Source organism: Diadema setosum, chromosome 3 (assembly GCF_964275005.1).
Source record: "Diadema setosum chromosome 3, eeDiaSeto1, whole genome shotgun sequence".
In the NCBI taxonomy this organism is placed as follows: Eukaryota; Metazoa; Echinodermata; class Echinoidea; order Diadematoida; family Diadematidae; genus Diadema; species Diadema setosum.
Genome location: NC_092687.1, coordinates 19,554,857 through 19,626,945, shown reverse-complemented (window position 1 = coordinate 19,626,945; position 72,089 = coordinate 19,554,857). Strand labels below are relative to the sequence as shown.

General features: G+C 37.7%; 2 protein-coding genes across 2 annotated transcripts; both read left to right on the top strand.

Moving 5' to 3' along the window:
- The first annotated feature begins 36,797 nt into the window (after window positions 1-36,797).
- On the top strand, window positions 36,798-42,737 carry LOC140226515 (uncharacterized). Its single transcript, XM_072306971.1, has 3 exons — window positions 36,798-36,900; window positions 38,131-38,294; window positions 42,576-42,737. Exons 1-3 carry the CDS (start codon window positions 36,798-36,800, stop codon window positions 42,735-42,737), a joined length of 429 nt encoding a protein of 142 aa, XP_072163072.1.
- Window positions 42,738-45,140: 2,403 nt separating this feature from the next.
- LOC140246669 (uncharacterized) lies at window positions 45,141-70,417 on the top strand. Its single transcript, XM_072326009.1, has 15 exons — window positions 45,141-45,386; window positions 47,001-47,140; window positions 47,706-47,865; window positions 48,618-48,757; window positions 49,734-49,893; window positions 50,607-50,749; window positions 62,145-62,304; window positions 62,889-63,106; window positions 63,864-64,124; window positions 64,818-65,048; window positions 65,281-65,568; window positions 66,491-66,781; window positions 67,943-68,239; window positions 68,896-69,189; window positions 70,267-70,417. The coding sequence occupies exons 1-15, from the start codon at window positions 45,141-45,143 to the stop codon at window positions 70,415-70,417; spliced, it is 3,180 nt and encodes a 1,059-aa protein (XP_072182110.1).
- The last annotated feature ends 1,672 nt before the right edge of the window (window positions 70,418-72,089 follow it).

Genomic DNA, 72,089 nt, shown 5'->3' with positions numbered 1-72,089 from the left:
ACCTTTATGGCACTGCTTCCAGAAGGTTGCCACAGGTATGTACCACCGGAACACGGAAACTGATGTTACTGTAATTATTGTACCTTGCTCTTGTTCATAGAAGCAAATACAATGTAGACACCTACAATACTTTTCAGACTGTACTTTGTTTTTTTAGGCATGAATAATTTCATTTCATTGGACGTGTTGGTGGGTACATATCGTAATTGTGATAAAATTGTGGAAAAGTTAAAATATTTTAGTTCAAGGTTGTATTTTTTGATGAAGTGAATTACATGTACATGCAGGTACAATTATGCCAAGTGGGGATGGGCTGTGTATTTTGGGGGTTTGGGTGGGTGTTTGAAAATTGAACTGTTATGCCGTTTGTCTGCACATAGTTTAGTAAGCACATGTAATTGTACATCACATATTCATCTATGCACACGTACAAGTGAACACATGTGCAGAGTATGTTTTTGAGTTGTATTACCAAGAATTTGTTTACATAAACTTTCTTTACATACAAAGTCATTCATGAGAAGTACAGTATGTTCTTTGGCCCATATGGATAAAAATAAATAAAACTAGTTCTGTTTATGCACATGAACATTTGTACAGTTTGAACTGTGAAGCAATGAATTTATTTTCCTTTTTGAACTTCGAAGCAATTTTTTTTTTAATCAATAATTGTTGTAAAAGACAACAAATAAAAAAACAAAAACAAAATCTACATTGGGACCAGGAAGATTTCTTTGTCATAACTTTGTGTTAATTCTGTGTTTTTGATGTGTAATGAGAGTCTACTACACATGGTAATCAGACTGAAATGTGACATATCAAAATATTTCTCAGACATCAAAATTCAGAGTCAAACAATTCATTTTGTTTTAAATAATGCACTGTTGTTGAACAATGATCATGAACTATCATGAGTATAAATGCATATTACAGTACTTGTACATGTACAAATGAAAGTGTATAACGAAGGAGTTTCGAGAGCATGGAGAAACAACTTAAATATATGCGTAATATTTTATTAACTATAGAAAATTTAATTTCAGTTCCTTATGAGTAGTTGGTGGCATAGAATATCCAACTTTAAAGACACTAATACACCCGAGGAATTATTTTGAACGTCCTTCCCAGAGTGACAACTGTTTGAATTCATTATTGGCAGTTGGGAGTGGGACGCTAGCTTTGGAACTTCCTTGGTAGTTTTACCATCAGTTTTACCATCATGACCTAATTTTTTATAATAAAGGCGTAAAAAAAAACTGTGATTTAAGAATGTACAAATTATACATATGTTCAAGTTACACTCCTTGCAGTCCATTTGTTTTCACTTTGCTGTCTGCACTTACTGTACATGAAATGATGAAGACTACATAGTGTTTTAAAGAGGATGGCTAGTACTCAGTAACTGATCAGTGGGAATCAGTGGGAATGCTGGGGGATGATTGTTGCAATCCTTGTGGGATTCATTTAAGAGTACATTAGATACCGGTATCTATTGTGTGAAAATTATTTGCTTCAGAATGGTCTCATATTAAAGTAATGTGCAGTTTAATGTTTCCAGTTTAGCATGCCTGTACAGTGACGGGGCATTAAACTGCACATTACTTGAATATGAGACCGTTCTGAAGCAAATAATTTTCACACAATAGATATATAATGTACTCTTAAATTAATCCCACAAGAATTGGAACAATCATCACACAGCATTCCCACTGATTCCCACTGATCAGTTACTACACTGTAAAAACATGGGTGTTAGATTTAACACCACGGGTGTTAAATCTAACACCGATCAAACTTCAATAAAGGACCACACCCACAGGTGTTAAAAATGCACTGTGATGGTGTTGAAAAGTGTTCACCTGACACTTCGTGGTGTTAATTTGACACTGTACCTGGTGTTATTTTGACACTGTACTGGTGTTAATTAAAAAATGACACCACATGGTGTTGATTTGATACTTGTTGGTGTTAATATCAATGGTTTAACACCCGTCCAGCTTCAATAAGGGACCACACCAGCTGGTGTTACTTTGGTGTAAAATTATTTTCACATTTTTTCAAAAATCTAGTATTTTAATGTAAAATTCTTGATCGTCTTGTTTAAATTAAAAATCAACAAGAAGTGCAGTTACTAAGAAACTCTTCAAAAAACAGTTTAAAATTTGGAAATGACACCCGGGGGTGTTAATTTAACACCATAAATGAGCACCGAAAATTTAACACCAGCTCGGTGTTCACTATTTAACACCGGACTTTTTGCAGTGTAGCCATCCCCTTTAACGGTACATGTATTGCACATATACACTGTACATTTCAAAGTACAATAGTGATAAATTAATGATGTATTTCCTGACCATACCTCAACACTGCAACAACAACAAAAAATACAACTTATTTACCAATAATCAGCTGCCCTAAACATGGAAAAAAAAGTAAAGTCTACATGAACAATGTTTCAATTTGGATGTGATTTGGACTAATACTGGTTTAATAGGGGGTTTGATTAAATGGCTAATATGTGTGTGTGTGTGTGTGTGCGCGCGCGCGGCATGTGTGTAGGTGTGTGTGTATGTGTGTGTGTGTGTGTGTACATGTGTGCACATGCATGTATGCGTTTGTGTGTGTTGTGGTGGCCCACACATTTCCCAAGCATAATTTCATGCTGTTCGATATCCCCCTTAAATGTTTGTGAATTAGCAAGAAACAAGTTGCTCTGTCAGACTCTTTTGATATGAAAACCGGTACTAATAATAATTTATACATGTAGCTACCATTTTGGGCAAATACAGATATGGTTTTAAAAAAAGAAGAAGATATACAATCCATATATATATACTATGCATAAGGGCAATTCAACCAAAACTGTTCACTTCTGTAATGCCAGAGACAAATGGACCAATATCTCTGTAGCAAGAGTGGCACATCACAAACCATACATCGGCGAGCTGGCGATTTGTAGCTCGCCATTTTCAATCTCAAGAATAATATTCAAGTCATCACCGAATCAGGGCACAACGAAGTCCAAAACACCACGTGAAAGTAGGTCCTACAGAATGACGACTCCAGTCATAACTTTCAGCAGGGAGGGTTTTGTCTCGCCTCCCTGCTTTCAGCCAGTCAAAAACGTTGCACGAATCAGCTGTGCAACAATGTATACAGATTAACTGAAGTATCGCATTAGGGCATTGTGATAATGTGCAGAAATGAAGGCGCAGGCACTTCTGTACTATGTGCACATCAAAGAGCGTACAACCCTAAGAGGGTCTACTCGCGCGATTCTGCACGCAAACAGGTGTAGTACGCCATGGAGCCCAACGGCGGCCATTTTAGGAAGCAAACCGCTGGATTATCGCGAGCGTCTACATACGTCACCTATAGGAGTGAATTCTGCCTCCCCTTCATTTTCTCCCTTTCAAGGGGGCAAACAGCGGCATAGCTTTGTTTAAGACCTCAAATTCCTATTTAGAAGCATCATTGATACCTAAAGATTAAAAAAAAAAAATGAAGAAATGTCCATTATTTTCGAATCTGTAGTCCCTCAAAGTTCGAGCTACTGAAACGCCTTTCTCTCCATCTCTCCCTCTCTCTTTCGCCCCTGCCCTTTTGGTCTTTAATATAAAACATCTTCTTTTTTTTTTTTTCCTTTCTTTTTTTTTTGGGGGGGGGGGGAGACGTGTCCCCTGGATTTTTTGTTTTTTCTGAGGATCATCCCCCTGTATTTTCAAACTTAGTATTCTTATTTTTCTTTTCTTTTTTTTTTTTTTAGTACTCTTGATAGACCTTGTCACGATGATCTGCAATGCGAACATGCTGAAGATTACAACTTAAAGATTGAAAAGGTGTGCATCACATGGTTGAATTTTAATTTTGAAAATGCATAGGCTCCCTCCCCGGCCCCTTCAGTCCACCTCTTACACAATGAAGACGCACATAATCCATTATGTCGATCTTGGATGAAGAGGTTGTATAGCGAAAATTAACGAATTTAGCCACATTTTCCGTACATTTCCTCTCTTTTTTAAAATCAAAAATTGCAAATATTCCGCCAAAATGTGCAACAAATCATCTGGGAATACAAAAGCTCCTTCGTTTATCCGAAAATGAAATAGGGTTCGTTATTCCGAAGGTTCGTTGATCCGAAAATGAAATAGGGTCCGTAACGAACCTTCGGAATAGCGTGCTTTGTTTCATTTTCGGATTAACGAACCTTCGGAATAACGAACCTTATTTCATTTTCGGATTAATGAACATTCGGATTAACAACCTTATCACATTTTCGGATTAACGAACCTTCGGAATAACGAACCTTCGGAATAACGAACTGTAACCCCCCCCCCCCCCCCCATATGGAAAGATTTTTGGCTAAAAGTCAACTAAAATCATTCCACAGCTGAGAGTGCACGCTGCCCGCACACACAGAACGCGAAGGTGCACGCTTTGAATTATTCATGAGCCTACACGGTCTGCCGCACACGTTGTGCACACAGCAGTGATACGGACTGGTCCATTGTCGAATATGGGTAAAATGCTGCAGAAACAACATAGGGGCAGTCATAAACATAGCATTATATGGGTTAAACCTACATTGACAACATGAATTACATGCTTTTCATGAAATTGTTTACATTATCTGCTTTCTAACTGACCACACACTCGAACACACACACTCACACACACACACACTCACTGAGGTATCAATCATATATTGCTGACAGTCGCTTTCTCATACATGTGCAGCAACTTCAGTAAATTAATAGCAAAACCCAAGTACACTCTAAAAGATGCACAAATAGAAACTGAAAGCTAATGTAGTGTAGATTCACAATCATGTTGGAATGTTGACCACTGCAAGTTCCACCGGCACTGCACTGCACTGTGCTTCATGCTCCACTCGCGGTTACGTGGGCACGTTCACCCCCATTACACAATGGTGCACTCTGCGTATATGTGCTTGCCGAGAAAGATATGATTATCGAGCATCATCGAAGAAGAAAATTCCCGTTTTCTATATCTTCTCAGCAACATATAAAGTCATAACTGGTACAGTAGGTGGTCAGTTAATACAAGGGTTCACCGCTGACTTCAGGAAACTTAGAAATGAGAAATACATATCCAATTTACGTTATAATTCACGGTATATGAAATCATAACTCGTCCAAATGCAGCCACGAATAAACAGTGACGTCATGTTTCATATGATAATGAGCTTCTCTGTGTCGCTGATTGTGATTGGATTGAGGACGGGACCTTCTCAGTTTTTTGCCCATTCCGACAAGACCTACAATCCAATCACAATGAGTTTGACATATATGATAGAGAATTTTCTGGCGCGTAATGTGGTAGAAGCCCCAGCTTCATGTGCCATTCGGTTGCGGAGATACAGCCTTTCTAAATAGGGAGGTATCACTGCATCATACGGCGAATACTTCAGGAAGTGTGTACAATCCTATGGGGCAGTTATTCTGAAGTGAACTCAAAAAGCTGTTTTTGAGCAGCCAGTCCGACGTTATTAGAAGTCCATTTATCTTCAAATTTTAGTATTCTATAGAAAAATGTCCTAAGACTGGAAAACCGCTAGCCCCAAGTCCACGGACATTCCTTACTTTATGATATTTCTCCATTAATGACAGTATGTCGGGTTTTGCTTGTGCGTCTCCATAGGTTATAACACAGGGTGCGCGCGCGCGTGTTCTGTGTGTATTAAAAGAGACAACCTTTCCATATGCCCCCCCCCCCCACACACACACATCACTATAAACACATGGCCACTTTACCTAGGAATATTTTTTCTATTAGGGCATGAAAAATCGACATTTTTTGTTACAATAACAATAACGTTGTTTTTAGGGATCAGTAATGTGAAAATGTATAAGGTGATGGCGACAAAGATCACAATTCTGATAAATAAGATAATTTATACTAAAAAGAAGAGTGCCATGGTTGATAAGAATAAATTTTTATCAATTTTTCATAATTTCATTTACTCCAGGACAGCACATGATTCTTCTAAAAGGGCTTTTCCTCATATCCGTGCATGACAATAAGATAATGATAATAATAATACCATGCACCGAATTCCAATTCAAATTTAAATTCAGATTTTATTTTCACTTTTCAACAAAATGTACAAAGAAATAATTATGTGAAATTCGACATGCGTGTCGTTGAAAACACAGCGACCCGGTCATACGCAGGGATACATTATGTTCATGTCTATAAATCAGTACCAAAAAAAAAAAGGGAGACATACAATTCACAAATTTTCGGAGTTCAACACAGTGAAAAAGATCAAGATGTCTACACTACCCCATCCACGGTATCCCCCCCCCCCCATCAACAAAAAAGAAAGAAAGAAAGATAACACCAAAAAGATAGTGCTCTGCAGCTTTTCTGGAAACAACTGTATATAGAAAGGAAAATTATATTAACCGCCTACAATGATTTCTATTGGTTGTTCTAGGGAAAATCATGGTATATTAGCCTACACCGTTGACCAAGAGAAGAGTTGAGAGAGAGAGAGAGAGAAAGAGAGAGAGAGGGAGGGAGGGGGCGGGAAATAGGGGGAGAGAGAGTGGGCTCTGAAGTTGTGAGCACCCTTATGCATATCACACATCAAATGAGGCCTTTAAATTATGTAGATTACTAGAAACAAATCTCCTTTAAATTCACTTCCTTCTCATCTTCTTTTCTCTCTCTCTTTCTCTCTCCCTCCTAATATAGCCTAACCTGCTTCTTCCACTTTTCCTTCAACCTCATTCTATCCCCTTCGACACTATTCAAATTAAATTATTATTATCAACTTTTGTCATGATAAAATCAATACTTGCCACAATTTTTAAAGAAAGGATTAATGTCTAAATCCTGGTATGAATAATCGTATCAATAATTTGAATAGTGATAATCATGATAGTGGCAATGAAAACAAAGAACTATCACGATAGCTCACTTGAGCCTTCGACTCAGGTGAGCTAACAATAAGAAATAAAAAATACGAAAAAGAAAGTAGGGGCTACACGTATTACACGAGTCAAGTTCGATATTGTTAGTAAGCGGCTAAATAGAGACTATCAGAATCGATTATAATCGTTGACATCGTTCTCTGCGAATCGGCGGTGCACTACATTACGTCGGAGACTATGTTCGCGACCGACGTACTTTTCAACTCCGATTTCTCATTTTTCTTACCTTTTCGGCTTTCTAATTCCATGAAAATCTCTGATATGGTTCAATTTAGCATCTCCAATAGCTGCACAAAATTTAATTGACAAACGGCGAAGCGAACGGTAGGTGTGCATTTCTACATGATTACGGAGTAGATACAGCTCTATGGATTGCTCCCGAGTTGCGTTCGTCGCTGAGCAAAAACTCGATTCTGTAGTACGCTACGAACCTAGCAGCGCAGCTAATCAATACCGTATGGCAATAAACTAGGGTCGCAATTCATTTGAAAGTACAGAAATGGGCATGACTCAATCATTGGTGGCTAATGACACGGATGAGGATCTTGTGGTGTTTTATATGCGGGTTGAAGAAGAAAACACTCGACAAATGGCAACTATAGCGGTAAATGAAGGGAGAAGATTCAGTGTCCCATTAAGTGGACGATGCGTGATCAAGGTGTACAGAGAAGGTGCTCTCCAAGACCAAGCCTATTGCCTCGCTTCTGCAGAGAACGAAGTGCGATCCTTTTTCATTATACGTAAAGACAATACCGGAGATTTCATCATAAGTACAGGACCCGCGTAAGTACATTATAGCACCGAATACCAAGTCGTTTTCTAAAATACAGTAGCTTGACTAGTAACCGCTCACCCCTTAGCGCACGAGTGTACGTACTTGATGATGACCGAGAATATCTGCCCTACATTCTATAATACCCACTGCACGCACTCTGCAGTAAGCGTATATGCGCAGTGCTAAGAATTCGATGCTAAAGAAAAAAAAATGCAATATTCAAAATATTCACAACTATTTCATGATGTTTAAATGCAGTTATAAATAGCCACATCCGCAGATTCCTGATGGCCGGAAAGGTTTCGTCTACTGAAGTTAGTGAGTAGGCCTTGATTTTTTAGTTAAAATCCCTCAAAGTTGAGATAAGTTGTACGAATAGGACTGGCTGAACGATGGTATTGTGTACACGTACGTACGTGAAATTGCGTACGCGAACAAAAAAAGTTCGAAACTCGTACAGAGATGGCACTTGACTACTATAGTAGTTACCGCTCACTACTTACGTGCGCGCTTTCAGACCACATTGATTGACACTCCCCCCACCCCCCCCCCCCCCCCGGCCGCGCCCTTGGCTAACTACCCTCTTGGATCTCCGACGAAGGGGGAGGACCAGGAAAATTCAGATTTTGCATTAAAATCAAGGCAATTGGCATTTAATGCATTACTCTATTGCTTTATAGTCCTATATACAGTATATAGGGTGGCCCAAAAAGAACGGAACGCCTAAGATCGTTAATTTCAGCAATATCGTTGCAAATATGTCATCATGTTGCATACTATTAGAAAGGCCATTCTTTTTCCAATAGAATGACACCAAGCTCTTTAATTTCAGTTAATGCGTTACGATTTTAGGCCCATCTTTGTCAACCCTTGCAATTTTCAAAATGTGATCATTTTGCACTCTCAGAGATACAGAAACCAGTGAGAATTCGGCTTACCGTAGAACCAGTAGCGTTCCCAATGTGCGGAATGTGGGGCGGACAGTGTTATTGTTGTCAGGTCGTCTCATTCACAATGGTAACGGACAATGACAGCCACATTCTACACATTGTGAACGTTACTGCTTCTATGGCAAGCCGAATTCTCGCTGATTTCGATGTCTCTGAGAGTGCAAAATGATCACATTTTGATAATTGCAAGGGTTGACAAAAATGGTCCTAAAACCATGATGCATTAACCAAAATGACAGAACTTGGTGTCATTCTTTTGGAAAAGGAATGGCCTTTCCAATAGTATACAAAGTAAGGACATATTAGGAAAAATGTTGCTAAAATTAAAAATCTTAGACGTTCCGTTCTTTTTGGGCCACCCTGTATATATATATATATATATATGAAGAGTTTGTTTGCAAAAACCGATAAGTCCACATTTGTCAAATGGAGATATTTGAAATTAAAGGTCAAGAAAAATACAGAGGATAATAAGAAAATTTTTGCTTCTTTTGACCATAACTTCAAAAATGTACCTTTATATGTAGTGACTAATATATCATTTAAAAGGTATTATTTTGTACTTTATGACAGAGACCGTACTTCAAAATCTTCAAAAATGGACTTATCGGTTTTTGGAAACAAACTCTTCATATATATATATATATATATATATATATATATATATATAATATACGGTTACAACTCCTTATTCATAAGGTTCATTAATCCAAAAATGAAATAAGGTTTCAAATAAAAATCTCCCCGTCTCTATGTTGAACATTGCATCGAGTTTCCTGAAGGAAAGTTGAAGAAAAGAAGAAGGGACGAGAGAGAGAGAGAAAGAGAAACAAAGGAAAGAAAGAATAAGAAGGCACAAAGACATTGAGAAAGAAGAAAGAAGAGATGAAGTTGGGTACTGGAAATAGAAAGAAAGACACACAGATGGGATTACGAGAGGAAAAAAGGAATGCGGAACCACAAAGAAGGAATAAAACAGAAGGAAGAAATGAAGTTGGAAGAAAGAATGCAAAAGAAGAAAAAAGTGAGTTTGGAAAAAGAAATGCAAAAAAAGAGAAGAAAACAAAGAAGATGACAAAGAAGGATGATAATAGCGTAGAAGAAAAAGAACGGGAAGCGAATCAGATGATGTTGGATATAATGTACAGCATGCAGGAAAGAGAAACCGTAGAAGATCAATGGATTTCTTGTGATTTTTGTGATACATATGTTTGCAATTGGAATGCAGTGAACTAAATGGTGGGTAATGTTGAAGAACAGTAGCGGATCCAGGGAGGACCGCAACCGACGCACGCCCCTCCCACCTTTATTTTTTGTTGAAACAAAAGAAATAAAAAGAAAAAATGGGGAGGGGGGCGTGCGCCCCCCCCCCCCTTTAATTTTGTAAACGCGCCCCCTGTTTACGGAATTCCTGGATCCGCCCCTGAAGAAGACATATCAAAATACATGTATCGGTGTCCTTTCTGCTGAACTGAAAGGGGAACATGATCACATTCTTTCTCTTTTCCCTTCTTCCTTTTGGATAACCTTACATACCACTGAAAAAAAAAAAAATATCTTGTTAATATGTGTATTCACATGAAATTTTCAAAATAATATTTTGAATAACTGTATATTCAAAAGAGTGTTGAGTTGTGTGTAGACTATAGACTTTCTTTTCTCAGAAGTAATATTTCTGTTACATGTTTACTGCATCTTTTTCAGCTATTTTAAAATTTAAAGAAAACTGCACATACTATGTGCGTCGACATTATAAAACAATTAATACGTATGAGCAAGCGGCTGAGAAAGAAAGGTATTTACAGGACTCAAAATTGATATTGCTGCACGTTATGGCTATATCCAATATTTTTGCTGTTTATATACCCCCCAAAAATATAGTGATACCTCTGAAGTTCGTTTTTATGCACCTTCATTATTCAATGAAAATTACCAATATGACCGAAATTTTAAGCACAAGTATGCTTAACTTGGGAACCCTCCCTCCATGGTATATCTTGCATTCGTAAGATTTATTATCATATTACATGTTTGAAGGTATATATGTTTAAAAAGATCGCCAGCCTTGCTGTAGTATTGCCTGTTTATAAAATGGCAGTATGTAGATGTATTTTTTTTTTTAATAACATTTTTCGCAGTGCTCATAACTGGTATGTTTTTATTCTTTTTCAGAACTCCCTAAATTCACCAGAATGTCTAGGAGAAATTTCCCTTCATAGAATTAAAAGCTTGTGTGGTGAACTATATAATTATGTAGTCCTTTTTCATGTGCTTATAATCAATTTCATGGAAATTAGGATGAATGATCAACAAGAGATATATCAATGTGTGATCATTGAGTTACGAGGCAACCCCCCCCCCCTTCTCCTCCCGCTGAGCGAGATTGTCGGCGGTTACGAAACAATGATTGTTTGCATGCATGATTGTTTTCTTTTCTTAATTACGCACCCACCCCCCCCCCCCCCATCCTCTATGGTTTGCCTCCATGACATTCAGGCTATTACACTTTGGTAAGAGGTTAAATTTAAACATCACGTTTCAGCTTTGGTAGCCGATTTTGAGTGAATCCTGCCGTTATCAACGGTGTTAAAATATGTTTACACCAAGCTGGTGTAAGAATTTTAACACCCTGATTTTTGCAGTGTATAAGTTGTGTGGCCTTGAAACGGGTGGTATAAAAGTCAACACTTTGGTAAAAGGTTAAATTTATTGTTGTTCAATCTATGTTTCTGTATTTTGTACAAAGATGTACCGATAAGCTTTTTGTTTTATGGAAAGTCTTGAGCCTAAAAACATTTTATGCCAGTTCTGAAATTTACTCTAACCCTACAGAGCATGCCGTGTACGCTTTTAATGGATGGGTGATAATTTATCATTTAATATGATATTTATGACGAAAGCTTTGTTGGAAAAGTTGTGAGACATTAACATCATGTATGTAAGTTATTGGATTTCTTTGTAAAGTTCCTTGTTTGCCACATTTGTACAACTTGAAATGATCTAAGAAAAAAAAATGGAAGAAACAGGAAGGAAAAAAAAGAAAAAGAAAAAAGAAAAGGAATGTTAGAATAAAACAGCGAAGTGCATATGCACATGAATTTATTTACATTAGTTCTATTCTGTTAAGTGTTTTAAATATTTTCATTGATTACTACATCAAAGACCTCATGAATCATTCAGTTCAGTACATATGAATAATGGCTACAGTATTTCATAACTTGTACGGGGGAATCCTGTTATAAAGAGATCGAATACTACGAGAATCCGCTTATAACGAGATAAATCGTTCGGTCCCAAATAAATTTGCGTGTTAGCTTATGGAGATGGAGTTCTGATTATTGCGAGATAATTTTCAGGCCTAAAAACAAAGAAAAACAAAGATGAATTTGTGCGGATATAACGACAACTTTTTTTTTTTAAACCGAACCAAACAATGGACAAAATCACGCTTTCAAAACTTTCAAAACCAGAAAAGGATAATTTTCGGTGAATTGTGTGAAGTATCGTTGCGTGCAAGCAGAGACTCACATCTGCCAGTGCCAAACAGAATGCAATCAAGGGGACGCGCCGCAAGTTCATAAAGTCGAAGTCCTTTCCGAGGGCCGTGATTGAACAGCATCGGAATATTTAGAAGCTATAGCCATCGCTCTTTATGCCCAAAATGTTATCACAAACGCTACAATTCGAATTAACGTTCTTTAATGGCTTAAACAAGAAAAAAAAAAAGGTGTACATGTATTTACGTATCCGAAATGTTTCCAAAGATACGTAACGGAAGTATTGTGATCGGCGAACACAGCGAATTGTACGTTTTGGGAGAAATTTTGAACATGTTCAAAAATCCTTTGCGATAAGAAAAAACTGGTTGTAGTTTGATCGCAGCTGTTATATCGAGCCCTGACGAAAGTTAGAATCTGCCATTATTCGCTGTCTTCGCAAGCATTAGCCGCTCAGTTAGATACCTATTTACGTAACTTTGATTATAAGATAAATTGAATCAGATGTCAAAATTAAAATACGATTGGGTCGTATAAATGCTAAAATTTTAATTAAGTCACCTCTAGCTTATCGAAGTACAAGTACTATTTCACTCGATTGTGCAATCCACAGATACCCGGTACTGGCTTTCGTTTTCGTAAACGGCATTCACCCGTCAATCTCGTCAAGCACATGGCGCTCTTGCAGTAAAAGTAGCACGCGTTTCACTCATCGCACTGTACAGTAATAGTGAGAGAATAAATAGGATGTTGGGCACGGTTTCCTTGGAGGAAATAAAAAACGAGAGTATAAATTGTGGTGTAAACTTTCACCATAGTACTCGTGGTTTATATCAATAATTTGTTATAGAAGGAAAGATTAAGTACGCGGCGTTGATTACCTTACCTTTAGTTGCATAAATTTTGCATCATCTCTCTCTCTCTTCTCAGATGTGCAGATTGATCAGCATGGGGCTATCAAAAGGCAGGCCACATCTACGATATAAAATGATTATATGATTTATCAAATCTGAAATATTCGATAACATGCATCGAGAAAACAAAAATAATTGTAATTATCGCGAGAACGCTCTCGCATTTTCCTGTCGCATTTCTTGTTTTCTGTTCATCAATATCGACGTCGTCATATTATCTAATGCAGGTAACCCAATTAAAAAAAAAAAAAAAAAAAAAAAAAAACATTCATATATAAAATGTACATTCCACAAGCGTTCAGATACAACGAGAATCCGGATATAATGAGACAAATCACCCGGAACCGATGATCTATTAAAGCAGACCCGTCTTCCATATAATAAATAAATACAACACAAATGCAACATACTTACACAATAAAAACAAACAAACAAACATGAAAAACAACAAACCAAACATTAATGTGATATGAGATTGCTTATTCAGACATGGAAATTGAATACAATTAGAATATCCACCACACCTAATGCTGTCGAAAATTTATGTTCATCTCAGAAAGGGACTGTCTTGCATCCTTCAGAGCCTTACATTTTTAATGTGCGCGCGCCATCTATTATAGTGAGCGGCTACTAGTCAGGGGTGAGCGGCTACTAGTATACAAATAATGACTGCTACGAGGGGCACAGTTAGAATTATGGGCCCAAGGTGATGTCAAACCATAACTATGCCCGAAGCTGGGGGCATAGTTAAGGTTTTCACATCGCCGAGGGCCTACATAATTTTAACTGAGCCCCGAATATCAAGCTGTCATTATTTGTTTCATATACCGAAAATATAGATTCTTCTTATCTGATTGGTTAAAAGGTTACCTGAATTAAACAAGGACTAAAAGCTATTTAAAATTATAGCATCAGCTTTGATTTTGAGATGTAATAAAATTGTTAGAAGTTACCAAAATTATTATTAAAAGTTCCACACACACAAAAAAAAAAGTCATTAACAGTTAGAATCCAACACGGATAACATTTGAAATCCATCAATCCAACTGTTCCAACACAAATAATGTAACACAGTCAAGAACAATTAAACATATTTACAGGTGGCTGATTTCATACTTCTGAAGTTACTTCTGATGAAAATGCACAACGCAGTTGTGAAAATTGAAACTGGTGCACTGGGTTTGTTCTCCTGGCTGCTGGTGTTGGATAATTGACAGGGATGTTCATTGTGCCCCGTGGTGAATTAGCAATTTCACGCAAGATTGCCTCCAGATCAAGATCCTGATTTACATGGCCAGGAATGTTATCAACAACCGAGGAAGTTGAAGGGATGTCAATAGCTAATGGTCCCGCAGATCGTGCGATTTGGAGTTGCTGGTTTGGATTAATCGTTGAACTTATGGTACGGGTCATTTCTTCCTTCTTCTTCTCAGTGGTTCTTGCGTAGTGCTTCAAATTGGCTTCGGAATGGTGACCAGACTCTGACATTATGTCCCTGTCTTTAAAACCTGCATCCCTCAGAAACGTGATGCTAGTGGCACGCAGACAGTGATTTGTATATACGTACACGTGGGTTCCAGCTTTCAGGGAAATTTCCTTCATCTTATCACCAAGCTTATTTTTCCCAAGTGGAGAGTTGCAGTACCATGGACCTGACGTTGGCACTTTTGGCTTGGGTTTCTACCAGAACCATTCACACTCTGGGTTTAGCTTTTCCACATATGACAAGAAAGAAGCCACTGAACACCTCGCATCATTTGTTTCAATCATCACACCACCTTGGCTCTTTTCAAGATCATCCTCACGGTTGTTGTTGTTGTTTTTTTGTGAGTGTATCGTTAAAAGTTTTCCAGTACGCGACTCCACATTCACCTCAAAACTATCACGCGTCATTCCTCGCAGATTCTCTCGTCCTCTGTTACAAAAGTACAACATGAAATCCAAAAATACCTTGTTCTGAAGGCCCAATGGATCAGATACATCCAGAGAATCTTGAATGATGCTCATATCTTCCTCGGCTATTGCCATCTTATGTTTTACATATCCTTTTCCCTCCTGTTTCAATGTTGCTGAGAAGCTCTTGAAGATTCTTGATGATCGAGCAAAATCAGCATGCAGGATGATGTCAGACTTACTTTCACTGATGAAAAAACGTTGGAGCCCAAAACGGATTGCCTGCATCCAAGTGGTCTTTTTGCAGTACAATTCACCATTCTGTTGACGTGCGCTACAATAGAATTTCCCGATGATATCATCCAGGTCAGAATTCGGCAGTGCAACTACCGTTGCCAAATCCATACCATATAAGCTTTAAGTAATCTTCAAACGCCTTCACCGCGTACTTCATTTGTTGCTTAGTACTCTTGCTAGCAGCGGCATCCATTATTGCCTTGAGTTCCCCATCATCCACTAGGTGAAATCTCTGATTTTCAGCCATGTTCTCGCTATTATGACAGATGTAAACTAGAGGGGGCGTCAAAGGCGGCAGACCCACGCCTTGTACAGAATCGGGGTAAACATACTGTACATTCGGTCATCTACCAGAATTCGGTCACTCACCAGTGTCCTTTATCACCAGCCAGTGAGTTCTACCAAAGATCTCAGTGTACGATATTTGGTTCTACAGTCACATCACACGCAAATCACATCATTGCAAAGGTTACAGCTCGTTATTCCGAAGGTTCGTTATTACGAAGGCTCTTTAGTCCGAAAATTCGTTATTCCGAAGGTTCATTGTTCCGAATTTCATTTTCGGATTAACGAATCTTCGCGGAATAACGAACCTTCCGAATAACGCCACAAATGTTCGGATTAATGAACCCTTTTTCATTTTCGGATTAATGAACCTCTAGGTATAGGGAATTTGTGCGTTTCGGATTGACGCCCCTTCGGAATAACGAACCTTCGGAATAGCGAACCTTCGGAATAACGAAAAGCACCCCATTTCACATACGGGAACACTCATTCACAACAGGAAAGTCCGTAGTTCCTCCAAAAATCCATCGAAAACCCCAAAGTCCACCGTCAAAAGTGCAGAATCGGAACTTTTCCAAGCGCGCGCGAATTAAGTCCAGTTTTAAGAATATTGTCTACGCGACGGGTCGCCCAAAAAGCGCTAAAATCGAGAAATACGCCGTTTTCTTGTGGGATGTTTAGCGGCTTATAGCAAGCCGAGAGTGTGATGGTATCAAAGGTCGTATGAGTGTACGACCTTTGATGGTATCCACATAAGCGCAAAAGAAAAACAAAATTTACGTACCCCATAGGCAATTACCCCTATGATTAGTGTCTACGGCAATTATTCAGTGCAAGGGTTGAACGCAAAATGTCTACTGCACCAGTATTCGGTCACCAACGAGCGCCGCAACGTCCCCGATGCAATTTTGCACCAACAGGGTATAGAGCGCGATACATTTTCAGCGGCCTTGCACACGCTTTGACATTGAGCGCGCATATCGTGCAGTGTGACCGAGACCGAGCAAATGCTCCTCCAACGAAAAAACAAAAACAAAAAACAAACAATCAATGTTAATTTGAAAAATTATCAAATACAAATTTTGTGACGACGGAGAGCGAACTTTCATAAATCCAGAAGGACATAGTCCCTCAAATAGGCTTAACGTAAATTTCGGAATTCTTACGAACATTTGTGCAGCGACGTCGGATCGTTTGGGAGTTATGTTTTCGTATGGTAGCGGAAAATCGCAAAGTGTGAAACGGGAAATTTTCGGAGTGGTCACTCTACCATGGGGTCAAAACTTCAAGGTCACACAGAATTTGCAAGGGTCAACCGATTATCACCAAAATCTAATTGATTCTTTCCTTTTATTATCCAAACATCCCCTGAACATTTCGTGCAAATCCGTTTACCCGTTTTCTTGTTATTTTGTACACAAACAAACAAACAAACAAACAAAAAACAAACATACGGAACCCTTCACATAACCCCCTGCCGATTTTCATCGGCGTGGGTAACAAATGCGCTACTACCGTGAACTGGCGAAGGTCGATCGTCTGCGAACGTGAATGAAAGGTCAAATTCATAGCGACCTGTGACCACTAATCTCTTTTACAGCAATCGTAATCAACGCTGATAGACAGCGCGGCGGTCGTATCATTGGTGCGTACATATGAGCAATCTATGTGTACGGGGTTGCGACTGTCTCCAAATCTATTTACAGGGCACTGTTGATTCTATGCCCCGGACACAGTAAATCATGACGTCATTTTGATCAAAAATGGGGCACAGCTATTTTCATGACTCCACTTTTAACCAATCAGATGAGAGGAATCTATATATGAGGTACAGTACTGTATATAATACAGGATGTAACGACGAAGTGTCGCGCGTTTATTCCGTTCTTGGACTTCGTGAACAGATGTTGGTATGTGAACATACATAAAAAAGAGCCATATCGCCAACCACGTTTCACATGATTGAATCGGGAAGGAGATAATTTGGTAAAGCTATTCACAATAAAGTATCAAAGTGAGCGGTTACTAGTTAGGCTACTGTACCTACGGGTAGGATTACTGAGCTGATAGGCATTATGGACCCTATTGATAGGCCTCCATTACGTTTCGAAGTTTTGCAGTACCTGATATGATTGCTTGAATCGAATTTTCATTTGTGCCCCTTCCGCACAGAATCCACAAGATATTGCAAAAGCGGGGTTTTTTCAGTAGGCTTGAAGATTCCTTTTTTTTTTTAAATGCAAATAATATGAAGTGTAATCAGAATAAAGATGAAGTACAAGTCGAAGAGGGTAAGTATATCCTAGGTGATATCAAGGCAACTATCACCACACAAATGAATTTCAAGGCAAAACAAAAACAAAAACAAAAACAAATCCAGGAATGGGTAAGCGGTGTAAATAGCCGCTGCTTGTGCTTCGAGCTCATCTGTTAAAAACTGAAGAGGACTGAAGATGACAGTTCATTTCAGGAACGTCAGACACCCGTTCTGATAAAATAGCAAGACACGCTGGCGATACGTTTGGTTACTGTTTGTGTTTTGATATTTTTGGCATGTCCGTCGAGCATGGGCGCGAAAATGGTGAGGGTACGTAAATTATTATTGTTTGCATTTGTATCATTTCTACAAAAGCGCGAGGTGACTTTGTTTTACTATAGTCCTTGCAGCACCTCGTACAAAGCTAACTTCATCGGGATGATTTATGACGATATTGGCCGTCGGTACTTCACCATAATATGACACAAGCATGTGAGTAAAAATCAAAATGTCAGGCTTACAGTATTTTGGACCCTATATAGGAGGCTGTAATCATGAATGGTATAGGGTAGCCGTCTGGAAGGTATCACCAGTAGGCCTATAGATGCAGTGACAGCAACTGCGCATGGCAGATGATTCCAGATCCATACGGTGCGTGAGTAGGTGTATTAATTCTGTAGAGAGTCAGTTTTATTATGTATTATATGTATCCGCGAGTTTATGATCCTATTTGCCAATATAAGGGGCTTTATAAAGAGATGGAGGGCGGTTGTTACATGTTGACAGGAATTGTAGTGGACTTTGTAGAACATGGTGCATTGTGCAGCCAGAGGTTGTGTGTGTGGGGAACAGAAAGGTGGTTGTACCTGGAAGAGTGTACATGTAGTTCAAGACCGTAGATACATTCTATGCTTTTAGGTACTTCGGTTTGGGGGAATTTGAATTGAATGATCCTTTCATGAAATGACAACCACATTGCTTGGTGTGAGGTATAACTGCATTATTTTTCCTAGTATCTTCATGGGGGTAAATATTGTGACTGACCGCTTCAATCGGCCAGCAAGGCCGGCAGACACTTTGGGGCCTAGACTCTGGTCTATCGCTTTTAATAATAGTAAAGTACATTTATAATGCACCGTATATCTATCATTACTGATACTCTCGGCGCATGAGAGCCTGCACAATTCTACACATGCTGTGTTTGCCGGACAAGAAATTGTCCAAGGGCCGTCCCTGCCTGGCTTCCAAGGCCAAGGGGTGGAGGCTGAGAGTCGCTCTCGGATCGTACTGTCCCGGAGGTGGCGACTAGGCATGTGTCATTGCTAAAACCAACCCAGCGGCCAATGTTGATGTCGTGGAGGTCGTTAGGGTCTCCCTCAAAAAGGCTTAGGAGGTCATCATCCCGCTATGGCGACGAGACATGTTGCGCATGTCCATGCTCGACGGGAGACTCGCCAGTGAATTGACACAATCTTTACTTTAGTCGCTCCAGTTGTATCGCCTTTTTCGCTTCTAGTTTCTCGTAGAGGGTAGGCCTAATTTCCTCCTCATTACCCGAGATGGGCAGCGGCGCGAATCCCGTAGTCGTTTATCCTCCCGGGCTTATTCTCTGGATGCACGATGCTTGCAGAGTGAGCTGCTGTTGCACACTAGGAAAAGATGAGCTCACCAATAGCGGATATTTATACCTTCTGCCCACTTTTGAAATTCTTTGGGCTATGAAATTCCTTTGTGAGGTGATGGCTGCCTTCTTGATAGCACCTGGGATATGCTAGCCCTCTGAAGACTTACACGAATGTTCCGTAAAAGAATACTTGCGTATATGGCCTACTCAAAGCTGAATCGACTGATTTCTAATCATCTCCTGATCTTTACCAATAAAGTCTTCCACTAGTAAGCGCGCAATCAAAGAAACCAATTCGTATCACTTTTTTAAACGTATACATTTTCTGTAGCAATTTGATTTTGTCCATTTTCCTCCCATCAAACTATGTGAACGTTAGCGTGAAGTAATCTTTAAAAACAATGGTACCTTTGATACACTTTATACGTTATTATGAATTGAGTGTTGTTTATGATTTACCCATGAAGGTGAGATCGAACCCAGCCTTAGAAGGTTAATGTGATAATCCCATGACAGTCAGACAGTTAAGCAATCGAATTTTGTGTCCCACTTTATGGCCCTACACACCAATGTGTAACCCAATGCACTTGAATAAACATGGCTACAAAGCCCCCTCCCCTCCCCAAGTGTTTAGCATTCCTTCCAAATTTTGAATATTCCATCATTAAATTATTCTGGGTTAGAGTAAAGAATAAAGAAATTTGGACTTGATGATTACTGTACAATTTTCAAGTTGAAATCTGTCTGAATTTAATCTTTACTCAAAAAGCCTGTTTGTCGATTTTCTGTGAGTCATGTTGTACAGCTTTTACAGGGTTATATATAGTTATATTTGTGCGCATTTGAATTTAATTGATGTATAAAGCGTGTGAAAAAAAAACAGTGAGTAATAGACATCCGAACACATTCCGGTATGTAATCATAATAATGGCATGCATAGGAACTGGTGGGGGGTTACTCGATTGAAAAAAAAAAAGCACTATTTGAAACTTCAGCTCTATGCATAATGATAGATGAAACAGGAGTAGGACTACTGGTACTGAGAATTCAAGTTAAATGTGAATACAGGATTTCTTTGTTCTTATGTGCTGCAGGTATCTCGGCAAGATGCCATATAAATGGCAGGAGTACTTCAGAACAAAAGAATATTGACGTTCAGCGTGTAATCATTACGAAACTGACCTGCGACAACTTCAAGTCACCGGACAAACTAAGCATCTACGTCCTCTTCAGTTTGGTCAAGATTACTACACATGATCTTAGCCAGAGGGGCCAAAAAGTGATAACGAGAGAGGAGTAAATATCACAGCACTGAGTGATTCATCAACCTCTCTCATACTGTGAATGGTCCTTAACTGTTACATTGATCTCTTTATGACAGTATGAAGATCAATTCTGAGCTGAAATTGACTACATAATGAACACTTTTTAAGAGGATGTTACTTGTTTTATTTAGTGACCAATCCTCTGTTGTACGTTCTTTTGGTGTTTGCATGCATGGTATAAAGTGAAAACATTGGTTGATATATTTCAAGGCGTTCGTGTGAAAGAAGCAGATGTTGTAGATTGTGGTGGTAGCTTAATATTTCACACTATTGATACCGGATTACAAACTATGTTGGCCCTACGAAACCTTTCTGTCAGTAAATACAAGCAAGGAGGATGGAAACAAGTTTGCAGTTACTCAGTGATAATTCGTTTATTTCCTATATTCTCTGGACATGGAACAAGTCTGAATTCTGTCAATAGCAGATGAGCTGTAGATGTATAAATGTTTTGGTAGGATCGTCTGTGCACAGTTTGCTACAGTCATTATGTCACGTATGTGGATTATTATGTGCGAAGTTGTCCGATGGAGAAAAAAAAAAATGACGCTTGAATGTAAGCCCTTATGAAGAAGCACTGACTGTTGAAATACAAAATAATCGATAGGAACATCAAGAACTAATTATACTCTCTCTTCTTCTTCTTCTTCTCTTGAAGCAAAAAAAAAAAAAAAAATCTCTCTTTAAAAAAAAATGGCAAAATTAAACCACGAGGTCAAGATCATTCTAACTGCACCAGCACTGCAGCAAGTGCACACATGGCACATTTTGCTCAGTGCGATGCTACAGTATACCCTCGAAGCCTAAATTTGTTTCATTGCATGTAATTATTACATCTCGCATTCAACTCTGTTTGTATGCATGTATACCAATTCCAAGTCACCCTCCAGATAATCACCGAGGTTTGCGACAAATTTTGGACTCTTATCAGATCCCAAGCACGTGCAACAGCGGGCAGGCTGTGATAGTAAGCACTTTAAAAGGAATTGTAAGGAAACATTCGTTTGGACTTTGTCCTGATGGCTAGTCTTTCACAGATTGACATTTATCATTGTTGACCGCTGAGTTTCGTTTTCCATCACGATTTAGGCAGGTATAAGCATTGTGGACTTATTATGCAAAACATATGCAACTTCGTTCTGTATCGAGATTATGTTTGCACTTGTAAACTTTGATCTGTGAATGAGATACATTGACAAGCATGTGAATAATGCGAGCGAAACAAGGACAGGAAAAAGAGAAAAAAAAAAGATACTTTATGACTTAACAAACGATCAATAATCAGATCAGATATTCATTGGTAAATGCTATGACTTCTATAAAATGGTGACACGACATTTGCTCCTGTAACAATTGCTCCGGTCTTATTTTCTCCAAGGACTTGGGGTTATAAGGGTTGGGGCTGTGATAGGGTCTTAGGTGAAGTGAAAGCTATGCTTCTGAACAGTAAAGGTGGATGCTTCTACGACTTCCCTCCTCTCAAAAACAAGAAAAAAAAATCCACGCTTCATCTATTTCAGTACCGAAACAGTGTTATAGTGACGTTTAAACTGAGTATTTACTATTCATATAATGCCATATTGTTTTATATTACATAAGATGAATAAGATTATGATGGATTTTGCATGCATATGGCTCCATTGAGTGACGTAATGCTAATTGATTATCTGTAATATCTGTAGTATATTGGACAGCTATGCTGCTTGCGCAGATGCGATATATATATATATATATATATATATATATATATGAAATCAATGCCGAGTCTGCCCCATTTTCCTCACATACAATCTTAGTAACAGCCGATCTGTCTTCCTTGTATACTAATAACCCCTCTCGCTGAAGGTCTAAATTCAATCCAAAACGCCCTCTCGCGTCGAGAGAACCCCCAACCGCCAACATCTCAACTGGTGCGCCTACTGGAGCTGGTCCTGACTCTCCAACAAATTTCAGTTCCAGGGCACAAAAAATCACCTCTTATCCAGGGCACAGCTATGGGCACTCCAGTAGCCCCCTCTTACGCTAATATGTTCATGGCAGAAAAGGAAGAGGAAATCCTAAAAATGATGAACATGGCGTCGCCCATGTGAAAAAAAAAAAATAATAATCATGGCGGCGGATACATAGATGATATTCAGTTCATCAGGATCGGTTCCAAACGTAGCCTGTCAAGATTCCAAAATGACATGAAGCAAAACGCGCTAAACCATCAAATACACGTTTGACTCATCTGAAACAAACATCAGTTTCTAAGATTTCACCCTCTGTCTTGAAGAAGGCACCTTACACACAGAACTCCACACCAAACCCACCAATACGCATGCTTACTCACTCCCTTCAGGCCCTCATCCTGTCATCCGAAGCATGTCTTCAACAGTATCACATACAGACAAGCCACAAGCAGTCGGCGCATTTGCTCAGATGATATCAGACCCTGGCATGACCTCTCACCACCTAGAACAATTAAAAACGCACCTCAAGGACAGAAACTACAACCCCAAATGGTAAACCACCAAATTGCGCGAACATCAAATATTCCTCGGAGAAATCTCTCATACAAGGAACGAGCCACATCAAACAACATTCACTTCCCTATCACATAACGTCAACGTCTCGCGCATCATTCACAAACGTTTTCCCTTTTCTTTTTATTCATCTGCGAGTGCGATACCCTACGAAGTATCTTCCTAAGGCCACCCATCACATCCTGCCGACGCAGTAGAATGTTACGGGACATGCTCGTGAGTGCCAAATCACCCACAAAACTCACTCCAGCCACAGACCATCCGTGAAGAACACACACAAACTCAAACAATATCCATACTTGAAGACACAATTCACGAAGAGGCCCTACAGAGCACTGGCTCCACAACAAGCACTCAACTCACACACTTCTCTAGACCCATCCCCTCCAAACCTACCACAGATCCATAGTATGCCTACAAAATTTCGCCTCGTCAACGCCTGGTTTCTACCAACACAATAAAAAAAAAAAAAAAAAAAAAAAAAAAAAAAAAAAAAAAAACTAGAAATGTCGCTTTGGCCACTGATGCCTCCGCCATAATGCATGATTCGCCCAATAGGTGTATAGTGCAATGTCTTCACAATGTGTGATGACAGTGTCACATAACTGGCAAAGCACTGAAATGACAGGTTTGTCAGAAATATCTTGAATGTTCGCTTTCCTTGAACTAGGTTTGCTATAATTGTCTAAGAGTGCAGGTACATGTATTTGGGGAATTGAGGATTTTTACTTGACTTCTGACTGACCCTTTTATAAGTTTATGCATTGAGTAATTTTCAAGGTATGAAGAAAGAGTGTAATTAGAGCATAAAATAGATTTTTTTTGCATTCAAACCTGGCCTTGACCCTTAACCTTTGACCTTTGACCTTCTGGCAGGAAATTTCCAAGAGAATCTCCATTAGGTAATACATGCATAAAAGTTTTAAAAATAATAATGCAAGCATTGCATATACTAGTATATGAGGGAAATAGTAAAATTTTGAAGAGTTGACCTTGACCTTTGACCCCCCTGGCTATTGACCCATGACCCCAAAATTCCCTAGATAATCCCTGCCAGTCAGTGCATGCATTTGCACCAAGTTCCATGAAGATTCATTGAACCATTTGCGAGAAAAGTGAAATTGTAACATTTTCACCTAACCTTTGACCTTTTGACCTTTGACCTTATGACATGAAACTCTCTCTGGAGAATCTTTATGCAGTAGTACATTGTCTACACTAAGTTTGAAGAAAATTCCTTCGGGCATTGCATGGATATGGGGGAAATAGCAACATTTTTAGCATTTGACCCTGACCTTTTGACCTTTGACCTCTTGCCAATGTCACTAAAATCTACTCAACTACTTGCCCCATCATACATCATCCTTGGACCAAGTTTGGTGAAAGCTGCTTCATCCAGTTTTGAGTTATCACATAGATAAATTTCAGGATTTGACCTTGATCTTTGACCTTTGACCTCTGTCCGATTTCACTCAAAAATTAATCAAGTAATTGTCCCACCATACATCATCCTCGGACAAAGTTTGGTGAAATTTGCTTGATCCAGTCTTGAGTTATCGCGTAAACAGATACAATTTCATGATTTGACCTTGACCTTTGACCTTTGGCCTTTGGCCGATTTCACCCAAAATCTAATCAAGTAATTACCCTATCACACTTTATACTTGGACCAAGTTTGTTAAAATTCCAGTCAATATTACTCGAGTTATCGCGTAAACGAAAGTGGACGGACGGACGGACGGACGGTCAACCCGAAAACATAATGCCTCCGGCACCACTTCGTGGCGGAGGCATAAGAATGCATCCTGCTCCAGCATATCCAAGACACACACACATTCAGTTAATCATCAACAAAGAAAACCTATTTCATCACAGACCATATAAACTGCAAATCATCTTGGGTAATATACCTCATCGCATGCAGTCAATGCGGCCTACAGTATGTTGGTAAAACTCAAACGGCTCTGTACACCCGCCTAAACAACACACGCTCTGAGATTATTAACCACAACTGCCAAAGCCGCAAAATCCTTCCCTATATACACCTAGTCCATGGGCCAGGCCAGATATTGGTACCATCTGAGGGGGTTACGCCATTTCCTGACCCACTTCATCTGACACACTCTTTCTGACACACTTTTTTTGCCATTCATTTTGTACACGGGGCCGTTTTCATGAGACGGCCTCTGTTATTGGCTACTGTGCTAATGAATATTCAACAGCCTTACGATTCTTTTTTCATAATGAGTCACTCGTCTGATTCTGTGTCTGTGATTGGCTTTTAGCTATCGACTTACGCGTGATAATCGATCTCCTCAAGGGGGACCATGACGATATCTGATTACCAGTGTGCGTGTGTGTGTCGAATTGCGTTTTGGTGCCAGTGAGTGTGGCATAATTTCTGCAGGTTTCCTGTCCATTTCTCTCTCTTTTTCTCTCTTTTGCTTTCGTATCATCTTATCTCTGTTATTCTTAGAGTACAATCGTACTACCACAAGTGTTTTTCCCCCATTTTTTGAAGTGATTATCTCGTTTGCAACAATTTAGAGGTGAGTTTTTGTTCGAGTGTTTGTTGAGTTTTTTGATTGAACACGCTGTAGATTATCTACGTGTGTGCGAGAACATTCATGGTACCCACTCGTTTGTTTCCGTGTGCATTTTTACCGTACAGTGTCTTCATCGTTCGTCTTCCAAGCAGCGAGTTTTCACCCTAGTTTTCCTCAACGTAGTTTTTTACCTCAATTTTTTTTTTTTTTTTTGCGGTGCAAGATGTTCAGTGTATTTTTTCTACGGTAAAATGCCATCGTTGATGATCTCCGTGTATTCATTACTAGTTTTCCACCTCCGTTTCATTTTGTGTACAATTAACATTGATCTAAAGTCTAACGTAGTTAGCTACAAAGTCTGCGATGTCTGTACGTTTGCTGATGTGTTTTTGTGAGCTGGGAGTGACTATGGTGGGAATGATATTCAGGGTTTTGCTGTGATTGAGATGATAGTGATGATGATCATAATGATTCTGGTGATGATATACGAACCCTTTTGATGATGCAATTTATTTCGTGTGACCATGACGTTGATCATTGATGATGGCGAGAACGACACGAGTAGCCTAGCCTAGGCCAAGGACGAGAGTGACACTGTCCACGGGGGCTGTTGCTCGCTCATGCACAGGAGTGGTCTAGACCTAAAGACCTGCATTTAATCATTTTTTTTTTAACCTTTTGGTTGTTCACTTGGGTAAGTGCTCCAAAAATTCGTTTCTCTAAAGAAACTCGACCAAAAGCTTGACAATAAGGTTGCATCAGGGCTATTCTTTAGTAAATATTAGATCTAAATGGCAATGCTAATTTAGTTTTCATTTAGAACTCGACTATATCCCATTTTCTTTGCTCATTTTTCAAATGATAAATTATTTAGAACTGTAAATTTACTTAAATTCTGATGTACTGCATTCACCATTGTAAAAATCAATAAAAAAGAGCCCGCTGAGCAGGTGTTTCATTCTATCCTTTTCATTTCCTCCCTATCGTGTTGGTTTCCTTCCTGTCACTTCCTTCTTTGACCCTGGATGGAAGAAAAAAAAATCCCATCTTGCCATGTAAAGACAGAACACATACCATCATGAAATATTATGACATTAGAATTGTTTTAAAAGATTATGTAAGCCATCAAAATTCTTGTGTGTGGAAATAGATAATAAATAAAAGGTGATTTCTTACAAAGCAGTTCTTTCAAATGTCCAACAGCCTCAGAACAGCTTCGATAATGAAGCTAGTGAAATCTGAAAACTATCGTGGCAACAAGTGATATTGATAGGAAATTCTGACACATACTGTCACAACATTTGATGTTTAAATTTGTCGTTTTATTGGATTAGGTCATGAAACTATACATGCCACCGATAAAATCACAATCGCTCTCAATTTGAACAGAGGCAGTAGGGTAGGAATGACTCGGCAAACAGCTGATTATTTATGCGTCGTATCCATGGGCAACTGCGGGGTAACTGGAAGAAGACGCACGAAGTTTAGACTTGAGTCAAGAACTATTATTTATTATCAATTTTTTATTCAAAACATTTTTTTCTTTGGATTTCAAAAAAAAAAGGTCGAAATATTTCATATTACGCTTCTTAAATGTATTATGAATATAGATATGAAGTATTTTTATCGTGATTTCATGAAGAATTAGAATTATTTTGAATATATAAATACTAGACGGGCTGAACAATGAAGTCTAATTTTGCCCCAAGAATTTGCAGCCCACCGTACGTGCTGGTGGTGCATTCCTAGCGTTCTTGCCGCACTCTCCCAGCCACGTGCAAGCGCAGCATGCATGCAATAGTCACCAACAGTCACAGTACATGTTTAAATACTTCACCGATCTCACTCCTGATCTCTTGCAAAGAAAACCTTTACAAGTGTAGAAAATTCTCTCGAAACTAAGCCAGACATGAATTTGGAATATACATTACAGTGTCAAGACCTTTTCAGTGGACTTTTGTTTTCGCTATTTGTCTGTTTAGCTCTTGAATGTACGACTTCTTACGTCCGATTTGTTTTTTACCTCACCACGTGGTACTGTTTTTTCAGCCCCATGATTCCTCCATATGCACACATTCATGTTGTAAACACACACAAGCCACCGGCACCGCGATCGAAGTTTGAGCGATAGCGATAACATGTGTAGAGCAGACATGCGGATTTCAGCACAGATGAGTAGTTGAACGTATCACGATTGTATAACAAACATTTTTCTATGTCACTGCCAATTTGAATTAGGTTATCTAATCATAGATAGATTACGATTTTATTCTAAAATAGATTAGCTATGGCAAGAATTTGCTTACATGAGAGTTATTTGATAACATTGCAAAATGAAACCCCGTCATTCAAAGGAATGTTCCAGAGCTATCTCGGGGGTTGGGAGCATGAATACCCTTCGCGTGTAGATCGCGCCGTAGGGAAGATCGCGCCCAAGTTCACTGCCGACTTACTAGGCAGGCACGAAGATTACTAGTACACAGAGGCCCGGCGCCCGTACACGTAGTATGGGTTAAGCAGCTGAAAAAAAAAAAAAAAAAAAAAAAAAAAAAAAAAAAAAGGTACTCTGGAAGCGCACGTAGTAGCAAGGCCTACACGTGGATGAGGTTAGAAATTGCCGCGCGCCTCCAGCTCACCAGCTCCTGGCCGCCTCTTATTGGCCGGCCTTGAGCGCGACGTTCGACAAGCCATACCATAGTCTTGAATATTCATTAGCACAGTAGCCAATAACAGAGGCCGTCTCATGAAAACTGCCCCGTGTACAAAGTGAATGGCAAAAAAAGTGTGTCAGAAAGAGTGTGTCAGATAAAGTGGGTCAGGAAATGGCGTAACCCCATCTGAGGTGGCAAAACCTTTTTGGTGTCATTTTGTTTGTCGGGCATAGATATGCTTATCAAGCTATGATAGCATTTCCAAATGAGTAGCTTAGTCACAGTAAATGAATTTTAAACAAATTTGGTCTCGCTGTTATATCCCTGTACTTCTGAATCGAGACCAACCGCTATACAAAGAAGAGCACTGTCTTCTGTATGTTCACAGGTGTTCTGTTGTAAACGCGGTGCGCTTAGTCTTTATTCAAGGCAGCGAAGGGAATATCCAAGGGTTATGATGTCCACAGCGCTTAGTCTAATATTCAAGACGGCGAAGGGAATATCCAAAGCTTATAATACAGTGTATATCCTTTTATCTAAAAACAACAACAACAAAAAAAGCAATTTCTCGTGAATTTTAGCGTATTTTTCAATTATTTATCATTTTCCGGTGAAGACGCTACGGTGAAAACGCTAATACCACGCCAATGTCGCTTTATTTCCATCCAACAATGAAAGATTATGCAAAAACAATGTACCGGTACACTACAATACAATAATTAATAATGTTGGAAATGAACAGAGTGATTTTTGTTTAAAACTGATGTATTTGTTGAGAGGGTGGTATAAAAACAGTATAGATCATCCCTTTTATTAGGAACTTTAGATATGATAACGGTACATTGGTCTAGATAAAGACTAAGCGCACCGCGTGACAGCTGTGGACATCATAACCCTTTGGATATTCCCTTCGCTGCCTTGAATAAAGACTAAGCGCACCGCGTTTACAACAGAACACCTGTGGACATACCATGGAGCTCTGTTAGCTCCATGGACATACAGAAGGCAGTGCTCGTCTTTGTATACCGGTTAGTTTCGATTCAGAAGTATAGGGATATAAAAACGAGATCAAATTGGTTAAAAATTCATTTATTATGACTAAGCTACTCATTTGGAAATGCTATCATAGCTTGATAAGCGTATCTATGTCCGACAAACAAAATGACACCAAAAAGGTTTTGCCACCTCGGATGGTACCAACAACCCATTTTTCGGCTCTTGGCCCATGGACTAACCGTACACTAGTTCAAGTAACCAAATCATTCAGTTTAGGACGTACAAATCACAGGCATGGAACTCATCAAAAAGAAGGAAAGCCATATTATCATACTCAAACGAGAATCGTACTGGATATCCAAATTACACGCCGTCCGCCAACATGGAATTAATGTCGATCCTTAACCCTCTATAAATCGCCCTCCCCACTCATTCTTATAGGCCTGCTTTGGCCTAGGCACCCACAGCATATCAACATTTATGATGATGACTATTTAGTATTCACTTATGTTAATTGATAGTGTCAAGAATGAAGGGGTTAAATGAAATGATGTGTACCACCTTCTCTCTAAAAAAAAAAATCGAGTGAAAATCTTCACTCTAAAAAGAGTAAATACAAAAAAGAGTGAATTTCGAGTGAAATTGGAGTGAATTTTGAGTGAAAATGCTCATTTTCACTCATTTTGGAGTGACGTCAGGGATCACTCCAAAATCTTCGAGTGATCCCTGACGTCACTCCAAAATGAGTGAAAATGAGCAATTTCACTCAAATTTCACTCCAATTTCACTCGAAATTCACTCTTTTTTGTATTCACTCTTTTTAGAGTGAAAATTTTCACTCGATTTTTATGCCTCCGCCACGAAGTGGTGCCGGAGGCATTATGTTTTCGGGTTGTCCGTCCGTCCGTCCTTCCGTCCGTCCGTCCGTCCGTCCGTCCTTCCGTCCGTCCGTAATGAATTTTGTGGACAAGGTAACTATCGAAACCTGTTGAGGTATCCTAATGAAACTTGGCATGTATGTGTATTAGGGGGTGAAGTTGTGCCTATCAACTTTTGGGTGCACATGCTCAAGGTCAAAGGTCAAAAGGTCAAGGTCAAATACATAAAATTTCACTATTTCCACCATATCTATTGAATGCCTGAAGAGATTTTCTTGAAACTTAGTGTATACATGTATTACCCAATTAAGATTCTCTGGTGAAAGTTTGGGTCATGAGGTCAAAGGTCAAAGGTCAAAAGGTCAGGGTCAAATACATAAAATTTCACTATTTCCACCATATCTATTGAATGCCTGAAGAGATTTTCTTGAAACTTAGTGTATACATGTATTACCCAATTAAGATTCTCTGGTGAAAGTTTGGGTCATGAGGTCAAAGGTCAAAGGTCAAAAGGTCAGGGTCAAATACATAAAATTTCACTATTTCCACCATATCTATTGAATGCCTGAAGATATTTTCTTGAAACTTAGTGTATACATGTATTACTCAATCAAGATTCTCTGGTGAAAGTTTAGGTCATGAGGTCAAAGGTCAAAGGTCAAAAGGTCAGGTAAAAATATTAAAACTTCTTTTTTTTCTCCGTACCTTGGAAAATTGTTCAAGGTATCTTCATGGAACATAGTATGGTGTACTGTACATGTACTGACTGGAAGTGATTATCTAGAGAATGTAGGGTTCATGGGGTCAAAGGCCAGGGGTCAAAGGTCAAGTGCAAGACTTCAAAATTTTACTATACCCTCATATTTATGCAATGCCAGCAGGGTTATTTTTTTACACTTGGTGTATGCATGTGTAACCTAATAGAAATTCTCTGGAAAGTTTTTTTTTTTCTCTTTTTGCCTCAAACGTCAAAAGGTCAAAGATCAAGTGAAAGTGCTGAACTAACTTTTTCCTCCATATCTCGGAAGTGACTCAAGTTACCTTGAAACTTAGTACATATTATGCATGTTCTACCTGAAAGTAATTATCTTATGAATTTTAGGGTCAAGGGCCAGATGAAAATGGTAACAATTTACTATTCAATTCAGAAATTGCACTTTTTCTCCACACCTGTACCTTGAAAATTACTCAATGCCTAAATGTATGAATGGGTCAAAGTCAAGTTAAAGTCCTTAAATCCCTAGATACATGCTCTCCTATTCATCCAATTAAACCTACATCAAGGAAGGTGAACATTCAACACATTTGTGACAAACTTGTCATTCCAATATTTTGCCAATTTTGTGAAAATGTAATCACACAGTGTCCACATGTACTATCTAGACCTATTGGGAAAATCATGCATTATGGCGGAGGCATACCAGTCGCCAAAGCGACATTTCTAGTTTGTAGAGAGTTCATGTTTCGGGGCAAGAGAAACTGTTGTATTTAACTATGTATAGATATGATTGGACGGATTATTATAACTTATATATTCATGTATGGATACTTGCTTCTGTATATAAGCACATTAATTATATATTTATCGATATAGATTATATGTGTTTATAATAACACGTGAGTATATTTTTATATGATTGGAGTGCGCGTGGGCAATTATGTGTGTGCGAGTGTGCGTGTGTTTATGCACATGTGTGTACATGCTTACCTATGCACATACAGACCCATCATATTGTTGATAATGTTTGTAATGATAATGTTAAGAAAGAAAATGAGTATAGCAATTGATGTTTAAGGCCTTTGTTGGAGTTTCAAGTTCTTCGCGCTATCAATGCCTCAAATACTGCAATTTACATCCTCACACTTTACTACCCACACATTTCACTTGCGAACCTCTCTCACTCACTGCACTGACACTACACACAGCAGGTTCCTCCCGTAACCAGTGTGTTTTATTTCATTTAATTTTATTTTGTCTTATTTTATTTTGTTTTATTTCATATAAATTTATATTATATTATTTCATTTTACCTTATTTTATTCTATTTTATTTTATCCTATTTCATTTTGTACGGCTCCACCAATTTTATTTTGCTGGTTTATTTTCATTGTTCATGTATTTCGAATGATCCCATTGCAATCATTTATGCTGTTATTGTTTGTTTATACTTTACTGCTACTACTCTTCTATTAATTCACTGCCAATATATGTCATGATATCGCTGCTCTGTTGAAGTGGATGTCATGTTGTTGTTTATATTCGTTTTGACTTCCTTTTGGCTTTCTTTTATTTTGTCTTGTTTTTGCCTTATTCTGTTTAAATGTGTGTAAATTGATCGATTTTTTGTTTACGTCCAAAGCCCTTAGAAAAAGACCTTTAACAAGGTCAAAAGCTTGGGGGAATTCTTCCTCCGTCACAAATATACCTAAAATGCAGCACCTGTCACGTACGAAGCGGAGCGCACTTCACCTTATGTGTATATATATTAAAGGTAGGGGATACCTTTTACAGACCTCCCAAAATGCAGCAAAACATTAAATATGAACCTCAGGGGACTTGTTTAGGCCACTGCTGAGAAATTTGGAAGTCAACAGTTATCTACAATTTGAATAATGCACAAAACTCAACTACTCAGTAGTTCTGTGTGTCAGCCACACTTAAGCCTTTTTGTTGCAGTCTTCTGTATTTTTTTTTAAATCTATAAACACAAATCTAAAAGTATAAGAGCTGAATATGTAATAACATATACAGTGTGTGGCAAGAATATATATAGAAATGTTTGTAAGTTTTGATGAACTTTCTTCACAAAATATACATTATGGACACACATGTAGTGCATGGGTCTGCAAAGGTAGCCTAGTAATGTACTGGAATTTATGGTGAGCCCCGAAAAAAAATTCAATTCAAAATCTAACGGTCAATAAAAATGTACCAAATGTTACCTTCCACTTTCAATACTTTATGGGAGTTTCTAAAATGATACTCTCTTCAACATACCACTGTATTTATACAACTCTTCATTTAAGGCATGCAAATGGGATTCCCTACCTTTAATATCTACATGTACATATACATATACAGTATATAAATGAAGACAATCAAAATGACAAGTGTGCCACTGCCAGCGATATTTATAACATGACTTACATGTGTGTGAAATAACATCGCTACAAAGCAATGTACCATGGAATGTGCAAATAAAAAGAGCAACCGCATGCACACAAAGAATTGTACACACGCCCTCTATACCCAAACACGACACCAACATGAAACAACACACTCGCCGTAACGCCATGAAATTCATCACTTAACAGTGGCCACTCGATCACCGCAAAATGTATGTACATAGCCGGCGCAGCCGTGGGGGCCGTGGGGGCTCGGGCCCCCACACTTTTTGTGCACCATACAAAGGAATACATAAGGTGTCATCACTTTGGGCCCCCACACTTTTTTTTAACCCGGAAGTACGTAAGTGGCACTAAAATAGAAATAGATACAGATCTTGAAGTATGGCGGCGCCGGTAAGGTTATGTTTTTTCTCTGAAGACTTTTTTTTTTTTTTTTTGGCTTGTCAGGTGAAAACACCCGGAAAGGGGAGCTACGTCTCCCGTGGAATACTAATTATACTGTCTTACGCCTATATATATATATATATATATATATATATATATATATATATATGTATATATATATCCCTAGTTGGCACCTTAGGGAGACATATTGGGGGGAAGTGTCTTCATTAGGGAGACAACTGGTCATTAAGGAGACAATTTTCGTGTCTCCATTGCGTAAACTGCCATTGAACATGTAATAATAAATTTACATATAAAACAAATGGAAATGTCTTCCAAATGACCCATCTAGGAGTATATTTATATATATATATATAATAAATTTATGTATATGTATATATATAAATATATATATATATTATATATATATATGTATATATATATAATATATATATACATATATCTATATATACACATGTATATATATATACATGTATATACATCTGTATATATATATATATATATATATATATATATATATATATATATATTTATATATAAGATTTACTGATTAATCGCCCAAGGGCAGTTCTCATACAATCATCTCAGAGGAAAGTGATATGATAACCTAAATATTTTCATTACATGTCTGACGAGACTATTCAAAGAGTAAACAGACGAAGAAGTCGACAATACCAAAACGAAATGAATGGCAGACTATGGAAGCACAAACACTGAATTAGAAAGAGAATTCAAAGTTCAATTGTGGATTTATGGCATCACCTCCGGACCGCACATTAACGGTTGTACAGGTTGTACTGGTTATTAATCACATTTAAGGTTGTACAGGTCCTGTTGCTTTTCAAAGCCTCATTTCCCGAAATTTGCTTGGGCTTTTGAATGCTAGTCTCGAGGTAATGTCACCTATGTGAAGTGCCTGTTGACGTCTTAACTTCTTTTCTGCAAATCCATTCTGTAAATAATAACTTTCTTATTATTTTGAGAACAATAGAGAATTTATGCGTTGTTCTTTCATCAGCAAGATTTTCGATCCATCTTTTGCGCCAGGCATAATTATGTACGTTTCATATTCACCTTATAAATACTTATCGTATCTTATTCAAGAATACTCTTTAGTAGGAAAATCATGTGCGTGCGCTTGTGTGCGTGTGTTTGTGTGTGCGTGTGAGCGCGATCATTATGGTTTCGTCAGAGATAGCTTCTTCACCTAAAATTATGTATAAAGTAATTGCTGATAAATTGCTCGTCGATGTTTCGTACGATTTTGTAGAGCTCACTTCCTCGTCCAACACTCTATGTGGTAATCAAGCATACCGCAATCCTGATATAGATTGGACTTGAACCTGGTTTATTGTATTAGAACTATGTGTACACAATAGAGTAGTGCTTTTTATTGTTGTCATTACAAGTTGGGCTCTATGAGTGTGTGTGTGTGTGTGTGCGCGTGTGTGTGGTATACCCGCTGTGAGCGCTCGCTTCACCGCGTATGTCTCTCATGGTGTATGATTGCGAGAGTGCATCTGTATGAAATCCATCGATGCTACTTAACCCTTCATGCCATTGTGTGCTTGGACAAAGAAAACCCTGTAGCATTGTACATACTGTCCAAAGTCCCTGGCGCAGAAAGGGTTAATCCACAATACACAGATGCTGCGAATGAGTGTGTTGCAGGAGGGGAATCGCATTGATCTGCGTAAAATCCTATCCCAAACCCACTGAAACAGGTGCGTCGCTAAGAGCGCACAGCTGTGATACGGGGAAGCAGTCCTTATTCTTCCCTTCCCCGTTTTTCTCCAAGATCGTACGCTCGCTCCTGGATTTTGATGCGGAGATTTTGTTGCAAGATAATTACAAACTTTTCTTGCATTTGCTGTTGGTTTGGATGTAATTTTGCTGCGACTGTCAAGCATGTGAGTATTACAGTATTCATTTTTTTTTTTTGCTTCATTTTACTTTGTGTATACTGTAATTCATTGCAAGAATACTTGCATCCTATTTCGGTGTTATACCGTTTTGCTTGCGGCGATTTGCAGCGATGAAAATCTATATTTGTGGAGAAAAAAGGGAACTTGCTTTTGCATAAAATATGAGTAGTCTTTATGTTACTCTTACTACATATCGTGTTATTTGCAGCAAAGTTGATCTCACTTTGTCTGTTTGTAAACAAAAGGAGTGTTTACAGCCATAAATCTGATGCCATATATACCGATTATTATGAAGATCATGGAAATGTATAGCAACTATAACCACCCCCTAATGTTAGGTGTTACGATTGTGAGCATGTACTTTGAATAACCATTTTGTGCAAAAATAGGTATATTTTTCATGCTTCAAAATGAATACGAAAAAATCACATGAAAATTTGATAGCATGTGTGCTGTTCAGTAGCAAACAAATGACGTCATCAGCTCTTCTAGAATGCGTAATAGGTAATGTCAGTTCGTCATAAAAAAGGGAATATAAATCTTTTCTTTTTTTATATCAAATGCCTGTGCCTTTTTGGTGAGTGTTACTTTTGCGTCCTTTTATTCTTATCATTACATTGTGATTTTACTCTGTTTCTTAAACTTTCTCAGTACCACACTAGAAAAAATATACAAGAGACATTTATTTTTATACAAGTAGTTAGCCTACGGCAATCACACTGTTAAGAAGACTTGAACGCGGAGGTAAATTGCTCTTTTATGTATAGGGTATCAGTTGGTTGCAGTGATGTCAAGAATAATATATATATATATATATATATATATATATATATATATATATATATATATATATACAGATATATATTTGCTTCATTCGTATCATTATTGGTTTTTGCTGTCAACGACAACGACTGCAATGATGATGGTAATTATATTATCTTTTGTTCTCTAGGCCCGGCGCCCAAAATGAGTTTCTTCAAGAGATTTCGTGGGGGTAAAAAACGGACTGAGCAGCAGCTAAACACTATTAAGGAAACGCCTGACGCACTCGGGAGTCAAGGTATGTCTGGCAAAGACATTGTGTAATATTTCAGTGACGTTGAATTTGTGAAATTATGAAGTTTATGTATACTTTTAGTTTTAGAATATCGTAATGTATTGTAAATTGCCTCGGATCTCTCTCTCTCTCTCTCTCTCTCTCTCTCTCTCTCTTTCTCTCTCTTGGAAGAATGAAGGGCTTATTCATATGAGGAATTTCAATCTTATTTCATATTTTCTGATTGCTTCATTTCCAGACAGTGGCAGTGACGCTGGTAGAATGCAATTCATTTTTTTTTTGTTTTTGTTTATTTTCATAGAGCATTCTTTATATATAAGTCTTTATGTTTTCACCCCCCCCCCCCAACTCGCTCGGAAAAACTCTTGTGGGTGGGTAACGGGAGAAAGGGATGGCACATAAACACTAGGTGAAGGGATTCTAAGGTGGAGAGGGACAGTAGAGGGAAGAGGGAATAGATAAATGCAAGGGGAATGGAAGTGGTAAATGAGTAGGAACGAAGGATTAGGGTGACTGAATTTCCTAGACGGAGAGGGATTAAATGCTATAGATTATGATGAATGTTCAATCACTCAGTCTATCCCAACATTCAATATACCATTTCTGTAGTGTCTCATACACAAATTTCACACTTAAACTGTACAGTAAAAGAACGGTAACTGATGTTATGAGAGGAGATTATTCTCTTCGTACATTCGTATATAGGTTCAATTTGATGCATGAACATTTCGACGTATAAATTATGACAGCGGAACAAGAATGATTTTCATAGAAGAAAAGTCCACCACATATTTTTTTTTTTTTTAATGTTTTCCCACATGACATGCCTTCTCTTTTTATTTTTGTTTATATCACCAGGTCTTCGTCACATGCATATTCTTAACGCTGGTTTGATGCCATTAAGTTTAGACTGCTTAATGCTAGCCAGGCATTGATTGCTGATATCCGGTTGGATGCACATGAATAAAAATGATTCCATATCCAAACGTACACATACTGTTATATCTATTTATTATTTATTATTCGTTAATTTGTAATTAGGAAATTCATTCATTTGTGTATTTATATTGTACATATATGTATATATATATATATACATATATATATATATATATATATATATACAATATAAAGGGCATATACGTAGATACAGACAGATAAATATATTTATAGATATACTACCAGTATTTACTTATTTACATACCCATACTCATCACATGTTAAACACAGACGTGACGCAAGATGCTGTTCAATCTGGAAACAGACCCTGGGATGTGACGTCACCATCCAGGGACGGAGACCAGCCGACATTCGATGTCGCCAACCTCGCCAGCGAGATGGTCCAGGCAGCGGCGAGGGGCGACGCGACGACGATCAAAATGATCCATCTTCACAATCCGGCCATCGTAAGAAGTGCCTGGAAACATTCAGAGCTGTCCAATTGATTTGTCATTGGTATATGTCTTAGTCCCGACAAGGGGTAGCTTCTACCACTGTCTACCATGCCTAACACATTTCCACGGTCATCCTCTTTTACACGTTTTATCCTAATGTATAAAAGTTTTAGCAGGAAATGCTCCAACAAGGAGAAATAACATTAAAAATGATAATGATAATAATAATAATAATAACAATAACAATAATAATAATGATAATAACAGTAATAATGATGATGATGATAATAATAATAATAATAATAATAATAATAATATTATCATTATTATTAATAAAAAATGAATAACACTGTTTCTTACCAAGCGCTTTTGCAGAAACCTGATCAAAGCGCTGTTACAAAATAGAATATTACTTATAAAATGTACATGCAATATCCGAACACTTTAGTCTTGATTTTCCTCTTAAACATTTCTTCTGTGACATGTAGACTTTCTTTTTGTTTTTTGTTTTTTTTTTTTTGGTAGAGTTTTCCAAATAAATAATCTAGTGCATATTTTACGCCGGGTTTTAATTCTACCCAATTGCCTCACGAGACAGATAGATGCCAGCGAGGTCTTGTCCCACTAATTTTGCGAGATGCCAGAACTTATGGGAACTTATGCCTTATGTAAGCCATTTCTTGTGGGAACTTTGATGTTATTGATCATTTCATCCAAATATTTTGACTTGACTTAATCTTGTACTCATTTTGGCATTCATTATTCTTATTATACCACAAAACCAACAATTACTGAGTAGGCCAAACATTTGTATCAAACAGTAGAAATTCTTAGAAACTTGTTGATTGACTTACAGCACTCTTTCACGATTACACAGAATAAAGACGTGCATATTAGCATTAAGATTCCCGGTATACGTGTGGTTTAACAGGCAAATTAAGTGAATCAATGAAAACATAATGAAAATTCATAAGACCAATTGTCATAAGCAATTGCTTCACGAAGCTAATGACCTCAGAAATACGCATTGCCTCAATACAATACGATAGTATGTTTACTTCGCATCAATAACGTCAGGACATTCAGAAGTCATAAAAGATATAAAAGTGATAATTCAAGGAATATATGAATTTATAATTACAAAAAATTGGAGATTTTCTGAAGGAGGGGGGGGGGGGCTACGTGCAGAACACGTTTGTATTAAAAAGTGTCTATATCAAATTCCAGAGAGAGTAATGTGTTAGGGGAGAAGTCCATGCAAGGACGCTTTCAATTCCAGTACAGGTCATCAATGTCTGATTTCACGCCATGACGATGACATCTCGCATGACCAATGAACACGTGTCCAACATATAAGAGACTGCACGGGACCTCAGGTAGACTTTCGCGGACAAATCATGAAAACGTGTTGTTCCATTGATAGTTTGTAATAACGTGGTTCAATCTAATTATTAAACTATATTCCATGCACTTATCTTTGCGTTGGCTGAAGTAAGCAAACTTGTGATATTTTCTCCCGGGAAGATAGTTATGAGCTAATAAGGTCACTTAATCGTGCGATAGAAACAAAAAATAAACCTGAACCCTGAACCCTGTGAGAATACATGTTTTGGTTGTTGTTACGATGGGCTCTTCAAAACCAAAGGGTAGATGCAGATGTGCGTACATGACGATTAATGAGTCTAAATGAAATAATTATAATGATGAATGATTTGATGAATTTGCTTATGGATGCCTTTTACTAAACCGCTGGTTCCTTGACGGGGTGAATCGCCATAGCCGGGTTTATGCATGGTGAACAGAGGTTCCTGGCAATGCAGTGTAGAGCAGCTGCTGCATAATACATGGCAAGAAATGAGCACAGAGTATAAACAGAGAGAGAAAGAGATAGGGAGAGAGAGAGAGAGAGAGAGAGAGGGAGAGAACATAAGCAATTTTCAGAAGAGCCATGCTGATCATTATCTGTAAGATGTGGGGTTTCAGTTAATATCAAATCGTATATGTTATGTCTAACTGTAGCTTTTGATGCTCCCTTATCATCCGATCCCTCACCTTAATATCCAGAAACTAAATATGATGCCTTGACGAAACCTCATGCACTCGTGGATTCTATTGATTATTGCTTTAACAATAGCCCCTCTTAAGCACAACGCCAATTGCATGACATTATTACACGGGTCTCTTGTTTCTTGATATATCTCTTCGATATCATTTCTTCTCAATAGACCCCTTTTTGGCGGTACAAAGTTCAACAGTCTGAATATATATATGATGTCTAAAAGGTCATATCATCACTTAAAGGAGACCTCCGGATTATTTTCATACTTTTACATTTGAATAAAGCATAATCACTTAAACTGAGTACAAAGTTTCAGAATTTGTAGTGATTGAGATGAAGAATAAGAATGTTTTCAAAATTTAAACATATTGCAATGAACAAGGATGATGACATGGCAGCCTCACCATAAGAATGCATGAGGTTGGGCTCGAGGAAACAGAACGAAAAAAGAAGGTATGCATAGATCATACACAGGTGAACTTGTTAAGCAAGCGGTATTGTAATGAAATTACACTGCAACATTTCTGAAATATGTGAGTCTCCTATGTAATCATCATTGTTCAGTGTAATTTGTTTAAGGTTTCTCTACTTAAGGACCACAATAAATTCCACAAATCTATAAATGGAGCTGTCGATGTATGTACTACATGATGTGAAATTATGAAAATCGTCTGGAATGCCCCTTTAAGGGGATCATAACAATCTGTCGACGTCGTAACTCGTCAAATATTTGTTCATCTGTGCGTAACAAGAATATTATTCCACAACAGCGTATCCAATAAAGCACATACACTCGAACCCACCTTTGAGCAAATTACTACTATTGTCATACAATGGAAAAAAGAAACAGAATTATGTTTTGATGGGTCTTTGTATTAACGCTATTCTAACTGGGCTATTTGAGACCAAGTTTTAACTGAGGGGGGGGGGGTTCAATTTGACCCCCCCCCCCCCTTCAGATCTCGGCCACCGATCGCGCGATCGCCGCAAAATTTTGCCTGAAGATAGAGCTGGATCTCAACTACAAGATTACATGGTCATACAATAGAAAAATATTGCCTTTCTATTTTTAATAAATTAATTATGCAAATTTGTGCATGAAATCATATTTTCACCTATAACTCCATTAAAAAGACTGGAGGATTGCTAAATTTTTGTGTCAGAATTCCTCAGGACACATCAAACAATTTTCGTGTAAAAAAATAGCACAATCGAAATCAATTTCTTTTGTTTTTTATTGTTTTGTTAATTTCTATGTATTTTATTGCTTTTTCGACCTTTTGTTTTCTAATGTTTTTTTTTTGCCAAAATTTGTTGCAGGCACTTTTTCAGGCTTATCTACACTAGAATTGATTAATTTCAATGGTTAAAAGTTGAAATAATCTAATTTATATCAGTTTAACCAAAAAACACAATTTGCACATGATATCATGAATTTGAGCTGTTTTTTGGTTGACATGCATATGCAAAACATTACGTAACTTCAAAACGGTGCACCCGGATGTCGCAAATTTGGTCTCAAAATATGCGGGAGACTTCAATGAAAAAAGTCGCGAAACGATGCGGCAAAATCTTTGCGCGTTGCGAAATCGTGACGCGAAACGTCGAGGGGGGGGGGGGGGTCATTTGACACCCCCCCCCCCCCAGTTAGAATAGGGTTAAAGCGAGTAGGCGAATCAGCCACTTCAAGGCATAAAAGACAAAAAAAAAAAAACAATCCCGGATGCACCCTTAAGTTGCCAATTTCAAAATGGGAATAACCTTATAGATCTAGATTAATGTTAATCCTTCTTGCGTCTCAGATGACACTGATTTACGTGACGTAAAGATAAGTACGTATTGAAGATGTGATCATATTATGAACATTTTTGTTTACACGTTCAGACTTTATTTTGAATTTTCGTAAGGAATATTCTTCAATGTTCACTCTTGTGACTCCCCACTTGATATAAGTATTCTGCAATTCGTTCTGATTATGCGATGGTTACTGCCACTCCAGCTTGATTGATTGATACATATATACATACATACATACATACATACATACATACATATTACATAAGATATGTTTAGTCAACTTTGTACACGTCGAAAAACTGATTATGTCGAATGGATATGAGCATAATAATCTCTGTTTAATCAGATGTGTATCAAAGTCGAAATTCGTTTGGATTCGACTATTAATAGCTGAATAGGTCTACATACAGTCTGTGTTATTTTCTGCTAATACTCAGGTCAACATGAAATGTCCCGAAGGCTACACGGCCTTACACGTCGCTGCTGACAAAGGGGAATTAAGCACGGTCCAGTGCCTGGTCGAGATCGGGGCGTCGTCTGATGTTAAGGATAACACCGGTGTCACGCCGATCATGAAGGCTGCCATACGGTATGTATAACACGTGTCGAAATCCAGTGTTAAACACTTGTGTAATTATGTTTATGTCGCATCAAGGAGATGGCGTTCCGGGCCGCATATGCCCCCCCCCCCCCCAAAAAAAAAAGATCAATTTAAAAAAAAATCAATAAATAAAGAATATCGATTACAAAAATAAAGAAACATCTACAGCCTATGTCACTATTTACCAGCACATAATTATACATTGACATGACAGACTCTATAGATATATTTGGTTTTAAAACTGCAACTTATGTCGGCCATATCGGGATGGGGGGAGGGACTTCCAAAAAGGGGAAAAAGATGATTCAATGTGTTCAGCAATGGATCAAGTACTTTTCTGTGTTAGTGCATAAATCAACTATTGTTACCCAACTGAAGTCACCCCCCCCCCCCCTCCCCCAGGTTTGGGTGAAATAAATATTAGCATAAAACACCGACACTGAATAGGTCTGTGCTTTGATGATTACAGAATATTTTCAGTTTTTTACATTGCTTATTGTTCACCTGGCAAAACAACATCCCTCAGTATTTAGACTCGTTATCTCAAAGATTACAAGTAAGGTCGCCCGATGTGTGATTAATTTGTCGAATTCTTTGAATCATCCTGAACCAGCGCGTGGAATTCCCCATGTACGTCTTGCAACATGCCGCGTTCGTACATCCTCAATGTTCATGGATTTGTTTACCATGAATCATTTCAACCTGTTCACAGTGCATGACTGCACGATAACGTGGATATAATTCATTACTTCCTGGTCTACCTGACTTTACGCTCTGTTTCATTAAAATAATATGGACCCTAGAACCAATCGATTTTTCACTTATAACCAAACACAGGAACACACTGTCGTGTTTGCGCACATACACAGTGTGGAATCTAAGTGATTGACATTGTGGAGTCTATGGCTGTATTGAAACAGCTGTCAGTTTTCTTGCGGCTCACAAAAGAATTCCACAGATGCATTTGTGCCTTTGGTAATCGGGTTCAACGCACTACTGCCATCTTTCCATTGTGTTAGTATAAGGAAAAAACGTTGTCATGGTAACCGATCATTTTTTCGATCACATTGAAGCATTTAAGCCATTAAGGTAAATTTTGGTTTGTATGAAGATCTATAGGTATATTTGTGCAAAATGCCCTCTGTGTGTATACTCGACAAACCCTGGTTCAATTCTTTTCCGTAGGAGTCTGAGCTGCTGGAGCGGGGGGGGGGGGGGGGATTAATCACCATCAGCAATCAGTGATAGTTTTAGTTTTCTTACCTGTAAATACACGATATAGTTTACAATTTGTTATGAGTGACTAGAATTAATCGCTACAATGGAACTGCCTTGCCAGGTACTAGTATTCGATCTAGAAGAGGATTTCATTTGCGAATCATCCGCAGCAGCATATATGGACGAACGAAAAAACGAAAAAACAAACAAACAAACAAACAAACTAACTAACTAATTTTGAGTGATTCTGTATCATTATGTAATTATTATTATTATGTTATTGTAGGCTATGTAGTGCAGATTGCATAATAATTTGTCTCCATATACACCCTACCTCAGTCGGCTAATTTTATCCAAGCTATATGCGTATGATGAAAGGGAGCTTGCATTTTTTTTTTTTTTATTCAACTACTCTCAGAAAAAACTTGAAAAACCATGATAAAATCATCATAGAGCACATACTTTGATGAATCAATACAAGTCAACGTGTATTTCCATGCTTGAAAGAACAGTGTCCCACAGTACAAAAGCACAATGTGAAACACAGTGTGAACATATTTTGAATACTGTGTAAAATTTCTTCACATTGATAAATTCGAGCACTTAACATTATGAACACATTGTGAATCATCATTTCACAGTTTGAAACATGAATATTACCATGTGAATACATTGTGAACACACTCCGGGACACTGTACTCTTTCCAGCGGGATTAATTGCGTTGCACGGCTCCTCTATTATAACTGCGTGTTTTTTGAAATGGGCATTGGCTCCAAGTCCTGTAGAATTTCGTCAATATGTGACCAGATAAAGGCAAGCTTTTACGACGTCATATAATTTTACGACCCATCAGTAATGAGGATCCTCACGGCAAGGGTGGTTTATGGCACTGGCTTGTCATAATATCATGATATTTATGATAGATATATGAATCTAAAGTCATTGTCAAGTTGTCACGAGATTTAGTAAATAAAAATAAAACAAAACAACGATATGAAACCTGGAATGGTGTACATGTAAGAGCCACATTTGTTGTTGTTTTCATTTTAAATCTTTCCCTTGCTTGTGGTATGATTTTAACTTTCTACGATTTTAGGGATGATTTTTTTACTTTGGAGTAGACTCTACGCAAAAGGTTGATATTTGACATTAATATAAGATGTAAGAACATGTTTGCTGAGTATGTTCGCATCTCGGAAGTTAGTCACTCAAGAAATTTTGATGTTAGACCCCGGGAGAGCACTCATAAAATTGGTCTCTATTACTGAAATTCTTCCTCGCAGGAACTACGTGCAGATTGTAGCGTACTTGCTGGAGACGACACCCGGGACCCAATCGGGCTGGTCGGCTCTCCACATTGCTAGCCTCAGGGGTAACCTGGACGTTTTGAGGTGCCTACTGAACGGAGAACACGCAAGTGACACGCAGGTAATTTGCATGTGAAAATTAAGTGCAGCTTCCATTTGAACGAGACAGCAAAACAAACTTTGCGTGCATGACGCGACACTTTGATTGCTTCTGCGACAATTGCTCCAGTCTTGTTCACCTCCAAAAACTTAGGGTTATAGGGATAGGGTTTGGATAGGGTTTTAGGTTTAGTTTGATGTGAGGATTGGGATTAGTGTTAGGGTTATGTTTGTGGTTAGGTTTTATGTTTAGCTTGTAATAGCGTGCAGATATTCCATTGCCCCCCCCCCCCCCCCCGAACAGTGGTTGGAGCAATTGTCACAGGAGCAAAATGTCATTGGAAACCAGGGTGGAAATAACACAGTGAGAAACAGTGTGTCAAATTAGAACATTTGAACAATGTGGACACCGTTTCCAACAGTGTGTTCACACTACGTTTACATAGTTGACTCTGTAATCAAACTAAGGTTCAGGGTTTACCACAGTGTGTTCACAAAGACAACTACTTGAACACGCTGTGAACGCACTGTGCCATAGTGTGTTCGTTCCTGCAGGAATGGTTTATAGGACCCGTTATGACGGCAGCCGGAGAAAATCGCCTAAAGTTGATTTGCTGGAATTAGAATTTCCGCCAGGTTTGCACTAATGCCGTCGTTAGAAAAAAGGAAGAGCAACACCAAACAAATGCACAAAAACTGAATGGTTACACGCCATTGGAATTGGACATAAAAAAATGAAAAGCACTGGCTCTTTAAGATTTAAATTTTTACAAAAGGTGCTGATTTCATCTCCTGACTTATAGTCTCTCGTTGAACTCTATAGCATATATCAATTCCTCAGATGGAATCTATTCCCCTTCTGTTATCGTCACATGAAAAAATTTTTGTAGCCTCGTATTAACTTAGTAAAGATGAAGATCAAGGGGATACTCAACGAGATCTACATGGTTAGAGACCTGCAACACAAATGTTATTATGATTTTCTGTGCGTGTCTGTGTGTACGTCAAATATACGGGAAGGCTGTAAGTGGATCACATTATTCATCTGCTTTGTATTAATATCATTACATCTTTGGGACTGGCATTTCTGTTTCATGAAATAATGCCATAATTTCAAAACTTTCCTAGTAACGCCCCATTCATTAGATACACTCCGACTCTACAACAAGGTCGAGTCGAACGTGGAGAGCGCTGCACTTTTGTTTATCAATACTGATAACTTCTCCTTACGTAATATGGATGAAAATCATCTTGTTAGTATAAGATTATGTATGTATTTGTATATGGGAAATATGTACTTCGCAGTGGCGGCAGTAAAGCATGCGATTAAATGGGATGATTTATGAAATAGATGAAAACGTTAAGGAAACACAAATTATCTCCCTGGTCGTGTGTCTCCTTAATATACTAATTAGGCTTATAAGTGGATTAATGTCTCCCTAAAGCTGGACCCATAGTCATACATACTGTTTCCGATGACAAGCATGTGGTGTGTCTGAGCAAGGTTGTCCCAGTACCGTACCTCATGTTCTTCGTCCAAGGTACTTCGTAGCATCAAACGCTCTGTTGGTACCATGCATGTACCAATACAAACAAAGGTTAACACGTTCACTATTAAAATTCGACTTTCTTCCAGACGCCCCAGAAGGTCACGCCCATTATGATAGCTGCAGAGTGCGGACACGTAGAATGTGTGCGTCTGTTTATATCCAAAGGAGCCAACTGTGAAACGTACAATGGTGATGGTTGGACGGCTCTTCACTACGCAGCGGCCAGGTAAAGTCAGACATCATTTCACTAAACGCTTTTGTTAACACCTAAAATGATTAAAAAATCATGAAGGCCTTATACTTCTCTATAATTTGAAACCATTTTAGGCCTTTAAAGGAAACAAAACATTCTAAACTTTGCAAGAATGAACAAGGCCATAGGGCAGCAATTTGGCAGGGGAAGGCCCTACATGGTTTTCACACATCGAAGAAAAGCTCTAGGTGAATAAAAAGGTTTTCATTTTGCCCCGATCCATATTTCATTTTGCCCCGAAGATCCGTGCTTAAATGAAATTTTCATTCTATTTTTTTTTTAGTTTATATCATGTGATAAAATTGATCTTTTTTGTGAAAAAGAAAAGAGATTCTGCTGTCATTTGTTAGTAGTAATGCTGAGGTAAAATTGCAAACCAAATGTCTTGGTTTGCTCTGCGTGTATTCCTGTTTCAGCTGGTTTTGGGGGGTTTTTCGGTCCACTTTGCCCCAGGTCCTGCTACATATATGTATAGGCCTAATTAATAGTATTCATGGGAATATGTTAACTTATTATGTGTGTCTGTGTCCTTGTAAAGAAATCAGCTGGATGTCGTCCAGTTGTTGCTGGAGACTCATGTTCCCGTCGACATACCGACCAGAAAGGAACAATACACGCCCCTACACCTAGCGGCTCAGCACGGCCATGAGCGCATCTTACGCGTTCTTGCGAAAAGCTCGGCGGATCTAAACAAACAGGTAACTGTTTCCAAACGAAACGGTTCACAAGCCTTCGTATGCCTCACGATAGTATACTAACGTTATTGGGGAAGAGATACTAGGTTCTTGAGCGTGACAAAAGATCGTTTATTTTATTTGATCTCGTTTGATTGTACTGTGATCACATAAATTTAAGTTTGTTTTCTGCATAATCACAATGATTAAAAGAAAAATCAGGTTCTTAAAGTTAAGCTTCATATGCCTGCAAGTCTTAAACAACTGCGTTACGGATGTAAGATTAAACCCTTATGCGTCAATATCCAAGCGTTGATTTCCCATGACTTTGTTGATGTGTTAGGGCTTTTTATAATCTGCCTATAGATGAGTGTTACGCTCGATTCCTAATCAGGCAACCTGTCGGATGAAAAAGTGTGAATAGAATGCAAATCGAATAGCCTATCATTGGTTGAGAAGATCGTTAACTTCCATTCTCTTATTTTTGACGTTGCACTTGAACCCAGGACTGGAGACCTAGTTGAGACTCTAGGAGGACGACATTCATCTCCCCCCCCCCTCCAAAAAAAAAAAAAAAAAAAAAGGTAGCAGAAAATGGTGTAGCTACAGCCTTTCAATGTTAAAAAAAAAGTTCAGAACACTCGATGCGTGTTTGAGAGAGCGTATGAAATAAAAAACCATGAGAGAGACCAGTGCTGATGTCATTTCTCGAGAAACTTTAAAAGTACGCACGACAACTCATTATTGTTTTGCGACGATTTCTCATTATATCGCAGACTAAACTTGGTCTGACCGCGCTCCGGATTGCTGCGGAGAACAGACGTGAGGAGGCTGTTCGGTTTTTGGCGGGAACCGAGGCTAAGCATGACATAAAAGACAAGGAAGGATGGACTCTACTCCATTACGCAGCATTCAGGTCTATTTTCATTCATAAACAATACGATTAAAGACATAAAGCAACCTGTTACTCGTTACTTTCCTGTCGAACACTCATAATACAAACCTGACTTCGACAAGGTTTCCAATAAGCTATTATTTTATTTTCAATTAATTGTCACCCTATCTACAATGTATTTGTCAGATCGTAATTGTTGATCTATATCTTAACAATCATGTCTGGAAAACAAGAGGAACCAGTGGGAATCGAACCTGCCATGTGTTGCTATCCGAGAAGCGACACTGCAATCACGCCCTCGTTGCTGGCAGTGACTGAGGGTGACAATTGATTAAAAAGGGGAAAAAATCCGTCATATCATATCTTCACCCTCTGCATTGATATTATCTTGCTTTCGAGGTTTATAATGTTTCGGAGTTCTTTAGCCTTTGCTCTCATTCATAGTATTTCATACCACAACAAAAGACATTGTATTCTGATAGTCCTTCCCATCAGTTCTTCAGTGTCCGATCTTCAGAGGAAAAAGAACAAAGATCTATGCATGTGATAAAAATGAATAGTTCCATGAAAACATAATGTTTGTCAATCTGTTGCTGACAACTGATGATAAAAAAAAAAGTCTACGCACACATGCACATAAGCATTATTAGGACATACTGCATAGGAAAACCACCAGCAGGTCTTTTACGCGGTTGACTGCAGACGATGTCATTCATTATTATTAGCGCAGGGATAAAGACACATACAATTGATATCATGCCAATTAAAATTCCTCATTATGTTAAGTTTTACATTTCTCTTTCTCTGTTCATGTGAAGTGAAACAAAAATAAGAACATTGGGTGTAATAAAAAGCTTTACCGCTAAAATACGTCTTACAAAATAATTGGCCCTTAGTTTTGTTTCTTCATTTTTTTTTTTTCAGAATTACTGTAACAAGGGCATCTGGAAGGATTGAATTTTATCATGAATACTATTTGATGTTTGTTACATCTTAGAAATATGGCGCATATTGTGCAACATCTCCTCAAGATGAAAAAGGCAAAAGTGGATGCTCCCAACAATGAGGGCGTCACACCCCTCCACCTCACAGCGCAAGAAGGACATCGTGACGTCATGGAAATTCTCCTAAACGCTGGCGCTGATCCTGACAGCCAGGTAAGAATCTGCACATATTGATAGCTCTCCTGTGTTGTAGCGCAGGGATAAAGACACATACAATTGATATCATGCCAAATAATTCAACGGTGAATAAACCGTGCGTAACTTTTTCTTTTACACAATCATAATAGAAGTAAAGAACACACACACGCAAAAGAAAAAACCAAACAAAAGCAATAAAATGTTATGGAATAAAAGCAATACTCCAGCAATACTTTCAAGGGTGGGTATTGCTCTGGTTGTGATGGGGAATTCAGATTTGAACTTTAAACGAGATATTTGGAAACATATGCATACAAAATGGTAAGATTTAAACAACTTTAAGAGGCACTCAACATTTCATGTGATAGAAATTGGTTTTGAAATAGTTGAGATATTCGAGAAAAAAACAAGTTCAACAAAATGGTGCTAATAAACGGGTTTTGGATATCTTAGCAATTTAAAAACCAATGTTGAACTCCTCCTAGAATATATGTAGTTCTTCAGTATTTCATAAGCGGTTTTTAATTATCCCTATCTCAACCCAGACTATACCTTTCTTTGACATACACTTGGACGGATGTTACTGTAATAAGAAATATGAAATGCTTTCAAGTCACGTGTCCGTGCGTAAGCTACAGCTATAGCATGTGCCTTTTCATTACCTACTCATTTTGGCGGGAACTTTGCATCTTATCAGTACAAACTAATTGTCTTCTGACTCTCCGCAGACATTCACGAAAAAACACACTCCTGTAATGCAGGCATGCTGGGCGGGTCATCTCGAATGTGTGAAACTTCTGCACACCAAGGGTGCAGAGCTTGGTGAACCAGACAATGACGGATGTACGCCGCTCCATTTCGCAACAGTCAGGTGGGCTGCGGCGCGAACATGTGGAAAACGAAAACATCCTTCCGTTTTATCATCATTATTGGAGTTCACACATACGTATATACATGTATGTATGTATAAAACGGTCCATAGGGCAAATATACCTCTGAAAACTAGGTATCTTTAATAGGGGGAATTCGCTCCAAAGAGGATTTTTTTTTTTAATTCTCCTTCAGGTTTCGATTATGGTTTTCGACGCCTTATCAGTAATCAGGGGCCTAAGGACTACTCCACAGTAGGAAACAGGTGGCGTAGTGTGTGTAAATTATAGACTGTACCACCAATACAATTTAGGCGAGATTGTCAGCGATGCAAAAAAAAAAGAAAATAATAAATTTTAAAAATGGCTGCATATATTGAATGTGCGTAGAAAACGGGTCATTGGGGGAATGGAGGTAAATCTGTATTTCTTTTCTTTAAAAAAAATATGTAATTTTCTCATGAACACACAGAATTAGTGGTATAAGATGCATTTTGTGCTCTTCAGTGTTTCCTTGAGCCAGTATAAAGCATAATTCAAAAAGGGCAATATTTGCATTTTTATGAATATTATTTATGCTTTTTACCAAAATTCCTATCATATAATATAATATATAATATGATACATAACGCTATTTCCAGCCATAAGAGAAAATAGCATTATGTATTATGTGTGTGTGTGTGTGTGTGTGTGTGTGTATGTGTATTGTAAGTGAAGAAGAGAAAAGGGAAAAAAATAATGATCATTTTAAGGTTTTTAGGAATATTATAGTTTTGCAATTTATTAGTAGTTCATTTTGTTCTTCACCTCTGACGTGAAAATTAGATTAGGATCTATAGTATATAATCAGGAAATGGGTTAAATATATCTGTGTATAGGGGTGTATCGGTAAGGTTTCACTGCCACATTTTGGTTATGTGTTTGGGAAGATTTTAAAGAATAACTTTATTTTTTTTTATTTGTTTATTTTTTAATGGTGCACAAATTTAAAAATATTTTATATAGTTGGGGAAATAAAGTTTATCGTTGAGAGAAGAAATTAGATTTTGGTGTTAAAGGGTGGGCAGTCATTTACGCATTATATTGCAGTGTGCTCAAATTTGTCCATGGTGGGCAATGTATGCAAATTATAATTAAGTGTGTAGGTGGAAGTTGTTTAGAAACGTATGCTGTATGCATAGTCAAGTTTTGTCTTTTGTTGGTAACATTCCAGGGAAGTTCTACGGCTACCCAATTGAGGATGAGAGTTCCGTCTCTCTTTGTTGAATTCAATCTTTGTTGAATTCTAATGCCTTTTGATGTAAATTATATGTAATGTAGCCTGTTGAAGTTGTGAGAATGTATGCATGCTCATTGATGCTTAAAGGGCTTTTATGGCCTGAGTGGGCTGAATTACACCCAGAACATACAGCGAGTGTGAAGTAGCTTCTCACATGTTATGTTTATATGAATAAGCCAGGTTTTGGCGCCAAAAACGTGGGCAGTCATTCATACATTATCATAATTGCAGTCGGCTCAGAGGTGTTCATGGTTTGCTATGCATATAAGTTAAATCTGTTTTGTCAATATGAATTCCTCTGATGAAAATTTCTTTTTGATGCCCTTTGATGCAAATTTTATGCAATTACTGAGCCTTGTGAATGTGGCCTGTTGAAGTCGTGAAATTATATGCTCATTGATGCTTAAAGGGGTCTATGGCCTGAGTAGCTGAATTATACCCAGAACACACAGCGGGTGTGAAGTAGCTTCTCACATCTCATGTTTATATGAATAGCCAGGTTTTGCCGCCAAAAACGTGGGCAGTCAGTCATGCATTACCATAATGTAGTCTGCTCAGATGTGTTAATGGCTTACTATGCATGTAAGTTAAATCTGTTTATCAAATTCCTTTGATGCAAATTTCTTTTGATGCCCTTTGATGCAAATTTTTTTGCAATTACTGAGCCTTGTGACTGTGGCATGTTGAAGTTGTGAGATTGTATGCTCACTGATGCTTAAAAGGGGTCTATGACCTGATGAGTGGGCTGAATCATACCCAGAACATACAGCAGGTGTGAAGTAGCTTCTCACATGTTATGTTTATATGAATAAACCAGGTTTTGGCGCCAAAAACGTGGAAAGTCAGTCATGTATTATCATAATCGCATATGTGTTCATGGTTTGCTATGCATATAAGTTAAATCTGTTTGTCAAATTCCTTTGATGCAAATTTCTTTGATGCACTTTGATGCAAATTTTATGCAATTACTGAGCCTTGTGACTGTGGCCTATTGATGTTGTGAGATTGTATGCTCACGGATGCTTAAAAGGGGTCATGGCCTGATGAGTGAGCTGAATTATACCCAGAACACACAGCGGGTGTGAAGTAGCTTCTCACATGTCATGTTTATATGAATAGCCAGGTTTTGCCGCCAAAAACGTGGGCAGTCAGTCATGCATTACCATAATGTAGTCTGCTCAGATGTGTTAATGGCGTACTATGCATGTAAGTTAAATCTGTTTATCAAATTCCTTTGATGCAAATTTCTTTTGATGCCCTTTGATGCAATTTTTTTTGCAATTACTGAGCCTTGTGACTGTGGCATGTTGAAGTTGTGAGATTGTATGCTCACTGATGCTTAAAAGGGGTCTATGACCTGATGAGTGGGCTGAATCATACCCAGAACATACAGCAGGTGTGAAGTAGCTTCTCACATGTTATGTTTATATGAATAAACCAGGTTTTGGCGCCAAAAACGTGGAAAGTCAGTCATGTATTATCATAATCGCATATGTGTTCATGGTTTGCTATGCATATAAGTTAAATCTGTTTGTCAAATTCCTTTGATGCAAATTTCTTTGATGCACTTTGATGCAAATTTTATGCAATTACTGAGCCTTGTGACTGTGGCCTATTGATGTTGTGAGATTGTATGCTCACGGATGCTTAAAAGGGGTCATGGCCTGATGAGTGAGCTGAATTATACCCAGAACACACAGCGGGTGTGAAGTAGCTTCTCACATGTCATGTTTATATGAATAGCCAGGTTTTGCCGCCAAAAACGTGGGCAGTCAGTCATGCATTACCATAATGTAGTCTGCTCAGATGTGTTAATGGCGTACTATGCATGTAAGTTAAATCTGTTTATCAAATTCCTTTGATGCAAATTTCTTTTGATGCCCTTTGATGCAATTTTTTTTGCAATTACTGAGCCTTGTGACTGTGGCATGTTGAAGTTGTGAGATTGTATGCTCACTGATGCTTAAAAGGGGTCTATGACCTGATGAGTGGGCTGAATCATACCCAGAACATACAGCAGGTGTGAAGTAGCTTCTCACATGTTATGTTTATATGAATAAACCAGGTTTTGGCGCCAAAAACGTGGGCAGTCAGTCATGTATTATCATAATCGCATATGTGTTCATGGTTTGCTATGCATATAAGTTAAATCTGTTTGTCAAATTCCTTTGATGCAAATTTCTTTGATGCACTTTGATGCAAATTTTATGCAATTACTGAGCCTTGTGACTGTGGCCTATTGAAGTTGTGAGATTGTATGCTCACTGATGCTTAAAAGGGGTCATGGCCTGATGAGTGAGCTGAATTATACCCAGAACATACAGCAAGTGTGAAGTAGCTTCTCATATGCTATGTTTATATGAATAAGCCAGGTTTGGCGCCAAAAACGTGGGCAGTCAGTCGTGCATTTAATACCATTATTGCAGTAGGCTCAGATGTGTTCATGGTTTGCTATGCATGTAAGTTAAATATGGTTGTTAAATTCAAGTGGGTCTTTATAAGTTCACTCAATTGATGAGAGTTCCGTCTCACTTGGTGGAATTCTAATGCTTTTTGAAGTTAAAAAGGGCATAGTTATGCTTTGTAGATAAATTATAGATAGGGGTGTGGTGAAAGATGTTTAAACACTTACTTTGTAGGTATGGTTAATGGATTCCCAGTCCACCCATACCATTGCTGATAGAAAGTTTTGTCTTTAAGTTATGGAATTTAATTTGCATACTGGTATTTACACTCAATAAAAGGGAGGAAATATATGTAGTTTTAGGGCGGTTGCGTATGACATGTTTCGAAAGTCAAAACAGACAGTTTTGTAATTCCAAACTGGACAGAACCAGTTTCTTGCTGTTATGCCTGCCATGTAGGCAAACTGTCAGGCTCGGGGGTGATGCTGTTATTGTTACATTAATACACAATGGGCGTTTTCGCATCGGCCCGGTGTTTCGGGGTGGCGCGCTGTTTTCTGACTTGGGAGATTGGAAAGTGTCTCGGGCCTGGATTCTTGTCGGGCTGGTGTGGAGACGCCTGATGTCTTGTTAGTTTGTTGGTTTGTTTGTTTGTTTGTTTGTTTTTGTGTGATTGTGTGTGTGTGTGTGTGTGTGTGTGTGCTCAGTGGGCGTTTTCGCGTCGGCCCGGTGGGGATCTGGGCCCGGGATATATATATATATTTTTTTTTTCTTCTTCTTCTTCTTTTTGCGATCGCAAATTGGCGCGCTATTTCATTTATTATTCGCATCAGCCCAAGCGTTATCAAGTGGCGCGATGGTTCGCATCGATTTATACTGCTGTTTCGAGGTTTCCAGAGTTATGGACTCGGGAGGATTTCTCGATAATAGCGCGCTGATTGGTATATCATTAAATGGCGATCTGTCGGGGCGTCGGGCTGGTGTGAGGACGCCTATTGATATAATTTTCGATGTGAATTACACCACACCCAGAATGTACGAATTCTTGGTTTGACATGGGCAGAACCATTTTTTTTTTCTTTTTTTTTCTTCTTTTCGCTGGGATGCCTGCCATGTCAGGCTCTGGGGTGATTTGTACACTATATTTATACAATGTTTTGTTTTTGTTTTTTTTTCCCCATCGATATGGGTTTTGGTGCGTGTTGCACCACACCCAGAATGCACAAATTCTTGGTTCGGTATGCTCCATATTCTTTATGCATAATTTGAATATTTTTTTTTTTTTTTTTTATCTTCTTATCTACCCGGTTCAAATTTTATCTTATTATCTACCCGGTTCAAATCTTATTATCTACCCGGTTCAAATCAGTGCATGTATGTCGGGTAAGAAATTACTGTTAAGTTATGTGTGTAGAGTACGCAGACTTTGCAGAAACTCCTTTTTTTTTTCTTCTTCTTCTTCTTCTTTTTTCGTATGGCTTTGGTGGAGGGCCGCTTTCAATCATCTCCTTATGGTATGGAAAGTGGGTTAGTTGTTTTGGTATGGAGGTTTATTTTTGTAGTGTTTGAAGTTATGTACAGGGTAGGTATATGTAGCACATGGGTATCAGGTTTTTGTTACCGAATTAATTAGGCTGCAATAGGAGGGAGGGAGAGGGGATTAATTCTAGGAGTGAAGGGTGTGAGGTGAGTGTTGTGTGCTTGAGGTGTTGTGAGCGTGAATGTTATGGGATGTCAAGTCGTGGTAGGGTTGCCTGTTTCCATTTTAAGGAGTTATTTTCAGTCAGCGCAAGTTCGCACTTTGCAATTTCCTGTCTGTGTAATCAGTTGGGAAGAAATGTCCTGGGAAAGAAAGTTTTTTGTGGGTATGTTTGGGGTGTGATTGAATTATCTGTTGGGAATAAGGTTGTTAGAATTTTTGGGATATGTGATGTAGTATATGAATAGTCTGTCTTCTTGTACATTTATGTCTTTAAATGTAAGAGGAATAAGAGATAAGTTGAAAAGGAAGAATATTTTTGAATGGTGTAAAAGTAAAGGGAGTGATATAATTTTATTACAAGAAACATATAGTACACGGGAGGTGGAAGATATATGGAAGTTAGATTGGGATGGACCTATGTTTTTCAGTCATGGATCAAATCATAGTCAGGGTGTATTAACGTTGATATCTTCACATTTAAAATTAAAGATTGAAAAAGTGGTAATAGATGATGATGGAAGATATGTTATTTTCAAAGGTGATATGCAAGGGGTTACTTTGGTAATGGGAAATTGTTATTTCCCTACAAGAGATAAAGAGAGAATGCAAGTGGAGTTTTTGCAGAAATTAGATATTAGTGTATCTAGGTTGTATAATCCTAATCAATTGTTTTTTATAGGAGGGGATTTGAATTTGATAATGAATGGAAGTTTAGATTATATGGGACCAAGGAAGGTGTTGAAAACTGTTTTTAATGAAAAATTTGAAGATTTTTTGAATAAATATAATTTGATAGATATATGATTAAAGAGAAATCTGAATAAACAACAATTTACGTTTAGACAAAAATGGCCTGTTATTCAAAGCCGTTTAGATTACTGGTTTTGTTCTTCTAGTTTACAACACTCTGTGAAAAAGTGTGAAATAATAACGTCAATAACGCCTGATCACTCTGGTGTTTTGTTACAGGTTGAACAGTTGGTAGATATATTTTGTTATGGTAAGTCATACTGGAAATTTAATAACAGTTTATGTATGGATAGAGAATTTGTTGAAAAATTTAGTAATGAAATAATTAGATTAAGGGAAGAATTGAGTTTGAGTATTCAGGGTAAACGATTGTTATGGGATTTTATGAAAATGAAAATGAGGGGATATATTATAAGTTATTCTAAAGATAAAGCAAAATTGAGAAGAAGTAGAATAGAGGAGTTAGAAAGAAATATTGAGGAATTAGAGAACCAGATATTAGTTTCATCCAGCAATGCGGTAGTAGATGATATAGAGGAGAAGAAATCGGAGTTACGAAAAATATATGAGTATTCTCGACAAGGTTTGAGAGTTCGGTCTAGGGCTGAATAGTTTGAAGAAGGAGAAACAAAAACACAGTATTTTGAACAATTGTTGAAATCTAATAAAAAGAAAAGTGTTATTAAGGAAATATATGATAATAAAGAACAGTTGATAAAGGATGTAAATGGAATAATGAAAGTAATTAGGTTATTTTATGAAAAGTTGTATTCTAATAATGATGAAAATATTTATGATATAAATTGTGTATTTTTTGATGATATTCTGAAATTAAGTGAAGAGAGTAGAGAAAGTTGTGAAGGGAAAGTTAATATAAATGAATGCTTTATGGTTTTAAAAGAAATGAAAGGTAATAAAGCTCCTGGAAACGATGGTTTCACAGTGGAGTTTTATCTCACTTTCTGGTCGGTTCTGGGGCAAATGATGGTAGATGCTCTGAATGAGGCATATGATGAAGGGGCTTTATCAATATCAGAAAAGCAAGGTGTTATTACTTTATTAGAAAAAGAAAATAGGGATGTACTATACATCAAAAATTATAGACCAATTACACTTTTGAATGTAGATTATAAGATATTATCTAAGGTCTTATCAAATAGAATTAAAGAAGTTTTGGGAGAGATTATTCATTTTGATCAAGTTGGGTACATAAAGAATAGGAATATAGGAGAAGCGGTAAGATTAGTAGATGATATGTTATTTCATTCTTTGCACTATACAAGTGGGTTTTTGGTCACAGTGGATTTCGAAAAAGCGTTTGATTCAGTTGCACATGAATTTTTATTTCGGGTCTTACATAGGTTTGGTTTCGGTGAATCGTTTTGTTCCTGGGTTAAGGTGCTTTATAAGGATATTAGCAGTTGTGTTATGAATGGAGGGCACTCTACTGGTTATTTCAAAATCAAGAGAGGGGTTAGGCAAGGTGATCCCCTGTCTCCGTATTTGTTTTTATTAGTAATTGAAACACTGGCACAAGTAGTAAGGAAAGATAACACTGTAAAAGGAATATGTTTTGGGAGAAATGAAATAAAGCAAATTTTATATGCGGATGATATTTCGTTGTTTATAAAGGACATAAAATCTTTAAATAGGTTACAGTATATTTTTGATGAATTCGGGAAAATAAGCGGTTTAATTGTAAATAAAGAAAAATTTAATTTTTTGTGGATGGGTAAGGATACAGAGAAACCTGTATTATCTGTATCTGGAAAATATGTTGATGCAGTTAAAATTTTGGGGGTGAATTTTGTAAGAGATGTGAGGGGGATGAATGAGATCAATTTTAAAGAAATATTGAGTAGAATAAAAAAGTTGTTAGGATGGTGGAAACAGCGTGATTTAACACTCATGGGAAAAATTCATTTGTTGAAAACTTATGCATCATCAAGGTTAAATTATGTTTCATCACTCATAGTTGTTCCTCAATGGATATTTCCTGAATTGGATAAGATGATTTTTGAATTTTTGTGGAATGGTAAAGACCGGGTAAAAAGGAATATTATGTATCAAGATTATGTTAATGGGGGACTGCGAATGATAAATTTTAAGTTGTTTGTCAAAACGCAACGTATTATGTGGCTGAAACGTTTATTGTATGGTGAGAAGAAATCTGGGTGGAAAATGTATTTTGATTTTAGTTTTCGATCAGTAGGAGGAAGGTTCTTATTTTTATGTGACTATGAATGGTCTAGATTGACATTGACAAATCCAGTTCCACCTTTTTATTTAGAAATGGTTAAGGTATGGCAGGAAATGAATAAATGTAGGAATTTTGAAGATGAAGTGATGAATCCAGTTATATTTAATAATAGAAAAGTATGTATAAAAGGGAAGAGTATTTTTGATTGTGATTTATATGAAAAAGGTGTTTATAATGTACATCATATTTTACAAGGAGGTTTTATTAAACCCGTTGGGTATTTTCGAAATTTAGGTATTATGGGAAATGGTATATTTAAGATAAATGATATTTATAATGTTCTTCCAGAAAAGTGGAAAGAGTCCACAGGGAGTGTAAGGTTTCAGCAAATTGATGTATTAAATTATGATATACAGGTGAAGATTTTTGGTAAGATATTAGAATTTCAAAATATTAAATCAAAAATAGTGTATGAGTATTTTGTTACAGCTTTACAAGAATTGTATACTCTGGAAATAAGATATGGTGAAGTGAAGTATGATTGCAGTGATAAGGAAATTAGAAATTTATTTCTTAGACCTAGAAGCACGACTTTACTTAGTAAACATAGGGAATTTCAGTTTAAGTTGTTACACGGGGTGATATATACAAGGGAACATTTGTTAAAGTTTGGTTTTGTGAATGATAATCTTTGTTCTTTTTGTCAATTGGAAAGGGAAACTTATTCACATATATTTTTTGATTGTGTGAAAGTAAAGCCGATATGGCAGTTTCTTATTGAGTTTTATGATTTAGTTGAGTTAGAAGAATTAGAATGGAGAGATATTTTTTTAGGTTTACGAGGTAGTTCAAATCGAATCAAATACGTGAATGCCTTGATAATTTTGATGAAAATTGTAATATTTCGGTCAAGAGAACAAAATAAGTTACCCAAGAGGGAAAAGATAAAGAAATTTTTTGGATTTTATAGAGGAGGAAAAGAACGTTGCGGTTAAAGCAGGTAAGCTCGGTTTTCATTTGCAAAAATGGGAGCAGTTGAAACTTTCATAGAGTCAGATGTATGGTCAGTTTAGGTTTTAGCCGTATTAATGTTTAGGAATTGGTATATGTATCAGCATTATGCTGGTCACTTTTTTTTTCCCCCATGTAAAATGTTTAGTTAGCTTCGGTTTTAATTTGGTGTGTGTTTAACTGTCAAAGAAACAGGTAACCAAGATACCACAAGTATGTAGTGTGATTTGGCGTGCAAATGTTGGTGTTTGTGAGTGCGCACTGGTGGGTATGTTGTTGTTGTTTTGGTTGATGTCTAGTGCATAATGGGTGTGTGTGTGTGTTGAGGGAAGGCTACGGGGGGGGGTATGTTAGTGGGGAAATAGGTGGGGATGGTTAGGGTTATAGGTAGATGTAGTTAGGTTAGAGTAGAGTAATGGTTAGCGGGGAAATAGGTGGGGATGGTTAGGGTTAGGTAGATGTAGTTAGGCAATGGTAGAATAATGGTTAAGGGGTCAGGCAGGAATATGGTTTGTTTTGATGATATACACATATGGTTATTTTGTGCTTGTACGGGGGGGGGAGGGGTGGTTGATAGGTTAGATGGAAAAAAAAATGATGAGTTTTGTTCGGTTAAGTAAAGAATGCTTTTTTTATATGTTTTAGGAACTGCTGTATTCTCAAAAGAGTGTAAGAGAATTTATATAATGAAGTGGATATTGAGCAATCTGATCAAGTTGATCAAGATTTTTTTCCCTTTAAGAGTTATACTTTATCTGATATATTTATGTATATAGTGCGTGCTCTGCCAAAAAAAAAGAAAAAAAAAAGGAAGTTAAGTGAAAAAGTGATTGAGTAGCACACATTTCTTAGTCGGTGTGTGAGTGATAAGGCACATTCGGATTGGCTTGATTAGGCTGATCAAAATAGCTTTTTCTGAGAATTATGTAGATTTTTATGTCATTTCCCTTATAAAAACAGGGTATGATTTGGTAAAAAGAATCAAATATATTGTACTGTATGTTTGAAAAATGATTTAGCAGCACAAGAAAGAAGAATACAGCTGCTTTCTTCTTTTGTTGGTGGATGTATTAATTTTATTGTTAATATGGATTTCACATTGAATGAAACTCAAATAAAAGAATATTATAAAATATATATATATATATATATATATATATATATATATATACTAAAAAAAAAAAAAAGTATTGTACAACTTGCACGCAGGACTGTTTAACAGAAGTATAACCTGAATCAATCTTCCTGTTTTTGTCGAGCCCACCGGAGGTGAGGGGAGACTAAGGGATCGCCTGCGGCGTCTGTCCGTCCGTCGTCCGTCCGTCCATCGTCTGTCCGTAACGCTACAAAAACTTCAATAACTCTTTACTCTGGGCTTCAATTGCAATCAAACTTCGAGGGAAGAGGGGTCATACAAAGTTTCACATTTTACCATATATGAAGGTCACCTCAAGATCAAAGCTCACAGGCAGGGGTCAATGAACTTTAGGGCCAAATGTTAAGTTTTTTTATGACGCGTTTCTATTATGGGTCATAACTTTTTATCCATAACTCCATTTGTGACCAAACTTGGATGGTAGATGTCCCTTGGGGAGTGGATAGATTTTAAACCAGAGACCTATCGTACTGAACAGATAATAATAGTGAAATAATATTTCGATATTTCAAATAAAATAGAATTCACTTAAAAAAAAACACAAAGTTATTCTAAAATGATTCGAGTGATATTAAGGTCACGAGGAGACTGCAAAATACAAGCTTAGCTTTTTAGCATGTCTCCTCAATTTTAGTTTTGATTCAATTTTAGTTTTAATTCAATTTTTATTTGCTTTTGTGATGCGTAGTATTGTTAACTTCACGTATTTTTCTTTGTTACTACATTGTATTGATATTGTGTTATTTTGTGTATGAAAATGTTGTTGGAAATGAAATAACGAAATGAATCTGAAAAATGAAATGAAGGTCTTACTTAATCAACAAAGACTAGAAAAGTAAGATAAATTTAGATTTATGCCTAAATACATTTTTTTCTACATTTGGTTTGTCATAGCAAACAACTGAACATTGTGAAGTACCTATTGGATAATGGCGTAGATGTTAACGCCGCCCAATGCGAGGGGTACACTGCTCTGCACTTTGCAGCCGATGGGGAAGACGAAGACATTATCGAGACGCTCCTGAAACATCCTTCTACAGACGTGAACAGAAAGGTGAGAATAACAATTACTACAGTACTTGGCAGAGCAGGTTACAAAAAAAAAACAAAAAAAAAAAAAAAAAACAACTATTCATCCTGCCCCCGTAGAACAGAAATCACACGTGAACAAGCGCTTTCCTATACATTTTTATTTAGGGGATTCATATCAAGAATTCTTGCGGAATGTGTTCAACGAAAGTCTTGAGAAAAAAAAAACAAACTTTATTATAATGTTATTCTTTAATAGCTTCATAAAAGCACACGTTCGTACAATGAGACTTTTTAGACAAACAGTGTTCATGGAGATACACATGTTATTATACAAACTGTTAGATATCCACAAATAATACAGACAGTTACAATATTTAATGACATAACATAATATAAACATGTAAACTGTATAATGTCTCTGGAAATTTATTTTTAGGAAGTAAAAAGAGGGAAAAAAAAGACGAAGAAATGAGAGGGAAAATGTTTGAAATTTTGGGTAGTTTAAGATTAGGATGAACATCCTTTGATGGATGATGATTAAACTGAGGTGCATTGTCTGGTGTCGGTTAACGTTACTTTGGCTTTGAACCTGTCTTTTATATCTAGAACCACGACGGATTGACAGCCTTCCAAATAGCGCAAAAGAAACAGCAGCACGGCGGGGAACACGAGGTTGAGCGCATCGACGAAATGGAGGCCGAGACGCAGAAAGCGATCGCCCTCGATGACAATGGCCTCACCGATGACGAAAACGGAGACGTTACGCTTCATCCAGTAGACGCTACCGAGGAAATACAGAGGGGCTCCGAAAATGATATCGTAGAGTATGACCACTGCCTCTTATATGTACTTTATAGAATTATGTTAATTGTGCGTATGTATGTATCTATATATGCTTACCAGTGTCTGTCTGTATCTGTATGACACAGCATTCTATATGCACATTACTCTCTTGTTGCACATAATTATTGCAATGTGCTACAATCATTGTATACAATCATTGTATATTCTTTTCATCCTACATAGTTTTACGCACTTTATTTTCTGTTACCAAAAAAGAAGAAGTGATGTTTAAATGTTCTTGTCGAAAAATGAAATAAAACATTAAATTGAATAATGATTTTAATGAAATCAGGAAAAAATATTTTTGATAATATATCAGAATTAGAAAGAAATTTGACTGACGGTGCACTCCGAGGAGGAATACCACAATATTATTGGTACTGATGAATGATGATATATTACGTTTCATAAAATGTGCATTTTTTTTTTATAAAACGTATATGCGTATGGATCTCTTTATCATGTAGGCCCTACAGCGGTTATTAAACCTTGTTTGACTGAAAGTAAAGTTACGTATATAAATTTTTTTTTTTTATGTTGCACAATAGCCATGATATCATCACGTTGCTGTCGGGTGTGAGATTTGACATTATAGAAAATAAATATATTTCAGGAAAAGATAATGACGGTTGTATTTTAACAATTCATAAAAAGGAGGAAGAAATGAAGATACAATCCCTAAATAACATGCATTAATTATGCTCGTATTCATTCCTATTTACTGTCACTGGTGGGCAGCTTTCTCGCTGGCGCTATGCTGCTCGAGACGCACGCGGAACCATCTGACGCCGCTGATGCCGGCATAGTGACCGACGACGTGGCTATGACGACACACGAGAAAAGAGCGGTAGGCGGTAATGACGTACTGAATGACGATCAGGTTGGAATTAGCATGGAGGTCGATGAGCGCGTCGAGGAGAATGATGAGCATCCGATGATGGAAGGAATGGATATTCAACACGATCACGACAGAGAGACTGCTGAGATTAACGATAATGTGTGAGTATAGTTGTCGGCTTTCTATCGTGACTCAAATGATGACTTGTTGAATGTTGCAAACAAACAAATAAACCCGATTTCATTGTATACAAAGGATATTTTTATAATTTTGTCTTTACTGACTGAAACTCTTGTATATGAACGTTGCGAAAACAAAATTCTTGCTTTAAATTGCATATCAAGGCAAACAGTACTGTTTGATCTAAATTTCAATTTTTTTCTCAATCGTCAGCGCACAAGATTTCGAATGATGTTCATCGGCGAATGTCGACAATACATGTTGATATTGTTACCGTATTTCATTTAAGATATTTTTCCCTTACTAGTATCATTGAATTTTTAAATTCTATCTATTTATTTCGTTCACTAAATAATAGTTTCTTTATTCATTATATCCAATTTTTTATTCTATTTTACATCTTTTAGGAGTTGGTGGTCCGTATAAAGATAGCAGACAAAGAGTTGACAAAGAGCATTTGATTTTTCGTTTCTTCCGTCCACGAAGAATGATATTCAGTTCTCTGGTGAAATAGTGTTGTCCGTTGTTCGTCGGCACATGTTAGCATTTTTGGCGAAGAAGAGTTTGTTGTCTTTTGATAAATTGATTCTGGTTTTTGTTGTTGTTGTTTTTTATTATAAGCGAAGTATTTCACAATGCTACTTCACCTCGATATATTTTTGTTTCATGTACAGGTATATTGCGATTGCCAATGCGCATCTAGGTTCTCTTGTTGAACCTCTTCATGAGGAGAAAACAGAGCAAGAATTCGAGAAGACTGGCGTCGATCTCGTCGATCAGGAAGGAACTCCTAATGTCACCCACGAACTCGATGCTGACAATATCCCTGCAACAACCTCGACTGAAGAAAATGCGGAAACAGAACGGCATTTTGAGGAAGAAATCGGAGGATATCCTCAAGATGTGTAAGCACATGCTTATGTCCCTTTCATCGGAAACGATGAAACTTACGTAGCACATTTTGATTTGAATTACCCACACACACACACACACACACACACACACACACAGACGTATTATATAATATACGTTTACCCATTTATTAAACTGATATGAAAACATACACATACACACACACACACGCACATTATGTTTACCCATTTCTTAACATTGTCTTACTATTTATTCAAACGACAGATTTTCAACGAGTACACCGACTTCGGAAAGGCCTCCAAAGCCCCCACGAGACTTTCGGGAGGAATCCGCCCTTGATGACGAGGTGGTAGTAGCTGGCGATGAGAAAGTAGTGGATATCGATGATGACAACGTAGTCACCGAGGAGGCGGCAGCGTGTGGTGATGCTGAAAAGGCGCTTCCTATTGACTTCGATGCTCGATATGCTGCAATCACGGGAACTCCGGCCAAGACTGTCTTTGATGCAGAGCGACCTATCAATGAAGACACAATGGGAAACTCCAACGAAGTGTAAGTAAATGCTGAGAGGAGCCGCTCCGTTTTTCGGTTGACTTTGATCACAATTAGATTCAAGGAATTTAACGGGAAAAAACGGTGAGATTTTTTCCAGCATTGAAACATGAAACATTCGAGCATGTATATTACTTTGTATTATTTTATATGGAAATAAAATCATTTGAATTGAAATTGATTGAATTGATTGAATATAAAAAATAGGAGCGTAAAACGAAAGTTCATCTTTATGGACATGAGGAGTAAGGGAATGCAGAAAGATCATTAGAAACTTGTCTTTGAACTTGTCTTTTAAGCACTTTCTGATATTTCAGGAATCGGTGATAGTACCTGTGGGTCGAAACCATGTGTTAATTATTATATGACGTGATAGTGTCTATATGATCATAATTATGAAATATTACAATTATTAATTTAAAAATATTGCATAGTAACGACATGATCTACGAATGGCTTTCACCTCTAGCATGCAAGTCATGTGGAATTGAGGTTTTTATTATTATTATCATTATTGTGATCATTATCATTATTGTTATTATTATTATTATCATTATCATTATTGTAATCATTATTATCATTATTATTTTTACTACTACTACTTTTATTATTATCATTTTCATTATCATTATTAACATTATTACCAGGATCATCATCATCATTCTATGAGGAAGAAGACGTATAGCAAAATCATAGGCAGAGTATGAATTAAGTACAATTTCTATTTCCGTGATCATATTTATCAACTCCTCTTTGTCAAATATTTGTTTGTTACAGCTATAGGCGCCGCAAAACCGAAGGGGGAGGGAGGGGAGGGTTGGTCGGGGAGATCTTAGAACAGCATGTGCCCATTTGTGTCTACAATAATAAGGGCAAGATAATGGATTAACCATGCTGCTTTACTCTTCATATCTCTCCTCAGACAACTGCCAAACGAGACTTCTTCAAAAGAAACCTGGAAAATTTCAAGAACCGAAGAACCACAATACGATGATCGACACGAATTACACTTGGAAAGCGTCGACCATGGAACGAACGACAGTTTCGATGACAACCGTGGGCACTACGAAGATACCTTGAACGACTATGGAGAACAGAGACGGGCTATCAATATCGATGTCCATTTTGCCGAAATTGCACGTTTGCCCGGCCAAAGAAGGCAAAAACAAGAGGATGATTCGGAACTCGGCATCGCAGACGATTTCGTCGAAACGTAAGCCGGAAAACTTCAATTAGCTTTTATACCCGGAATGAGGACACTGGTATACATCGCAGTAGACGCTATACGAGAGTTGTATGAGACAACTTATTTGAAATATGCATTAGAAATCGTCAGATTAAATGGCATCATCAGTTTTTAAGTTAAAAAGCAAACACAACTAAACAAAACAAAAAAGACTTAAGTGCATGGTACTACAGAATCCCATTTTCTCCGTTGTTGTTTGAAAGTCAGCCTTTAGAAATAGATTGCGGTTGAAAGCGATTGTTTAACCCTCTGTGTTCCGCATTGATTCCCTGTACACAGGTCTGCGTGTGAAATTTGTGCACATTTTGACACCCTAGCACAGAAAGGGTTAGGTATCAAAAATAATGAGAAGTGCATAAGTGACCGGAATAACAGTGCTCACTTTTTTCGAAGATGAAAATGTTGGAATGAAACGTTTCACTAACAATTTACGAACATCGTGGTGTTATTACGATCGTTATTATTTTGCTACGATAGTGATCACGTAATTTTCATTACTTGTGTATGCTTTAGCGTTTCTTCATACATTTTGATATAACTTTATCATTCGAATAATTGAACCCCCAAATTGCGAAACCATGTCTCAGTGTGTCAACTATTATCATTGGCGTTGGTATTCAACGTTGTTATTCATACAACCGTATACACATTATGCATAATGTTGTTGTATGACAGGCTTATTCCTGCAGTTTTATTCCTCCAGTATCGGGAAAAAAAAAAGTAATGAGAGAGTCACAACTCAGTGTATTTGTTCAAAGACTGCTTTGAACACCCCCCCCCCCCCAAAAAAAAAAGACATTCGATTTTTGAGAGGTTCTCCGTATACTCATTAACATTTCTCTCTCTAGGCCTATATTCTACTAAAGAGCAACATGGGGAAATTGATATTCAGTCAACTTCGAACTACGTTGACAATAAATACTGGCTACATTTTAGAATGAATAAAAATACTGTTAATAATTTGGCCACCCTATCAATCGGTAATACATGTACTGAAATCTTATCTGAAGGTAATAAAAATCCAATCTACACACTACAATTAATTTTTTTTTTAAAGACTTCTTGCTGTCCACGAATAAAAAAAAAAGCACGGATTTAAATAGTTTCCTTATTTCTATTTTTTCGAAGGTCTCCCACCGATATGGTGCCTGAAGTCAGACCACCGAAACCTCCCCGGGGCAAGTCGGTGGACGATGATGTGAACGATGGCCTGCTCGCCCTCGAACGCGGGACGATGGCAGTTGACAGCGAGAGCGAATGTGACTTGGGCGAGGGCGTCAACAGTGGGATGGGAGATCAAGAAAAGGAACAGGATTTCCCAAACAATGCTGACTCTCATCATGAAATGGCAAGAACCCAAGGAGAGTGCATCCCCAATACAAAGGAGGAGCAGCGAAAAGAGGCTATTGGTGGTACAAATACAACGTAAGTACATCACAAACATATTCTAGTATTATGATCGTAAGATATTACTAAAACAGGGCATTGAGGTGAAAATAACGGCATTACAGATAGATAAGGTTATCAACAATGATAATTTGATTAGATTGTAAGTTGGTAGGTTATTACCTATAATTGCGTCAATTGCACGAGTTGTACACAATATTAGTGTGCAATTACTGCTTATTAGAAGACCCCTCATTTTCTCAGAACATATAAAATGTAACAAGCTTGGTTTGAAACTACATACACATGCTTTCAATCCGTTAATTACATCTAATTTTCATCTTACCATCAATCAGCGGTATACTCGACATCATTTTGTACAATTCTTACATTATATGATCTGTGGAAGAAAATTAAAAAAAGAAATAAATTGATTTTAGATGAATTAAATTATGATTTGTAGAAGAAAAGAAAATAATTTAACTGAATTGAACTGAATTAAATGGAATTGATTTGAAATTAACTGAATTTGATTTAATTGTATTAAAAAAAAAAAGATTTTTTTAAAACTTTTTTTTTCACGACCATGATGACACTGTTACCATCGCATCCTGAGGTGTAACTTATCCTCTCCTAAGTTTAGTCATCTTTCTGTCCAATTATTCATGCAGAATACCCATTTATTCCCCTCACAGGTTTACCACACCTATTGCCATGTCGCAAACGCAGCCCCCTCCACCTCTTATCACGCACGAGATAGATACTGATGAGGCGTGTGATGAAGAGGCGGATGACTTACGAACGTTGGACAACGGCGTCGGCGTCGACACCGCTGATGACCGGGATAATGCATCGCTGCTGTCGCCCACTTTCCATACCCACGATCGGAAGAGAGCTTCAGAGGCCGTCAGCGACGAAGGCTTTGAACACGAGTGGAACGCTATTCAAAGTCTTTTGAGTAAAAGCCTGTCAGATCTGACGGACGTTGGGTAAGTCAGAGTTGTTCTGCAGTATGAGCAGCCACCAGCTGTCCGAAACACCTCCTCAATTCCCCCTTCCGATCCCCTTGACCAGCTAATAGGCATTCTCTTCTTTTCTCTCTTTTCTCTCCTTGCGTTCATTTTCTTTGATACCCCGCAGTCATGTCATGTCATGTTGTTGTGTTTCTCCTATTTTGTTCCGTCCTATTTTGAATAATATATATATATATATATATATATATATATATATATATATATATATATATATATATATATTTACGTTTACATTGAGTACTCTCATGGAATTTCTCGAGTGGTACATAATATCATGCAAGTATGATTTTTAATGGGCCTCTCAGATTGTCTTTGCCGGCACGCATGTATTAAATTTCGCCATTAAAGGGCCTGCGAAACATTTTATGTAATAGAGTGGAAGACAAAGGGGACGGGCGATGCCAACCACATCCCAGGAGGTATGATGGACAAACCTTCCGGAAATTCTGGGCGTTATTAAGTTTATCAACACTCATTTTCATTGAGCCACTTATTCAGTACGAATGTCACAAAATCTTTACCTGCGGTTATATGGCGTTAATTCTCTGATTTTCTTTTGTGTGTGTGTGTGTGTGTGTGCAATGCTCAAGAATTATGGAATGATTATGTTGATGTTGTTATTGTGATAAAATGGGGCCCTATCATGCGCGGGGGTCCTTTTTTTTTTGAGTTACAGAGTAAGGTTAGGAAAGCCAGTCTTTTGACAATTCGGTGACACGACATTTGTTTCTGCGACAGTTGTTCCGGTATTATTTTCTCCAAAGACTTGGCGTTAGGGTTTGGGTTGTGATAGGGTTTTAGGTTCAGTGTGGTGTGAAGATTGGGGTTAGGTTCGGGTTATGTGTGTGGTTATGTAAGCTTCTATGCTTGGCTTAGCCTACAGATATTTCATGGGCGTAAAAAAAAACAAAAAACAAAACAAAAAAAAAACATCATCGCAGCAGCAAATGTCATGGAATCAGACAAATCATTCATATGAGTTATGTGTGTATTATGTTTGATTGTTTGTTTGTTTGTTTGTTTCTCTCATAGGTGTGATTCCGAAAAGAGTCCCCAAAACGCATCTTTTTCGTCGGAACAGCCTGGAGACACGATGGATGACTTGGCAGAAACGTCAGTCTTTCCTAGTATAACCAAAGATCTGACACGAATTCCACCGGAACTGGAAAGTGTAGAACTATAGAGGGCAGCACACATACAACGCGATGGATTTGCCGTTGGTTGCATTATATGGCACCTCGAAGTTGCTGTAAATTTTCGTCGGTTGTGGATGATATTAGGGAGCTTTAGATTTTAGACGCGCGGACGTTCAAAGAGAAAAAAACATGATCTGAGTGTGCGCAGTAACTTGATCCGCGCTACTGCGCACGCTCAGATCGTGTTTTTTTCTCTTTGAACGTCCGCGCGTCTAAAATCTAAAGCTCCCTAGTATAGCAGAAGGTTACAGCTTCTACCAACCTTTGGCTTTGGGATTTGGGGGCGAGCTTTCATTCACTCCTATGGACTTTCTCAGGTTACAGCTCGTTATTCCGAAGGTTCGTTATTCCGAAGGCTCTTCAGTCCGAAGATTCCTTATTCCGAAGGTTCGTTTTTCCGATTTTCATTTTCAGATGAACAAATCTTCGGAATAACGAACCTTCGGAATAACGCCACAAATGTTCGGATAAACGAACCCTTTTTCATTTTCGGATAAACGAACCTCTAGGTATAGGGAATTTGTGTGTTTCGGATTAACGAACCTTCGGAATAACGAACCTTCGGAATATCGAACCTTCGGAATAACGAACAGCACCCCTTTCTCAAGCCAAGTTTCTAGCTGAACACGCCCTCAACAAAGGACACAACATTGGATGGAATAATGCAACAACCTTATCTTTTCAAAGGATTTCTTTTTTTTGGGGGGGGGGGAGGACGAGAAAACTAAAAGGGCCCATATGGATTGCAAGAATTCAGCGCTGAAGAGGGATTAAGGCTACAATTTGTCTCTGATCTTCGGTTCAACAATGAGAAAACAAGCAGAGAGCAATGAGAAACGTTTCAATCACTTTGTTTGAGATTGCTAAAGTGTAGAAAGCGTATCCTCCAGCTATACCTTGAAGTTGTTCCTTATATTATCTAAACGTGTGTAAACATGAAAAGGAATGCGTGAATACAGCGCAATATCATGAATAATAATATGCATACATACTTTCTGCCCAGAGGTCTATATAGATAAGAATGTGGAATCCACATTGTTAATTTCCATGTGTTTGTTTCCATTTTTGTTTGTTTGTCTTGTGGGGTTATAGGGGCTGTTAAAAGTTCATACGTTGTCCTTGTTTATGCCAGACCTTATCTCAGTTCTGTATTGAATACTTACAGTATGAAGACTATCACCCAACAGTCGTATGGATTATTAGCTAACCCACCTACCTTTTTTTTTTCAAATTGCCATTTCTCAAAAAGAATATATCTTACTTTCTTTTTAAAATGTAGGGGAAAATGAAGTACACAGAAAGTCATGCTACCAAGGTGGAGTCAATTGGGTACTGCTTTGAATGTTGATAATATTATTGTTTTTGAGATGCTGTTGAATAAAATTGTGCCTTTTAAGAGGGGCCAATGATTTCTTACTCTACAGATTTTGTTTTCTTTATACTTGATAATGTTCGACGTTACTCAAGAAGGCCAGATCGAGTAACGTATGGAAATAAGCTGCATTGATATCTAGCGTCCCCTTAGTAAAGTAAAGTGCATTATACTCCTTCAAGCGTAATAGTGCAAGAATTCGTTTTCTACTCGCTTTGGACATCAACTTTCCTATGGAAATATCTTCGTCTCTTTTTATGATCATTATAATCTTTTTATGATCATTA

What these genes read in the sequence shown, in the direction of transcription:
- LOC140226515 (XM_072306971.1), top strand. Translation starts at nt 36,798, where the DNA reads ATGAGTTTCTTCAAGAGATTTCGTGGGGGTAAAAAACGGACTGAGCAG. An exon ending in CGGGAGTCAAGGTATGTCTG is followed by an intron (nt 36,901 to 38,130) that starts GCAAAGACATTG and finishes ACGTGACGCAAG; the next exon opens with ATGCTGTTCAATCTGGAAAC. An exon ending in ATCTTCACAATCCGGCCATC is followed by an intron (nt 38,295 to 42,575) that starts GTAAGAAGTGCC and finishes GCTAATACTCAG; the next exon opens with GTCAACATGAAATGTCCCGA.
- LOC140246669 (XM_072326009.1), top strand. Translation starts at nt 45,141, where the DNA reads ATGTTCGCATCTCGGAAGTTAGTCACTCAAGAAATTTTGATGTTAGAC. An exon ending in CTACAGACGTGAACAGAAAG is followed by an intron (nt 62,305 to 62,888) that starts GTGAGAATAACA and finishes TTTTATATCTAG; the next exon opens with AACCACGACGGATTGACAGC. An exon ending in ATTGGTGGTACAAATACAAC is followed by an intron (nt 68,240 to 68,895) that starts GTAAGTACATCA and finishes TTCCCCTCACAG; the next exon opens with GTTTACCACACCTATTGCCA.